Source organism: Urocitellus parryii, chromosome 4, assembly GCF_045843805.1.
Source record: "Urocitellus parryii isolate mUroPar1 chromosome 4, mUroPar1.hap1, whole genome shotgun sequence".
NCBI classification, from domain to species: domain Eukaryota; kingdom Metazoa; phylum Chordata; class Mammalia; order Rodentia; family Sciuridae; genus Urocitellus; species Urocitellus parryii.
In genome coordinates this window covers 13,880,241-13,932,545 of record NC_135534.1, presented here as the reverse complement: position 1 = coordinate 13,932,545, position 52,305 = coordinate 13,880,241, and the positions used below count along the sequence as shown (strand labels likewise).

Genomic DNA, 52,305 nt, shown 5'->3' with positions numbered 1-52,305 from the left:
CCAACCCATAATTTACAAAGCCAGAAATGTTTAAAAATAAATTGTTCCAAAATATACAAAATTATATAAAGATTTTGGAAACAATGTGATAGATATTTTGCTACATAAGTTTAGTTACACAGATTTTAGAACACATTTTATGTTTTCTGTAAACCTCCTATTATCTTTTCATGAACTAACATTTTTATGTATCAAAATGATTTGAATAAGATTTCCAGTGAATTTTAATTTTGTGGATTGAGAATTTTATGAACATGTTGAATTCTTAACATCCATGTTCTAGAAAGTGGTGTTAAGCTTATTGTCTATTAAATCACTCCTTTGCTTATGCAGAGAAATGTAAAAATGGCAGAAAGAGAGAAATAAATTGAAAAGCCACCAGAGAAAACACTTCCAGTGGCAGGAACACATTCTTAGTGCTATAACTACTTGTTATTCTACCCTCATAAGTCTTACTCTAATGTCTACAATCACAGGCTTCGACAATAGTGTTTGTTTCAAAAAAGACAACCTCACTTCATTTCAGAGTGTTCTGAGTCTCTTAACTTCTGGCCAATATCTCAAAAGCGCACGAAATACTAGCAATTTAGCTCAAATGGTAGGAAGTTCTTTAGTGTTTGGGACTACCAGGATAGCTCTTGAAAAGTGTCTTCAGATTGATGGACAAATACAACTTCAGTATTCTTTACCATCTCTTAATGGGCATTGAAGTTGTCACTGTCCCAGAACCCAGAACCCGTGACAGGAAAAAAAACAAAACCACAAACCAAATCCTTATTATTTGGTAATCATGGCTTGCCTTACTCACAGGAGTGTGAAAATGGCTGAAGAGTCAAAGAATGACAGTGAGTGAAGAAACTTTTATATAATTGGGGGATTTTTTTTTTCTTTGATAGAGTAATCTTTCTTAAACTCCAGACCCACAGAAGACAAAACAGTCATTTTATCTACCCTGGGTGTTTGTGTATACTTTTGGGTTAGTTTTCTAAAACTCTCACAGTATTGCAGTTAACTAAACACACCTTTTAAAACTGTTACTTTATATGCATCATATATCTTTCTGTCAATTGCATAAAGAGTTGTCACTATTGTGACCTTTATTCTCTTCTCCAAAACATCATCGAATACTTACTTGCACCTTTGAATGCAGGTCCTGCATACAGGCTGCCATGAAAGTTTTACCCAATCTTCTTTGGTCATCAGTTTTGATGCATATTTCGGGGGTCCATACCCCATCTTCTTGTTCAGGATTAAACTGGGGATGTTGACTCCTGGGCAGGGCCCAAATAGCTCACATTTCCTGCTTCCCACCTACCCACCCAACCAAGTGCCTCCAGAGTGTTGGAGCAGATGATTCTGCTATTACCCAATCCTCCTGCCTAGCCATGGCTGAGGACACTTTGGAGCCACTTTCCTGCAGCCTACTAACACAGCTGCTTTCCTCCAGTTGCTGCAATTGCTGGTCCAGGACAGTCCCAGTCTGCTCTGCTGGCTGTGCCTGACAAACCATGCCTTCTAAGCCCCGCCCAACCCAACTTCCCTCTAACCCCATTGGGGTCCCCGGAGAAAAGAAACAGGTGCAGTAGGTAATAAAGTTATGGGGCGTGGTCATTCTGGCCAGAAAAAGTAGCGCTTAAGGAGAGAAAGGGGGAGCGCTCCCCCGCCTGACCTTGCCATCCACTCTCACCCGCCAACTATGCGGAAGCCCTGGAACAGCTCCACTTCGTGGCCAGAGAGGGGCCAATTGGCTTCCGAGGAGGCGAGTTGCTGTCTGAAAGAGAAGAGGAGCTCAGGATCTCTCTGTTCATTGGCCAGGCGCGTCATTTCTACCGGGAAAGGGCGATTCCAGTGCTGGCGGGAAAGGTCCCTTGCAGTGGTGCTGGCGAGTTCATCAGAGTTCGTCGCTGGACTTTGAAGGGACTCTTCCTCTTAGGTAAGTTACCCCTTTGGTTCTGGGCTAGCTGGGAGAATTCATTGGCAGAAAAATCTCGGGCTGGTAGAGAGCAGGAGGAAAAATCCTCTATTCCTGGATGCTTGCTATCTTTTCTAGAGAGGGTACCGCGTGCAGTTCCTGGAAACGTAAAAAGAACAGAGATAGGTAAAACGATGCATTTCTTTTGCAGTGCTTAACATGATGTGCTTGTCTTGCTTTCATCAACGTAAATTTACTGTTCCAGGCATGTTCTGCCAGGAAATTAGAAAGTTGCAAGTGTTTTTATTGTTTATTCCAGTAACGTCCTCAGAGACCCAACCAGTCTTCATTAGAAGGCATCAAAGAACAGGTTGCAACTCAAGAATTCTTGAACCTTCTCCTCAAAATCCTAACTTTGGTATATCCACCAACCCTAAACTGTTACCCAATCCTATCTAATCCCCCACCCCCCAAACACACACACTAAAGACCAGGTTTAAACCAGACTTCATAATCTCAATATTAGCCCAGCTTTGCTTTACCCTCCCCAGGAAACTACCAGAATGCTGTCAAGCTATTTGTCTCCAGTACCTCATAAACAATAAGCTTGGCTTTGTCTTATCAGCAGGTTGCTTTGATGACATTTCTGAAAGCAGACATTTGCCATTCTTGAAGACCCCTGCAAAACTGAATCAGCCTCTTCCACCTTAACCAACACCCCTCAACCCAGAATCAGTGTTCCCTGCTGAGGTCCCTTCAAACCCCCTTCCAAGAGCCCTCTGCTCCCCGCCCCCAAAGCTGGTTAAAGTAGCTGTTTCATTAAGTTGAAATCCAGTTCCTTTTTGTTGTGTTTCCCAAGTGGAAATCTATTTTGTTCCTAGGAGTAAGGAAACCCTTTAAGTAATCCTTTTGAATTATCTGCTCGGATTAAAAAAAAAAAAAAAACTCTTATGGTTGGCGAAAATCTACCTTATTTTTAGCAACAATGCAGTTTGTCTCTGTTATTGTAAATAATAATAATAATAATAATTATTATTATTATTATTATTATTATTATTATTATTAAGAGAACAGGCATGGGCTCTGATAAATGTGTTTCCTGGGGCTCGCCCTGACGACCAAGACATTCAGAAGATTTTGGTTTTAGACTGATGGCGCTGTCTGAAATAAATACAAAATCAGATGCTTCCCTGGAGAGCCACCTGAGGCCAGGAACAGCCAGTCTCCCCCTCTTCCCAGAGGTCTAAAAAAGCAAGGAACTGAGGGGGATGGAGGTGGGAGATGGGGTAGTTTAGGAGGGAAGAGGCCTGACAGGCAGAAAAGGCAAAGAAAGTAACTAAATGGCAGGGGCAACAGCCACTCACAGAAGGGTGGGCGGTCCTTTCAAGCCCTTAGTCCCACCTCCATCCTGTCTTGTCCAATCCAAGTTTCAGTGGGCGCACTCTCATTGGCCAGACTAGCTGCCTCTCTGTGGAACCCGGACTGCTGACGTGAATTGGCGCGGGATTTGAATGCCAGCCCTTTGCGGGTGCCATCAGCGCAGCAGCCAGGGAGCCCACGGAAATGGAGAGCCATCCTGGTGGGCGAGCGCTCGGGGTGGGTGAGCCCACTGGTTGCTCCGCAAGGTGGGCGCGGGCGCGCTGGAGCCTCTGGGTCTGGAAAGGGATGAGGCTGGAGGCCCAGCAACCTGGGCCAGAAGCGTCATCCACCTGGAGGGTCCCAGGGATCTGGATTTTCTTAGAAACTCATGACCAGTGTTTTTTGTCCCACTCTGTGCTGGAGAGAGGAGCGAGGTGGCGGACAAGGACCAGGCTCGGATCCGCAGTGATCCCAGTTTCTGGAAAGCCTGGCTGAGCCAGAGAGAAAGTGAAAGCAAGTGAGAAGGAGCAGGAGCTAGCCTGGTACAAGACTGTAAGAGAGGGAATGGGGGCCTGGAGGTGGGGGGGAAGGTCAGGGTGGGGAGAAGGACAGGGAAATAAGAAGACGCTAGAAGTATCAGAGGAAGGCAAAGGAAAGGGGAACGGGGAGAAGGGAAAGGAGAGGGGTGAAGAAAAGAGAATATGAGAATGAGAAATTCCAGGAGAGCTGTCAGGTGGAGATGGGATCCAGGACAGGCTGTATTACTTTTATCCCTTTAGTGTAGGAAGTAAAGCAAGTCCTTTAGGTGAGTAGAACCCGGACATATCCCACTATAACACAGGGTTGGAATAGCAGAGCGGTAAAGTCCTTCACATTTTGATATAACACAGTTCAGTCTACATACTGGGACCAATGTGTGGGGCGGGGGTGGTATTGGGGTGTATTCTTAACATCTTGGCCTTTTCCACTGCAGCTGCTCATATACAAGCCAGTAATCCTAAAATTCATATTTCTTTCTGCTTGATTTGTTTTCCTTTTATACTGGGTGTGAAAATTACGTCTGAAGCAGTTTCTTTCTCAGACATCATTAGATAAGTCATCATCATCAACAGTGACACCCCACCCAAATTTTCTGCCTTCAAAGATCTTACAGCTCAGCTCAGTTCCTCAATTGTTTGTCTATTTTTACCACCTCCACCCCTTCTTTGATGTTTAAAAAGTATACCTTTGGTTAAGGTTTTGACACTGATGCTAGTACTGGCAGTAATATTTACTGAGCAGCCTATTAAAGGGCATTCACTGTTCTAAAGGACACTTTTTAATCTTCACAACACCAAAAGTTAATTCTAATACTGTCCTCATTTTAGATAAGGAAAATGAGACAGGAAGTAGTTAATTGTTATTTCACAGGTCATGAAACTGGGATGTGGCAATCTTATAGTTGAGCCCAGAAGTTCTTATAAATACTGTCATTGATATAGTACATTTTCATATTCATATCTTGTTTAAAATAATTGTCTCTTTTTACAAACAGGAAACTAAGGTTCACATAGGCTAACTGGATTTCCTTAGAAACTCATTACGAGTAACTGAGAAGTTCCTGCACCATAGTGAAGTGGTTACAAGAATAAGCACAGTCTTTAGATGACTTCCACTTGCCAAAGAGTGCAGAGGAGAGTGCATAAGTAAAATGACAAGGGAAAGAAGCAATCCAAGAAGTGAACATTCCACAGCTTTTCTGTCCACTTTGACAGATCAATGCTTTTTCTAGAATGAAAGAGACTTAAAAGCCATAATTAAAGGCAACTTTCACACCTCATCTGGATTTGGGGTTTAACAAATTCGTGTTGTGATTATAAAAGAAAATGTCCTTCATTTTTAGAAATACAATATTCTTTTTTTTTTTTTACAAATAGCCAAGTAATAGAGATGGTCTAGGTGTCCATCAGCAGATGGATAAGGAAAATGTGGTATATAAACACAATGGAGTTTCACCCATCCATAAAGAAGAATGTGATTATGTCATGTGTTGGTACATGGATGTAACTGGGGAACATCATGTTAAGTGAAATAAGCCAGACTCAGGAAGTCAAAGGTTGAATGTTTCCTCTCATATGCAAAAGCTAGAGAGAAAACAGTAATTAAAAAGGCAGTGGGGGGAGGGTCTTATGAAAACACAAGGGAGAAGAGTTGAGTGGAAGCTTATGTAAACTTTTCAGATTACCTTATGAAATCCCATTGCAAATTTCTTTTATCTTCAGGGTATTAACCAGTTCCTTTCCTACCCTTTTCCTTAAATTTTACCATCTCTTGCATCTCCATCTTAAATACAGACTAAATTTTAACTCAAGGTAAGTAGAAAATACACACTTTTGAATTCTCCAACTACAGATTTCTCTATGGGTTTTGATATTTGCACTTGGACAGATCTCTCTTCTGTAAGCTATCCTTTCCCCCAAGTTAAAAAAAAAATGTAGATAGAACCCTCTTCCCACTGTAGTTGGGATTCCGAAGTTAGAGATAATTTTCATAAAGTGTCAAGTGTAGTGACTGACACATAATGCTCTATAAAAGAAAGCTTTTATTGTTGGCATGATATACTTGGTGGATAAATTATTTGCTAGGTTAATATCTCTGGGGAGTGCAAGAACAGAGCTGAAGAAGGAAGTTCATGTCTTCCTCTACATAATTAATGACAGCTATGAAGATACTGTTGTAACTTGAACCTTTTTTAAATTAATGTTTTAGCTGAACTACCTATTTCATCTTCAAGTCATCATTAGCTGTAAGAAACGCAAGTCACAGAAGAACTTGTTTGATGTGAAAAAAACATGAAAATAGAGAACTATTTTGCTCAGGTATGTTTGTAAACACTATTTATGTAATGAATATGCTAATGTTAGATTTAGCCATCCTTGAGTCTGTATTGCATAAATCTTCCTGCCAAGAAATCATATCATTATATATTGGAAATATTTATATAAGGTAAGACCTTTCTCATCCACTTTGTTTTATATATATGTAATTTTGGTCATATCACACTAGCCCTTAAGAAAAACTGGTAGTAATTCCTAGACAACCATAAAAACCAAATAAGTATATTAAACTTTGGATAAAACAAAACCAAAATTAATCTATTTTATAGCACAGAAATACCATGCCAAGTGTGGCTGATATACTGAATCATGATAACCTACATCTGTACAGTGCTTTACAGTTTATGAAACAAATTCTTTGCTTGTTTATTCTTACCATAACCATGTTAGTCAGGTAAAAGAATTTACCTGTAATGTGTTTCCTTCAGAAGTTCCTATATGTGCCCAAGAATACTTTGACAAGTTGGAATTCTGTTGCAATGCTCCCGTGGGGTACATGAGCAAGATGTTTCTGACAGCATTAGGCTTTAGAGATGCCTTTTGAAGATTTGCACACATAGCACAAGTAAATTTACATTAACTTGTGTTCTTTTTATCTCTTTGACCCAGACTACTAGTATTTAACAAATCTACCCTATCACATGCCAGTCATGTTGCTACACAATGATGTTAGGCCTAGTCTTTACGACAATCCTGGCTTTGTTATTCCCATTACCAGAATGTAGCCTTGCTAGTATATGACTCCATGCCTGTTCATACCCTCACCGTAATAAGTAGGACTTCAGGAAAATGTACCTTTTAGACATAGGTACATTTTTCTGAAGTCCTATTCATAAGCAGTTGCTCTTAATTTTTCATTAATTTTTTTGTCTTGTTTGAGTAATCCTCTTTAATTCCTTCCCCTTCCCCAACTCCTGGTTCTTAAGATGATACCCTATAAAAATCAGTATTATGCATGCTTGTAATCCCAGTGGTTTGGGAGGCTGAGACAGGAGGATCATGAATTCAAAGCCAGCCTCAGCAAAAGTGAGGGACTAATCAACTCAGCGAGACCCTGTCTCTAAATAGAATACAAAATAGGCCTGGGGATATGGCTTATGGGGCAAGTGCCCCTGATTTCAACTCTTGGTATCCTGCCCCTGCCAAAAAAAATGAGTGTCAGAATGCAAATTTTGCCAAGAAAAAATGTTTGGTGTCATGGAAAGGAATATTAGACTTAAGTGTTGGTATTCTGGCACTCAGTTCATTTAGTGGTTATTACATGATGCTAGGAAAGGCACTAACAAGAAAAACTTTCTATACCTAAGTTTCTCCATCAAAAAGACAAAGAGAGGCCATATTTGTTTCTTCGCAATTCCTAGAATTTGGGGATTAATTGATGTCATAGAGGAAATCAGTTTTTTGCATGATAGGTTCTGGGTGAATGAAGGAATTCATTATTAGAAATAACTATTTGTATGACCAGATAATCAGTTAGCTAATGAGGATTTTGTTTAAAATGTAATGTCTAATAATAAATCATGGTGACTTATTTTTGCTGAACTTGGTATTTTTAAAAAATTTTGGTTTTAATTTTTAGTTGTTGATGGACCTTATTTTATTTACTTATTTTTATATGGGTGCTGAGAATAGAACCCTGAGCCTCACCCATGTGAAGCAAGTGCTCTACCAATGAGCTACAACTCCAGCCCATGAACTTGGTATTTTAAGAACAAAATTTTCAGTGCAGTTTATCACTGTGTTTGAGAAAAGTAAAAATTTTACAGCTGAGAATAGTAAACAAGACATGAAGTGACACTTTAAGAAAGCTGGTAGCTTTTTAAGCATGTGTCTCAGAAAAATGACCAGTGTATCATATTAGGAGCTGATGTGATAGTCTGCTCAGTTTATATTCTAGAGCTGAAGTTAAACTCAGATCTAATTATATTTACTGTTTTTTTGAGTATGAGTTTCCCATAGAAATTCTGTGAATTGCATATCTAAAAAGGGAACAATAACAACAACAAAAAAAGAAACCCTAGGGCTCCATTCAGAATCTCAAAGTTTTTCTTCTAACATATATTTTTAGGACCCCAGAGAACAGCAGAATAATTCCGGTATTATTCAAATGAAGATGCAATCTAGAAAAAGGCCAAGAGATATAACTGACACCCAGGATCAAAGTTCCCACTCACCCAGGAAAACTCCAAAAGTCCAGACCACTTCTCCAAACAAGATCATTAATATTATCTTGGATGTAAACCTTAGAAAAATCATTGAATGCTTCTTAAACATGGGAATGCCGCTCAGTTGTTTTCCTGAAAACAGCCACGTGGTAATTACATTTTCCAAAAGTAAAAGCAAGCAGAAAGAAGATGGCCAAGTATTTGGCCGGCTCAACCAGGAATCTACTGATGTGGTCAAATTTTACATTCATGCAATTGGGAAGACCAGAAAACGAATTGTGAAGCGTGGGGAACTTGACAAAGAAGGAAACAAACTCTGTGTCTATGGTTTCAAAGGAGAAACCATCAAGGACACCATGTGCAAGGATGGAAGGTTTCTTCCCTTTTTGGAGACTGACAATTGGAAGCTCATTGGTAACCTGGACTCCATTCTAGAAAACTCACAGCTGATAGATGAGTTAGAAGGTAAGCTCTTTCAAGTTGAGGCTGATCAAGTAATGAACCCTAAGGCAGCAGCTGCACAAAACAATGAAGTAGAAGAAAGAAACACCCGTGTGTTGAAAGAGTACATTGTGGAAGAGTATCCCTGTTTGAAAAGCGAAAGTGAAAAAATCAGGGAAAACTTGAAGGAAAAAATGAAAAAAAGACAGAAGAATACTTCTCTATTTAAATTGTATAAAACAAATTTTGGGAAACGCACAAAAAACTCAACTCCAGTGAAAGTAATCAAACAGCTTTCATATCTCAGTGACTCAGTGGGATTCATATTCTGGAACAATAATAGAAATGAAGTCTGTGCCACCTGCTTTGTTTTTAAGGGATTGTTCATTTTCACTTGTAATAAACGGCATGTAATAAACCATATGGTGGGAGAAGGAATAGAGCCAAGCCAGTGGGCAGATATAATCAGTCAATGTGTAATGGTGAAATTCGATTATGAAGATACCCCAGTAACAAAAGACAACTGCTTTCTTGATGAACCATGGTTTGAGATATCTGACACAACTCTTGACTACGCCGTCCTGAAACTGAAAGAAAACGGACAAGAAGTACCTGCGGGACTGTATAATGGGCTTGGTCCTATACCGTCTAGTGGTTTGATATATATTATTGGCTATCCAGATGGAGAAAAGAAGCATACTGATGCTTGTGTTGTGATTCCTCAGGGTAATCGAGAAGAGAAATGTAAGGAAAAGATTCAGATGAGAACAGCAGCAGGTTATAGTGAATCTGAGTTTACCCACATGTACACCCAAAGAAGCTCCCAGGAAATGCTTGAAATTCCTGATGTGATTACCTTTGACACCATCATTTTTTCTGGGTCTTCTGGCTTTCCAGTGTTTGATTCAGAAGGTTCGTTGGTGGCCATGCATGCTGCTAGCACCACGTGTCCGCTACCAAATGAGGTGGCTCATATCATTGAGTTTGGCCCTGCTATGAGCCGTATCCTGTCTAATATTAAGCAAAAACAGACAAAATTGTATGATGATATATATCTAAATCAAGAGACTGCAGAAATGGCAAGTCAAGAGACTGCAGAAATGGCAAGTCAAGAGACTGCAGAAATGGAAAGTCAAGAGACTGCAGAAATGGAAAGTCAAGAGACTGCAGAAATGGAAAGTCAAGAGACTGCAGAAATGGAAAGTCAAGAGACTTCAGAAATGGAAAGTCAAGAGACTGCAGAAATGGAAAGTCAAGAGACTGCAGAGATGGCAAGTCAAGAGACTGCAGAAATGGCAAGTCAAGAGACTGCAGAAATGGAAAGTCAAGAGACTGCACAAATGGAAAGTCAAGAGACTGCAGAAATGGAAAGTCAAGAGACTGCAGAAATGGCAAGTCAAGAGACTGCAGAAATGGCAAGTCAAGAGACTGCAGAAATGGAAAGTCAAGAGACTGCACAAATGGAAAGTCAAGAGACTGCAGAAATGGAAAGTCAAGAGACTACAGAAATGGAAAGTCAAGAGACTGCAGAAATGGAAAGTCAAGAGACTGCAGAAATGGAAAGTCAAGAGACTGCAGAAATGGAAAGTCAAGAGACTGAGGACTGGTGAGAATTTAGTCCACTTACCAACTTTAAAGGAATTGCCTATTTTATTCCATAGGCAAGGATGATGGTTATCTAACTTCCACAGTGTTCAATTTCATAAAACATAATAATAATCAATATTGTAGATCACTTCCCATGAACCTGGCATTTTTCTATCCCATGGAGAATAAAGTGCTAAGAACCCTATGAGGTAGAGAGCTACCCCTATTTTAGAGTCAAGCAAAATGAAGACTTGATATGATTTAGAAACAGTTTATGAAGACCATCTCCAGTTACTTGATGTTTTTTTTTTCCCCTAAATTCACTTGCTTCACAGCAGGAGCTTAAACTTGTTTACCAATAATCCCCCATATCTGACACATGGAAAGGAAATGCTTAGAAAAATGTGTGGGTCAATCAGGAGCAATGTGTGTATTTTATGGCTTGATAGCTCACTTCTTTTTATCACTGAGTAATATTCCACTGTATGGATCTACCACAATTTGTTTATTTGCTCACCTTTCAAAAGACATCTTAGTTTCTTCTAGTTTTCGGTGATTTTATGAATAAAGCTTCTCCAAACATTTGTGTACAGCTTTTGGTATGAATATAAGTTTTCAACTCAACTGGGAAAATACTGAGTGCAATTGATGGGTCGTATAGTAAGAGAATGTTTAGCTTAGTAAGACTTTGCCAAACTGTCTACTAAAGGAACTCTGTCATTCTGCATTCCCACTAACAATGAATGAGAGATCCTGTTTCCCCATCCTCACCAGCATTTGGATTGGTCACTTTTTCTTTTCTTTTTTTTTAATATTTTTTTTGTTCTCTTTAGTTATACATTACAGTAGGATGTATTTGGACATATTACACATATATAGTAGTCATTTTTTCTTGTCCTTTTTTTAAAAGGCATATTAATACTGCCTGGGATTCTTCAGGGGATACAAGGTTTATTAATGAAGTTGGGAATGTCTTGGATGATCTAAGACATGGCTACAGAGTTATAATATCAGCCCAAGTTCAGTCAGGAAAATGGGGATGCTATAGTTTAAGAATAAGGTATTTAATAAAGAATTAGGGTATTGCTGAGTACAGTGATGCACACTTATAATCCCAGCAACTTGGGAAACTGAGTTAGGAGGTTTAAGACCAGCCTCAGCAACTAAGTGAGACCCTGTCTCAAGATAAAAAGAGCTGGGGATTAGCTCCAAGGCAAAGCCTCCCTGGGTTCAATCCCCAGAATCCCCCCTCCAAAAAAATAGGAAATAGAGAATGAAGGTTTTTGTGAGTAGTAGGGGCAGGAAAACAAGTTCTGTGCTATGTCAGTAATATGTCAGCCTAAAGCACCAGAAGGAGGAGAAAAGTTGCAGATCAAAGTGGAAATGTCTGAGGAGATGCCAGGTCCGGTCATGATGACACGAAGGAATTTACAGAGAGATTGCAAAACGTATACTAATGTTTTGCTTTTTGTGCTGTCAAATTATAAAGGCTACACCAGACCCAATGCAGGTGAGCTGATGGAGATACCACAGGGTCCTTTATGACTGCCATTTTCTCCCAAGAAATTTCGACTAGCATTTTTTTCCTTACACATTTTTCCCATTTGCAAATGCTCATCCAGAACCCTACAGGAATTCTGGAGGACCTAGCCGTCTGCTTTATAAGGCAGTAGTGGTGGTGCCTGGCAACAGATAACTACCCCCACATCCCCAAATGCAACCCATGCACATGTATATCATAGTTTATCTTCTCATCTCTAATCCCTTCATATCCTCACTCTCCACTTGGCCATTGTAGCTGTTGTTCTAGCATCCATCTTACCTCTCTGGATTATTCCACAATTATTACTTCTAACCCTCTGTCTTGCATATTTCTGAGCATATTTCTACAAGTCCAACCACTAGACACAGCACCCTCAGACCCAGCTTCTTGAAGCTCAAGTTGTGCTGACTGACCCCCAACCCCAACCCAGTTCTACCTGTCTCCTGATCACAACCCCATCATCCAGACCAAAAAAAAAAAAAAAGAAAAAACAAATTTCAGACTAGAGTCCCTGGAGGCACTTTTAAAATACTTTCCCTCATCTTCCAAGTATACATGGTCTACAAGTCTTGTGGAATCTGTGGTTTTCCTCAAATGCGAGCCATCTTTCCAATTCTTCACTTCTTTCCGTCTCTTCCATCAAAAACATTACCGTGGTAGACAACTTTCACATAAGTCTTAATTTTTAGGGCTTTGCTAAAAGTTTAAGTAAAATATCATGATTGACCTCTGACATAATCTGAGGAGGTGAGTATTGTAGTCTTCTCAATGCTACAGATGTAAGATCATCCCCAGCCAGGGAGCAGGTTTGGGGACCACAGGGGTCTGGTTTTCAAAGCCTGGAACCACAGAGCTCACTTAGTGTCATCTAGAACCTGAAAGTCTGTCCTAGATTGCCAGAAGCTCTAAGCTGAATTCTTTCTTCTGGCTTCCCTGGGGACAAAGTGTCAGAAGATGCAAATATCTGGAAACCCCTGAGAAGAAGCTGGGTTGGCAGGCCAAAGGGTGAGGAGAAAGAAGCTCATCCCTTCTCCCAATGGGGAGGGAGCCCATTTCAAGGAGAGTGCCTCATTTGACCCACCTCTCTCTCCCTCCCTTCTTTGCTGGAGGCAAACTCACCCAGGCCTTTGGGCCACTTGTTTTCCAGTGCCTAGGTCTCCAGGCCCTGGTTTTGCTCCACTGAACCTCAGGCCTCCTGCTCAGGACTTGGGACTGGAGTGCTTGCTGCAAGGACAGACAGGAGAACCATGAGCCAGGAAGGAGACCAGGTCTCGCTGCATGGTGTGGGCCCCTGGGAGTCCCTGGACTTGAAGTGTCATGAAGACCAAGCAGGGAAGGGGACTGTTCTACTCAGGGGGATATAGGCTGAAGTGGGGGGTGGTAGTTGGAAAGCCAAGAGCAAGTCTCAGCAGCCATGACACCCAGCTTCCTTGGAGAGAAGGGAAGGATGTGATGAGGAAGCAACCACAGGGTCATCAGAGTGGGTCAGAGAGAAAGACTGCACTGGGTGTCAGCCAGAGCCAGGTGGCCAGAGGAACTGAGAGAAAGGAGAGGGAGTGGATGAGATGCTCCGGGCAGGCGGAGAGCAGGGACAGGACCCACCCGCCACTGTGTTGATGCCTTTAGTCCACCAATAGTGATTTAAATGCTGGGTGTGTCTTTACCCATGGCAGTAGAGAAAAGCCAGCATAGTCCTTCCCACAAATTCCCTGTCTTCTTCAGATATCTCCTAGGGTTACTGTATGATTGCACCTTTTCCCTACTCTGAGTATCATTTCCTAAAGGTTTATTCCTGGACCAAAATTCAGTTTCAGTGTGATCATTTGAATAACTTATGAAGGATGAAACAGGGAAAAAATGAATACCACCTCTCAGCCTGAATATCCTCATTATTTTCAGATTATTCTGTGTTTGCAAATTTGCCCACACCCTAAAATTAATCTGTAACCCCTCAAAATCAAACACCTGGGTGTTTTCCCTCCCTTGCAAAAATGCACACAGTGGTGGAAACTTCAAGTTGCCTGTGGCACACATTCCCAGCTGAGGTGAGACAAGACCATATGAGAGCTAAAAGAAGTTCAGACTTCTTTTAGCTCTCATACTATACACAGCTGTCCTTGCCAGTGTATATTTTACCCTACATTCTTTGCAGTTTTTGATTGTTTGGTGATTTTGCTGTTTAAATGGCCCCCATGCATAATGTTAAAATTCTGCCTAGAGTTTTAAGCAAAAGAAAGTTTTGATATGCCTTATAGAGAAAATGTATGTGTGGGTAAGGTGGGTTCAGACATGAGTTACAGCTCAGTTGGCAGTGAGTTCAATGTTAATGAATCATACCACAAATTAAATAAGTTGTCTTTTCACAGGAACACATGTAAAATTGTTACATATTGTCTGATTGATACAAATGATGTGACCAGAGATTAACAAATTTAACCCTGTGTTACCCCAAAGAACTGTGGCCCAAATATTCTCTTCTAATTTAGTATTGACAGCAACTTCATACAACATAACCAATACAAATAATGAGAAGGGAGTGTATATCATTTCAAATATAGTTACAAGTGTCTGATCATCATAGGGACTTAAATTTATGTGGCTTTACTGTTTGTTGAACAATTCCTGATATCTTATCTCAACACCTGCTAGATAGGCAGAGCAGATGTTACTATGTGTGCTTTTTGTGTGAGAAGGAAGGATAAGTGAGTTGTTGCCCAAATTGCTGGTACCTAGGAAAAGATCACGACTTAATCATGAAGTATAGTTCACTGCTCTTTCTGCTAATTGAGCTGTTTCTTCAAACCAAGATACGGCTGTGTCCATTACTGCATCCAAAGTACATCCATCCCTGGCCCTCTTAAGAAACGTTGCAACCTTTCTAATATAATTAATACCTTTATCTGATTTTCTTTTTCCTATCTCTAAAAACAAGGTTAGTTGGAAAATCCAAAGTCAGCCTGCACCTACTACCAACGACTCTGCTCTAATTCCCAGTTATTAGAGCAGTATCCCTAGTCCACTATTGCATGCTACTCCAAAGCTCTTCTTGGCAATGAGAGAAGGCTGAAGGGATGTTATTGCATTGATTCGGGGCCTCCCCTAAACACGTTCAAGTCCTCATCCTGGGTGTGCATGTATGTGACCTTATTTGGATAAAAAGGGTTTGCAGATATTTTAAATTAAGGATCTTTAGATGAGAATATCTTGGATTAACCAGGTGGCTCTAAATTCAACAGTGTTCTTATAAGAGGAGGAGAAGTGCAGAGGAGAGAAACCACCATGTAAAGATGGAGGCAGACATTACAGTGCTAAACCTACAGACAGCCCTCAACTTACAGAGGGGTGACATCCTGAGAAGCTGGGTGTCATGCCTGCTGAGACTTGCTGTTGGCTTCTCCAACTACACTTCCCACAGTACGCTTGAAATACTGTCAGTCAAAACTGCATTTCATATACCTAAATTACCAAACATCCAGGCTTAGCTGGCCTGCCTTAAATGTGCTCAAAACACTTACTTTAGCCAATGGTTGGGCAAAATCATCTAACACTGTCTATATTATAAATAAGTTTTGAATGTCCTGTGTAATTTCTTGACTTCAAATCTCTATAGAGTGCAGTATTTTCTCTTTACATTCATGATTGTGCAGCTGACTGGGAGCTGCAGATCCAGCAACTCCCCAGGGTGAGTTGGTACAATTTTCCTGGAAAGTCATACATTGTGAGATGTATCTTTATCTTAGCAGTAGTATTTCAACTGCTTGAAATATGCTTTAGGGAACTATTAAGATGAGTAGAAAAAGCATGTTTGGAGTAGTTTTAAAAACAAGCAGGGCTGGGGATGTAGAAGTGGCTTGTTCATGTGTGAGACCCTGATTCAGTCCCCAGTACCACAAAAACAGACCAACAAAAACTGGAAACAGGGCTGGGGTTGTGGCTCAGTGGTAAAGGGCTTGCCTAGCATGTGGGAGGCACTGGGTCCAATTCTCAGCACCACATATAAATAAATAAAATAAAGGTCTATTGGCAACTAAAAAAAACATTTAAATAACTATAAACAATCTAAATATTCAGAAATAGAAGAATGGATTAAAATTATTTATTACAGTGAAATAGTATATGTATTTCCAAAGTCTGGCAAATGACATGTGAAAACATGATATATGGCTTAGTGGAAAAGAAACTTATATGCATCACAGTATTTAAGTAACATAAGACTGGATCTGTATAGAAGACAATAGAAGCAAATAAACCATAGAATTATTATCTCTGGTGCTAGAAAAGTGGTGTTTTTTTTTTCTCCATTGCTCAGTAGCCATTATATTATCCTATTTGTACTCAAGAAAATCTATTATTTTTATCATTAGAAAGCATGGAACATGTTACTGAAAGTGATTCTTACTAAGTAATCTTTTGTTTTCTTTATAAGGATACTGTCACGAAGCAGAAATGTCCAGGCACACCTGTGGGTCAATGTCTAGGGACATAAGAGCATGTAGCACCACCTCCAAGCTTAGAAGCAAGGTCAACAAGCATGAGAGAGCCCAGAATCCAAATCTGAACACCAATGAAGAATATTACTTCACCTTCGTTTTGAGTAAAAGCTCAGGAAATTGGGCCATGGTGGGTTTACAACCTATGAACCCAGTGGGAGTGTCCATTCGGCTCTGAGATGATTGACAATTTCAGTGAAGGTATCGAGAATCATTTTAATAAGGACAGTATTGTTTATGAAGACAATGCAACAGATGGACATATATATTTAGGAATGCCTTTAAAGTGGCTTCCTAGAGGTTCTTATTTAAAAATACCATTTGCTCAAAGAAAGAGGAAGATGGTAAGATACCATGCCAGTGTGGAAATACAAATATCAAGGGCATTCATTCTGCTTCACGTTGCTGCTGTGGCAAGAGCACAGATTCTTGAACTCAATTGCCCTCATTAAAGAAGAAGCACACTTGCACCTATGCCTCCCTGGCAATGCTAATTAACCCACCTCACTGGTGAGATGACAGAAGGATCTATATTGTGCCATTAGAGCAGACCAGATCTGAGGACACCTCTCTGGGTGAAGAGATGCTCTCCCCAGGCTCGGTTCTTGGGTCCAGATAGGCCTGCACTCTGGTGTCCAGATAGGCCTGCAGGGGTGCTGACCTCATGACTGGGAGCTGCCAGTCAAGGAACCCTGAGGACAGCGGGCGGGTAGGTGCCCAGAAAGTTCATGAGGCTGAGCTAACAATGGAGACAAAGTAAAGCCTAGGTTTAGTAAAGTGAAGCACAGGTGCCAAACTCCTTTGCTGCAATATGAGGTTAAGAATTGCCCTACTGCAGAGGTATGATAATTAAATGATTTAATATTTGTAAAATGCTTGCCACAGTGCATAAAAAGGACTTTGTGTTTGTTAAAGTTAACAGTTGGCTTTACTGGTGGTCTAAATAGAGTTTCTCACCAGCGTCATTGGGGGGGGGATATGGAGTGGGGGAATTGAACTCTGAGACACTTTGCCACTGAGCTATACCACTAGCCTTTTCTTTAATTATTTTTATTTTTTATTATTACTAGGAGATAGTGTCTCGCTAAGTTGTTAAGGCTGGCCTCAAACCTGTGATCCTCTGTCCTCAGCTTCCCCAGTTTCTGGGATAACAGGTGTGCCATCACGGTGCCCAGCGTTTGGGTCATTTTTGAAAGTTGCAGTTTCCTGGACCTTGCCCTGGACCTGTAGAACCATATGACAGAATAGGTTGGCTCCAAGAAAAAGCAGTTAAAAAAAAAAAAATGACTACCCTGTGTACATCTTAAGGACCCTAACATGGGGAAAACTTAGATCTGGGTCAATCTCTTTGATTTGCAAATGAAGGAATTGAGACTTGCCAAAAGTCTCCCTGCAGGATCCTAAGAGAATGTTAATACTCCAAGGTTAAAATCCTCCCCAACAATCCCTTTCCCTTTTCAGCTATTTCCATGTCCTCCAGCAAATTTATCTGTTATATAAAGTGTGAAAGGGGGCAAAGTCACACATACTTCAAAGAAGTGGGTGTGAGGATCAAATAAGGCAAGGCCAGTTAAACACACAAAGGATGAATATGCAAAAGTCCACCATCTCTGGTTCAGGCAATTCTCTCAGGCTCAAGATGGAATTTTTCTTGACTGGGAGCAAATTGTGCTGTGAGGTTTTGCAAACTGCAGTACCAGAACTGCAGAAGCCACTCCAGCCTGCATGTCCCCTACTGATACCCCTGCTGCTGTGACTTGTTGCCACAACTACCCAGAGTGCTGCTGACATGGCCTTTCCTACAAAGGAAAGTCCCAGCTTGCTGTCACCCTGCTCCTCAGAGCCCCCTCCCCCCAATACCAGTGGGAGGAGTTCAGCCCCTCAGAGGTCTAAGCCACACCCCTTATACTGGACAGAGCTGCTGAGCTCTAGCTCCTGGAACTCATATCTCCCAATGCCTTTGAACTCTAATTGAAATGAATACCACCTCTTCCTGGTGTCAGAAGAGTGATTGGTTACATCCCTTTTATGGAATTAAGATATAAGGATCACAAAGAACCCATGCTAAAGTAAGATTTCATCCCTAAAAGAAAGCAATTCCCCTATTACCTAAAGCCATGATATAGTTTATTGCAAATATAAAAGGTTTCAGAATTATCTGTTCATTTTATAACCTGTCCCCCATAAACCAACAAATAATTTACAAAGCCAGAAATGTTTAAAAATATATTGTTCCAAAATATACAAAATTATATATAAAGATTTCAGAAACAATCTGATAGATATTTTGCTACATAAGTTTAGTTACACAGGTGTTAGAACACATTTTATGTTTTCTATAAACCTCCTATTATCTTTTCATGAACTAACATTTTTATCTATCAAAATGATTTGAATTAGATTTCCAGTGAATTTTAATTTTGTAGATTGAGAATTTTATGAACATGTTGAATTCTTAACATCCATGTTCTAGAAAGTGGTGTTAAGCTTATTGTCTATTAAATCACTCCTTTGCTTATGCAGTGAAACGTAAAAATGGCAGAAAGAGAGAAATAAATTTAAAAGCCACCAGAGAAAACACTTCCAGTGGCAGGGACACATTCTTAGTGTTTTAACCACTTGTTATTCTACCCTCATAAGTCTTACTCTAATGTCTACAATCACAGGCTTCGACAATAGTGTTTGTTTCAAAAAAGACAACTTCACTTCATTTCAGAGTGTTCTGAGTCTCTTAACTTCTGGCCAATATCTCAAAAGTGTATGAAATACTAGCAGTTTAGCTCAAATGGTAGGAAGTTCTTTAGTGTTTGGGACTACCAGGATAGCTCTTGAAAAGTGTCTTCAGATTGATGGACAAATACAACTTCAGTATTCTTTACCATCTCTTATGGGCATTGAAGTTGTCACTGTCCCAGAACCCAGAACCCGTGACAGGAAAAAAAAAAAAAAAACCCACAAACAAAATCCTTATTATTTGGTAATCATGGCTTGCCTTACTCACAGGAGTATGAAAATCGCTGAAGATTCAAAGAATGACAGTGAGTGAAGAAACTTTTATATAATTGGGGGATTTTTTTTTTTTTTGATACAGCAATCTTCCTTAAACCCCAGACCCACAGAAGACAAAACAGTCATTTTATCTACCCTGGGTGCTTGTGTATACCTTTGGGTCAGTTTTCTAAAACTCTCACAATATTGCAGTTAACTAAACACACCTTTTAAAACTGTTACTTTATATGCATCATATATCTTTCTGTCAATTTCATAAAAAGTTGTCACTATTGTGACCTTTATTCTCTTCTCCAAAACATCATCGAATACTTACTTGCACCTTTGAATGCAGGTCCTGCAAACAGGCTGCCATGAAAGTTTTACCCAATCTTCTTTGGTCATCAGTTTTGATGCATATTTCGGAAGTCCATACCATGTTGTTGTTCAGGATTGTAGATGTCTAAACATGTTCGGAAAATCAATTTAGGACAAGGGTATTTACTCTGTCTTCATCTGTAGCTTCTTCTTGGTTTTCATATTCCTGGGACCTGTCTCTTAAACTGGGGATGTTGACTCCTGGGAAGGGCCCAAATAGCTCACATTTCCTGCTTCCCACCTACCCACCCAGCCAAGTGCCTCCAGAGTGTTGGAGCAGATAGTTCTGCTTTTATCCAATCCTCCTGCCTAGCCATGGCTGAGGGAACTTTGGAGCCACTTTCCCGCCGCCTACTAACACAGCTGCTTTCCTGGAGTTGCTACAATTGCTGGTCCAGGACAGTCCCAGTCCACTCTGCTGGCAGAGTCTGGCGACCCACGCCCTCTAAGCCCCGCCCAACCCAACTTCCCTCTAACCCCATTGGGGTCCTTTTTAATACTTCCCGAGGAACTGGGAGAAAAGAAACAGGTGCAGTAGGTAATAAAGTTATGGGGCGTGGTCATTCTGGCCAGAAAAAGCAGCGCTTAAGGAGAGAAAGGGGGAGCGCTCCCCCGCCTGACCTTGCCATCCACTCTCACCCGCCAACTATGCGGAAGCCCTGGAACAGCTCCACGTCGTGGCCAGAGCGCGGCCAATTGGCTTCAGAGGAGGCCAGTTGCTGTCTGAAAGAGAAGAGGAGCTCAGGATCTCTCTGTTCATTGGCTAGGCACGTCATTTCTACCGGGAAAGGGCGATTCCAGTGCTGGCGGGAAAAGTCCCTTGTAGTGGTGCTGGGAGTTCATCAGAGTTCGTCGCTGGACTTGGAAGGGACTCTTCCTCTTAGGTAAGTTACCCCTTTGGTTCTGGGCTAGCTGGGAGAATTCATTGGCAGAAAAATCTCGGGCTGGTAGAGAGCAGGAGGAAAAATCCTCTATTCCTGGATGCTTGCTATCTTTTCTAGAGGGGGTACCTGCAGTTCCTGGAAACCTAAAAAGAACAGAGATAGGTGAAAGGATGCATTTCTTTTGCAGTGCTTAAAATGATGTGCTTGTCTTGCTTTCATCAACGTAAATTTACTGTCCAGGCATGTTGTGCCAGGAAATTAGAAAGTTGCAAGTGTTTTTATTGTTTATTCCAGTAACGTCCTCAGAGACCCAACCAGTCTTCATTAGAAGGCATCAAAGAACAGGTTGCAACTCAAGAATTCTTGAACCTTCTCCTCAAAATCCTAACTTTGGTATATCCACCAACCCTAAACTGTTACCCAATCCTATCTAATCCCCCACCCCCCAAACACACACACTAAAGACCAGGTTTAAACCAGACTTCATAATCTCAATATTAGCCCAGCTTTGCTTTACCCTCCCCAGGAAACTACCAGAATGCTGTCAAGCTATTAGTCTCCAGTACCTCATAAACAATAAGCTTGGCTTTGTCTTATCAGCAGGTTGCTTTGATGACATTTCTGAAAGCAGGCATTTGCCATTCTTGAAGACCCCTGCAAAACCGAATCAGCCTCTTCCACCTTAACCAACACCCCTCAACCCAGAATCAGTGTTCCCTGCTGAGGTCCCTTCAAACCACCTTCCAAGAGCCCTCTGCCCCCGCCCCCAAAGCTGGGTAAAGTAGCTGTTTCATTAAGTTGAAATCCAGTTCCTTTTTGTTGTGTTTCCCAAGTGCAAATCTATTTTGTTCCTAGGAGTAAGGAAACCTTTTAAGTAATCCTTTTGAATTATCTTCTCGGATTAAAAAAAAAAAAAACTCTTATGGTTGGCGAAAATCTACCTTATTTTTAGCAACAATGCACTTTGTCTCTGTTATTGTAAATGATAATAATAATTATAATTATTATTATTATTTTTATTGTTATTATTATTATTATCATCATCATTATTAAGAGAACAGGCATGGGCTCTGATAAATGTGTTTCCCGGGCTCGCCCTGACGACCAAGACATTCAGAAGATTTTGGTTTTAGACTGATGGCGCTGTCTGAAATAAATACAAAATCAGATGCTTCCCTGGAGAGCCACCTGAGGCCAGGAACAGCCAGTCTCCCCCTCTTCCCAGAGGTCCAAAAAAGCAAGGAACTGAGGGGGATGGAGGTGGGAGATGGGGTAGTTTAGGAGAGAAGAGGCCTGACAGGCAGAGAAGGCAAAGAAAGTAACTAAATGGCAGGGGCAACAGCCACTCACAGAAAGGTGGGCGGTCCTTTCAAGCCCTTAGTCCCACCTCCATCCTGTCTTGTCCAATCCAAGTTTAAGTGGGCGCACTCTCATTGGCCAGACTAGCTGCCTCTCTGTGGAACTCGGGCGCGGGATTTGAATGCCAGACATTTGCGTGTGCCATCAGCACAGCAGCCAGGGAGCCCGCGGAATTGGTGAGCCATCCTGGTGGGCGAGCCTGGTGGGAGACTGTAAGAGAGGGAAGCGGGGGCCCAGGGAGGGGGCGGGGGCCTAGGGAGGGGGCGGGGGGGGGGAAGGTCAAGGTGGGGAGAAGGACAGGGAAATAAGAAGACGCTAGAAGTATCCCAGGAAGGCAAAGGAAAGGGGAACAGGGAGAAGTGAGAGGAGAGGGGAGAAGAAAAGAGAATATGAGAATGAGAAATTCCAGGAGAGCTGTCAGGTGGAGATGGGATCCAGGACAGGCTGTATTACTTTTATCCCTTTAGTGTAGGAAGTAAAGCAAGTCCTTTAGGTGAGTAGAACCCAGACATATCCCACTATAACACAGGGATGGAATAGCAGAGCGGTAAAGTCCTTCACATTTTGATATAACACTGTTCAGTCTAGATACTGAAACCCATGTGTGGGGCGGGGGTGGTATTGGGGTGTATACTTAACATCTTGGCCTTTTCCACTGCAGCTGCTCATATACAAGCCAGTAATCCTAAAATACATATTTCTTTCTACTTGATTTGTTTTCCTTTTGTAGTGGGTGTGAAAATTATTTCTGAAGCAGTTTCTTTCTCAGACATCATTAGATGAGTCATCATCAACAGTGACACCCCACCCATATTTTCTGCCTTCAAAGATCTTACAGCTCGGCTCAGTTCCTCAATTCTTTGTCTATTTTTACCACCTCCAACCCTTCTTTGATGTTTAAAAAGTATACATTTGGTTAAGTGTTTTGACACTGATGCTAGTACTGGCAGTAATATTTACTGGGCAGCCTATTAAATGGCATTCACTGTTCTAAAGGACACTTTTTAATCTTCACAACACCAGAAGTTAATTCTAATACTGCCCTCATTTTAGATAAGGAAAATGAGACAGGAAGTAGTTAATTGTTATTTCACAGGTCATGAAACTGGGAAGTGGCAATCTTATAGTTGAGCCCAGAAGTTCTTATAAATACTGTCATTGATATAGTACATTTTCATATTCATATCTTGTTTAAAATAATTGTCTCTTTTTACAAACAGGAAACTAAGGTTCACATAGGCTAACTGGATTTCCTTAGAAACTCATTACCAGTAACTGAGAAGTTCCTGCACCATAGTGAAGTGGTTACAAGAATAAGCACAGTCTTTAGATGACTTCCACTTGCCAAAGAGTGCAGAGGAGAGTGCATAAGTAAAATGACAAGGGAAAGAAGCAATCCAAGAAGTGAACATTCCACAGCTTTTCTGTCCACTTTGACAGATCAATGCTTTTTCTAGAATGAAAGAGACTTAAAAGCCATAATTAAAGGCAACTTTCACACCTCATCTGGATTTGGGGTTTAACAAATTAGTGTTGTGATTATAAAAGAAAATGTCCTTCATTTTTAGAAATACAATATTCTTTTTTTTTTTTTTTTACAAATAGCCAAGTAATAGAGATGGTCTAGGTGTCCATCAGCAGATGGATAAGGAAAATGTGGTATATAAACACAATGGAGTTTCACCCATCCATAAAGAAGGATGTGATTATGTCATGTGTTGGTACACGGATGTAACTGGGGAACATCATGTTAAGTGAAATAAGCCAGACTCAGGAAGTCAAGGGTTGAATGTTTCCTCTCATATGCAAAAGCTAGAGAGAAAATAAGGAATTAAAAAGGCAGTGGGGGCAGGGTCTTATGAAAACAGAAGGGAGAAAAGTAGAGAGGAAGCTTATGTAAACTTTTCAGATTACTTTATGAAATCCCATTCCAAATTTCTTTTATCTTCAGTTCCTTTCCTACCCTTTTCCTTAAATTTTACCATCTCTGGAATCTCCATCTTAAATAGAGATCAAATTTTAACTCAAGGTAAGTAGAAGAACACACTTTTGAATTCTCCAATTACAGATTTTTCTCTGGGTTTTAATATTTGCACTTGGACAGATCTCTCTTCTTTAAGCTATCCTTTCCCCCAAGTTTAAAAAAATAAATCTAGATATAACCTCTTTCCCACTGTAGTTGGGATTCGAAGTTAGAGATAATTTTCATAAAGTGTCAAGTGTAGTGACTCACATATAATGCTCTATAAAAGGAACCTTTTATTGTTGGGGTGATAATACTTGGTGGATAAATTATTTGCTAAGTTAATATCTCTGGGGAGGGCAAGAACAGAGCTGAAGAAGGAAGTTCATCTCTTCCTCTACATAATTAATGACAGCTATGAAGATACTGTTCTAACTTGAACCTTTTTTAAATTAGTGTTTCAGCTGAACTAGTTCATCTTCAAGTCATCATGAGCTGTAAGAATCGCAGGTCACAGAAGAACTTGTTTGATGTGAAAAAAAACATGAAAATAGAGAACTATTTTGTTCAGGTATGTTTGTAAACACTATTTATGTAATGAATATGCTAATGTTAGATTTAGCCATCCTTGAGTCTGTATTGCATAAATCTTCCTGCCAAGAAATCATATCATTATATATTGGAAATATTTATATAAGGTAAGACCTTTCTCATCCACTTTGTTTTATATATATATATATATATATATAATAATTTTGGTCGTATCACACTAGCCCTTAAAAAAAACTGGTAGTAATTCCTGGACAACCATAAAAACCAAATAACTATATTAAACTTTGGATAAAACAAAACCAAAAGTAATCTGTTTTATAGCACAGAAATACCATGCCAAGTGTGGCTGATATACTGAATCATAATAACCTACATCTGTACAGTGCTTTACAGTTTATGAAACAAATTCTTTGCTTGTTTATTCTTACCATAACCATGTTAGTCAGGTAAAAGAGTTTACCTCTAATATGTTTCCTTCAAAAGTTCCTATATGTGCCCAAGAATACTTTGACAAGTTGGAATTCTGTTGCAATGCTCCCGTGGGGTACATGAGCAAGATGTTTCTGACAGCATTAGGCTTTAGAGATGCCTTTTGAAGATTTGCACACATAGCACAAGTAAATTTACATTAACTTGTGTTCTTTTTATCTCTTTGACCCAGACTACTAGTATTTAACAAATCTACCCTATCACATGCCAGTCATGTTGCTACACAATGATGTTAGGCCTAGTCTTTACGACAATCCTGGCTTTGTTATTCCCATTACCAGAATGTAGCCTTGCTAGCATATGACTCCATGCCTGTTCATACCCTCACCGTAATAAGTAGGACTTCAGGAAAATGTACCTTTTAGACATAGGTACATTTTCCTGAAGTCCTATTCATAAGCAGTTGCTCTTAATTTTTCATTAATTTTTTTGTCTTGTTTGAGTAATCCTCTTTAATTCCTTCCCCTTCGCCAACTCCTGGTTCTTAAGATGATACCCTATAAAAATCAGTATTATGCATGCTTGTATTCCCAGTGGTTTGGGAGGCTGAGACAGGAGGATCATGAATTCAAAGCCAGCCTCAGCAAAAGTGAGGGACTAATCAACTCAGTGAGACCCTGTCTCTAAATAGAATACAAAATAGGCCTGGGGATATGGCTTATGGGGCAAGTGCCCCTGATTTCAACTCTTGGTATCCTGCCCCTGCCAAAAAAAATGAGTGTCATGAATGCAAATTTTACCAAGAAAAAATGTTTGGTGTCATGGAAAGGAATATTAGACTTAAGTGTTGGTATTCTGGCACTCACTTCATTTAGTGGTTATTACATGATGCTAGGAAAGGTACTCACAAGAAAAACTTTCTATACCTAAGTTTCTCCATCAAAAATACAAAGAGAGGCCATATTTGTTTCTTCGCAATTCATAGAATTGGGGGATTAATTGATGTCATAGAGGAAATAAGTTTTTTGCATGATAGGTTCTGGGTGAATGAACGTATTCATTATTAGAAATAACTATTTTTATGATCAGATAATCAGTTAGCTAATGAGGATTTTGTTCAAAATGTAATGCCTAATAATAAATCATGGTGACTTATTTTTGCTGAATTTGGTATTTTTTTAAAATTTTGGTTTTAATTTTTTGTTGTTGATGGACCTTTATTTTATTTACTTATTTTTATGTGGGTGCTGAGAATCGAACCCCGTGCCTCACTCATGTGAAGCAAGTGCTCTACCAATGAGCTACAACTCCAGCCCATGAACTTGGTATTTTAAGAACAAAATTTTCAGTGCAGTTTATCACTGTGTTTGAGAAAAGTAAAAATTTTACAGCTGAGAATAGTAAACAAGACATGAAGTGACACTTTAAGAAAGCTGGTAGCTTTTTAAGCATGTGTCTCAGAAAAATGCACCAGTGTATCTTATTAGGAGCTTATCTGACTGATGTGACAGTCTGCTCAGCTTATATTCTAGAGCTGAAGTTAAACTCAGATCTAATTATATTCACTGGTTTTTTGAGTATGAGTTTCCCATAGAAATTCTGTGAATTGCATATTTAAAAAGGAAACAAGCAACAACAACAACAACAAACTAGGGTTCTATTCAGAGTCTCAAGGTTTTTCGTCTAACATATATTTTTAGGTCTCAAAAGAAGAGCAGAACAATTCAGGTATTATTCAAATGAAGATGCAATCTAGAAAAAGGCCAAGAGATATAACTGACACCCAGGATCAAAGTTCCCACTCACCCAGGAAACCTCCAAAAGTCCAGACCACTTCTCCAAACAAGATCATTACTATTACCTTGAATGTAAACCTTAGAAAAAACAAGAACATGAAATACATGCTCACATGCAGTGAGGGGGACAGCTTGCTGGCGGGGCTGAAGACCATTGATGCTGTCAGAAAAGCTATGGAGACTCGGCCAGGTAAGGAAATGCTGGTGCGTGGCATAGAAGGAATTAAAGGCTTCTTAAACCTTGGAATGCCGCTCAGTTGTTTTCCTGAAAACAGCCACGTGGTAATTACATTTTCCAAAAGTAAAAGCAAGCAGAAAGAAGATGGCCAAGTATTTGGCCGGCTCAACCAGGAATCTACTGACGTGGTCAAATTTTACATTCATGCAATTGGGAAGACCAGAAAACGAATTGTGAAGCGTGGGGAACTTCACAAAGAAGGAAACAAACTCTGTGTCTATGGTTTCAAAGGAGAAACTATCAAGGACACCATGTGTAAGGATGGAAGGTTTCTTCCCTTTTTGGAGACTGACAATTGGAAGCTCATTGGTAATCTGGATTCCATTCTAGAAAACTCACAGCTGATAGATGGGTTAGAAGGTAAGCTCTTTCAAGTTGAGGCTGATCAAGTAATGAACCCTAAGGCAGCAGCTGCTCAAAACAATGAAGTAGAAGAAAGAAACACCCGTGTGTTGAAAGAGTACATTGTGGAAGAGTATCCCTGTTTGAAAAGAGAAAGTGAAAAAATCAGGGAAAACTTGAAGGATAAAATGAAAAAAAGACAGAAGAATACTTCTCTGTTTGAATTGCATAAAACAAATTTTTGGAAACTCACAAAAAATTCAACTCCAGTGAAAGTGATCAAACATCTTGCACAACTCAGTGACTCAGTGGGATACATATTCTGGAACAATAATGGAATCGAAGGCTGTGCCACCTGCTTTGCTTTTAAGGGATTGTTCATTTTCACTTGTCGGCATGTAATAAACGATATCGTGGGAGAAGGAATAGAGCCAAGCCAGTGGGCAGATATAATCAGTCAATGTGTAATGGTGAAATTCGATTATGAAGATACCCCAGTCACAAAAGACAACTGCTTTCTCGTTGAACCTTGGTTTGAGATATCTGACACAACTCTTGACTACGCCGTCCTGAAACTGAAAGAAAATGGACAAGAAGTACCTGCGGGACTGTATAATGGGATTGGTCCTATACCGTCTAGTGGTTTGATATATATTATTGGCCATCCAGATGGAGAAAAGAAGTATACTGATGCTTGTGTTGTGATTCCTCAGGGTAAACGAGAAGAGAAATGTAAGGAAAAGATTCAGATGAGAACAGCAGCAGGTTACGATAAATCTGAGTTTATCCACATGTACACTCAAAGAAGCTTCCAGGAAATGCTTCAAAATCCTGATGTGATTACCTATGACACCACCTTTTTTTTGGGGTCTTCTGGCTCTCCGGTGTTTGATTCAAAAGGTTCTTTGGTGGCCATGCATGCTGCTGGCACCACGTGTCCGCTACTGAGTGAGAAGGCTCATATCATTGAGTTTGGTCCGGCTATGAACAGTATCCTCTCACATATTAAGCAAAACCATGAAAGATGGTATAATGATGTATTTCTAAACCAACAGGATGGGGCTGGGGATGTGGCTCAAGCGGTAGCGCGCTCGCCTAGCATGCGTGCGGCCCGGGTTCGATCCTCAGCACCACATACCAACAAAGAAGTTGTGTCTGCCGAGAACTAAGAAAAAATAAATAAATGTGAAAATTCAAAAAAATAAAAAATAAAAAAAAAATAAACCAACAGGATGTAGAAATGCCAAGTCAAGAGTACTGAGGACTGGTGAGAATTTAGTCCACTTACCAACTTTAAGGGGATTGCCCATTTTATTCCATATTCCATGGTCAATTTCATAAAACATGAATAATCAATATTGTAGGCCACTTTCCATGAGCCAAGCATTTTTCTATCCCCTAGAGAAATAAGTTCTAAGAACCCTATGAGGAGGAGAGCTACCCCTATTTTAAAGTCAAGCAAAATGAAGACTTGATATGATTTAGCAACATTTATGATGACAATCTCCAGTAACTTGATGTATTTTTTTTTTCATTTCTTCCCCTAAATTCACTTGCTTCACAGCAGAAGCTTAAACTTGTTTACCAATTATCCCCCATATCTGACACATGGAAAGGAAATGGTGAGAAAAATGTGTGGGTCAATCAGGAGCAAAATATGGCACTGTAGTTAATGTTGACTGAAGAGTTAAATGCTTGGTTAGAAATGATTACAAACAAAAATCTTGTACAATTTCTGAGATTCTCATATTACTAAATGTCAGAATACACTTGTCCTGGAAAGTCAGAAGTAATATCCACTCTTTGGTGAAGGTGTTCCTGTAGCCACTGTCTGACAGGGTCACAGTGTGGGGGATGCTGTAGCCGGGCCACGCCATCTAGAAACTGGAACCATTAGAAATGTTAAGTGTTTTGTTTATGATCCTCGTGATATGGATAGCAAGGCATACGTCAATCAATAATAAAAGACATATTGCCTGAAATTGCAGGAAAATTCCCAGAATGAGACTAAGGATACAATTGAGACATGTCATGAGGTGCATTTCAGTCTCTCTCAGGATACAAACAATGGTGTTATTCCTTAAGCCTGAACAACAAGAAATATTTATCCCATGGTTAACAATTTACATTAGCCCCCCAACCCCATCCTAAAGCCACAACCTGTACAATGGCCTAGCTACAGAAAAACAATTGCTGTGCCAACAGTATGAGGACCACCGTATGTAGCTTATGGTATCCCCCTCGAGGACAAGAGGCTAATAAAAATACATTTCCCCAAGCAATAGACCCTCCTTGGCCTTACACAGAAACTAATGATAAAAATGGAAAACACATATTTAACATAAATGACAAATGGGTTGAGGGATAAAGGCTGCCCTTTAGTTAAAGCTTACAAAGACATAAAAATTGGTGTGCTTTGACCCAGGATCAAGGAAGATCTTTAAGAAAGTAGTTGAATAGGTCATATGAAAAAAAGAAATGACCTTGGAAATTGAAAATAGAATAAAATTAACATAGATATATTTTAGAGGTACTTCATAGTAGTAGGCTTTTAATTAATAGACTTTCACTACTTTAAGTGTGTTTTAATGAGATTTTAGTTTAGAAGTAAGAAAGCTTACCAATAATCATAAGTATGCTTTAAAGTTAAAGATTAATGAAATAATTATAGGTACGCTTTAAAGTCAGAAGTGAATAATAGGTCAGTAGTCACATAGTCTAGTTGCGTCGCTTAGCACCTAGTGATTGAGGTGAAAACGTAAAAGCTTAATCATGATTGACTAAGGTTACAGAAAAAATATTTTGAACAATGTACTCAATATCTTAGGTAATCAATGTATGTTAGAAAAGACTGTAATTCTTGAAAATTATGTAAATCAAAAAAGTTTCGGGCTTTGAAGCTATCCATTAACTACCTGAAAAAAACACCTGTAAAAAAGGAATAAAAATAAAGGTCCCTCCAGGAGCAGCAGACATGTCTTCTGGAGGTTGCTCGGAACTTGCAACCTGTCGTCCCGACTCTTCTTCTTTCGAGGACGCCACTCCTCCTTCAGGACCCCTGGAACCCCATTCCCCCTGGCCAAGGCTGGACCTCGGCAACTCTTCCCATATGAACAGGCTACGAGGACAAGGGCATCTAGAAGGTCATATTCCTCTATTCTGATTTCCTTTGTTTTAACCTAATGTCCTTTTTTTCTGTTCCAAGATCCCACCCAGTGTAGGCATCACATTTAACTTTCATGTCTGTGGGCTCCTCTTGGTTGTGACAGTTTCTCAGACTTCTTGGTTTTAAGGCTGCCCGTCTATTGGAATTTGACAGATGCTTTTCTGATGGGACTGGGTTGTGGACTGGGGAGGAAGTTTATAGAATGAAGTATCATTCTCACCCTACCAAGGGATCATACTGTCAACATGATCCATCATTGGTGCTGGCCTTTGTCCCCCGGCTAAAATGGTGTTTTATCTTTTATGTATTACCCTACGTGGTACTCTTTGGAAGGAAGTTACTATGTACAACCCATGTTTGTGAAAGAGAGACTTAGGTTCTCCTTCCTTAGGTAGGGGACTCCTGGAGAATCTACATAATTTATTTGGGATCATTTCGCCTGGAGATTTGTCTCTTTTCCCCATTCATGAATTCCATCATCAGTATAGACTCGCAATACCCTTAACCCCATGTGGATCCATAACCACATGGATTGTTTTCACTCCCTCCCTTTGCCTACCTATAAATCCTCTACTCCACCCACAGAAAATAGAATTGTTATCATACCTCAGTAATTTATTTAACTGTTTGATTCTGGTATGCAGTTGGCACAGTGGTGCACACCTGTAATCCCAGGGAATTGAGAAACTGAGGCAGTGTAAACTCAAGGCCAGCCTGAGCAACTTAGCAGGACCCTCAGCAATTTAATGAGACCCTGGCTCAAAATAAAATATAAAAAGTGCTGGGATGTAGCTCAGTGGTAAAGCACAGAAGCAAAATGTATCCAGAGGAGAAATATATCAACAAAAATGTAGTGTTTGTGTGCAATTTCTTTTGCTTTTAATCTTCATATTCCATTCCTTCCGAAAGTTACTTAAAGTCAGGACCTTTTCCCTCAGCTCGTTGGCAGTCATTTTATTCATTTAAATTCAGTTATAATACCTTTAGACTGGTCACAGTCTACATACATTCTTCCCTTTGATCTTTTGAACTCCTAAATGAATTTTTAAAGTTGTGTATACTAATGATTTGCTTTTTTGTGTTGTCAAATTCTATAGGTTTTAGCAAGTACATGATGTCATGTATTCACCATTGCAATGTCATACAGAGTAGTTTCACCTCCCTAAAACTTTCCCTGTGCTTTACCTGCTTGTCCCTTCCCTCCCTCCTGCACCCCTGGCAATCACTGATCTTTTTCTTGCCTTTATAGTTTTACTTTTTCCAGAATGTCATGTAACTATAGTTTCACAGTATAAAGCATTTTCAGTTTGGCTGTTTCATTTAGAAGGTTTCTCTCTGTGTATTTTATGGCTTGATAGCCCACTTCTTTTTGTCACTGAGTAATATTCCACTGTATGGGTCTACCACAATTTGTTTATTTGCTCACCTTTTAAAAGACATCTTAGTTGCTTCTAGTTTTCGGTGATTTTATGAATAAAGCTTCTCCAAACATTTGTGTACAGCTTTTGGTATGAATGTAAGTTTTCAACTCGATTAGGAAAATACTGAGTGCAATTGATGGGTCGTATAGTAAGAGAATGTTTAGCTTTGTAAGAATTTGCCAAACTGTCTACTAAAGCAACCCTGTCATTCTGCATTCCCACTAACAATGAATGAGAGATCCTGTTTCCCCATCCTCACCAGCATTTGGATTGGTCAGTTTTTCTTTTCTTTTTTTTTTAAAATATTTTATTTGTTCTCTTCAGTTATACATTACAGTAGGATGTATTTGGACATATTATACATACACCATAGTCAGTTTTTCTTGTCTTTTTTTTTAAAGGCATATTAATACTGCCTGGGATTCTTCAGGGGATACAAGGTTTATTAATGAAGTTGGGAATGTCTTGGATGATCTAGGACATGGCTACAGAGTTATAATATCAGCCCAAATTCAGTCAGGAAAATGGGGCTGCTATAAATAGTTTAAGAATAAGGTATTTAATAAAGAATTAGGGTATTGCTGAGTACAGTGATGCACACTTATAATCCCAGCAACTTGGGAAACTGAGTTAGGAGGTTTAAGACCAGCCTCAGCAACTAAGTGAGACCCTGTCTCAAGATAAAAAGAGCTGGGGATTAGCTCCAAGGCAAAGCCTCCCTGGGTTCAATCCCCAGAATCCCCCCTCCAAAAAAATAGGAAATAGAGAATGAAGGTTTCTGTGAGTAGTAGGGACAGGGAAACAAGTTCTGTGCTATGTCAGTAATATGTCAGCCTAAAGCACCAGAAGGAGGAGAAAAGTTGCAGATCGAACTGGAAATGTCTGAGAAGATGCCAGGTCCGGTCATGATGACACGAAGGAATTTACAGAGAGATTGCAAAACGTATACTAATGTTTTGCTTTTTGTGCTGTCAAATTATAAAGGCTACACCAGACCCAATCCAGGTGAGCTGGTGAAGATACCACAGGGTCCTTTCTGACTGCCATGTTCTCCCAAGAAATATCGACTAGCATTTTTTTCCTTACACATTTTTCCCATTTGCAAATGCTCATCCAGAACCCTACAGGAATTCTGGAGGACCTAGCTGTCTGCTTTATAAGGCAGTAGCGGTGGTGCCTGGCAACAGATAACTACCCCCACACCCCCAAATGCAACCCATGCACATGTATATCATAGTTTATCTTCTCATCTCTAATCCCTTCATATCCTCACTCTCCACTTGGCCATTGCAGCTGTTGTTCCAGCATCCATCTTACCTCTCTGGATTATTCCACAATTATTACTTCTAACCCTCTGTCTCGCATATTTCTGAGCATATTTCTACAAGTCCAACCACTAGACACAGCACCCTCAGACCCAGCTTGTTGAAGCTCAAGTTGTGCTGACTGACCCCCAACCCCAACCCAGTTCTATCTCTCTCCTGATCACAACCCCATCATCCAGACCAAAAAAAGAAGAAAAAACAAATTTCAGACTAGAGTCCCTGGAGGCACTTTTAAAATACTTTCCCTCATCTTCCAAGTATATATGGTCTACAAGTCTTGTGGAATCTGTGGTTTTCCTCAAATGCGAGCCATCTTTCCAATTCTTCACTTCTTTCCATCTCTTCCATCAAAAACATTACCGTGGTAGCCAACTTTCACATAAGTCTTAATTTTTAGGGCTTTGCTAAAAGTTTAAGTAAAATATCATGATTGACCTCTGACATAATCTGAGGAGGTGAGTATTGTAGTCTTCTCAATGCTACAGATGTAAGATCATCCCCAGCCAGGGAGCAGGTTTGGGGACCACAGGGGTCTGGTTTTCAAAGCCTGGAACCACAGAGCTCACTTAGTGTCATCTAGAACCTGAAAGTCTGTCCTAGATTGCCAGAAGCTCTAAGCTGAATTCTTTCTTCTGGCTTCCCTGGGGACAAAGTGTCAGAAGTACAAATATCTGGAAACCCCTGAGAAGAGCTGGGGTGGCAGGCCAAAGGGTGAGGAGAAAGAAGCTCATCAGTTCTCCCAATGGGGAGGGAGCCCATTTCAAGAAGAGTGCCTCATTTGACCCACCTCTCTCTCCCTCCCTTCTTTGCTGGAGGCAAACTCACCCAGGCCTTTGGGCCACTTGTTTTCCAGTGCCTAGGTCTCCAGGCCCTGCTTTTGCTCCACTTAAGGTAAGGCCTCCTGTCTCAGGACTTGGGACTGGAGTGCTTGCTGCAAGGACAGACAGGAGAACCAGGAGCTGGGAAGGAGACCAGGACTCACTGCATGGTGTGGGCCTCTGGGAGTCCCTGGACTTGAAGTGTCATGAAGACCAAGCAGGGAAGGGGACTGTTCTACTCAGGGGGATATAGGGTGAAATGGGGAGTGGTAGTTGGAGAAGCCAAGAGCAAGTCTCAGCAGCCATGACACCCAGCTTCCTTGGAGAGAAGGGCAGGATGTGATGAGGAAGCAACCACATGGTCATCAGAGTGGGGGGTCAGGGAGAAAGACTGCACTCTGGGTGAAGAAATGCTCTTCCCAGGCTGGGTTCTTGGGTCTTGCACTCTGGTGTCCAGACAGGCCAGCAGGGGTGCTGACCTCATGACTGGGAGCTGCCAGTCAAGGAACCCTGAGGACAGCAGGCGGGTAGGTGCCCAGAAAGTTCATGAGGCTGAGCTAACAATGGAGACAAAGTAAAGCCTAGGTTTAGTAAAGTGAAGCACAGATGCCAAACTCCTTTGCTGCAATATGAGGTTAAGAATTGCCCCACTGCAGAGGTATGATAATTAAATGATTTAATATTTGTAAAATGCTGGCCACAGTGCATAAAAAGGACTTTGTGTTTGTTAAAGTTAACAGTTGGCTTTACTGGTGGTCTAAATAGAGTTTCTCACCAGCGTCATTGGGGGGGTGGGTATGGAGTGGGGGAATTGAACTCTGAGACACTTTGCCACTGAGCTATACCACTAGCCTTCTCTTTAATTATTTTTATTTTTTATTATTACTAGGAGATAGTGTCTCGCTAAGTTGTTAAGGCTGGCCTCAAACCTGTGATCCTCTGTCCTCAGCTTCCCCAGTTTCTGGGATAACAGGTGTGCCATCAGGGTGCCCAGCGTTTGGGTCATTTTTGAAAGTTGCAGTTTCCTGGACCTTGCCCTGGACCTGTAGAACCATATGACAGAATAGGTTGGCTCCAAGAAAAAGCAGTTTTTTTTTTGTTAAATGACTACCCCATGTACATCTTAAGAGCCCTAAAATGGGGGAAAACTTAGATCTGGGTCAATCTCTTTGATTTGCAAATGAAGGAATTGAGACTTGCCAAAAGTCTCCCAGCAGGATCCTAAGAGAATGTTAACACTCCAAGGTTAAAATCCTCCCCAACAATCCCTTTCCCTTTTCAGCTATTTCCATGTCCTCCAGCAAATTAATCTGTTATATAATGTGTGAAAGGGGGCAAAGTCACACATACTTCAAAGAAGTGGGTGTGAGGATCAAATAAGACCAAGGCCAGTTAAATACACAAAGGATGAATATGCAAAGGGCCACCACCCCTTCCTGGGACAATTCTCTCTGGCCCAAGATGGAATTTTTCTTGACTGGGAGCAAATTGTGCTGTGAGGTTTTGGAAACTGCAGTACCAGGAACTGCAGAAGCCACTCCATCTGATACCTCTGCTGCTGTGACTTGTGGCCACAACTACCCAGAGCGCTGCTGACATGGCCTTTCCTACAAAGGAAAGTCCCAGCTTGCTGTCACCTTGCTCCTCAGAGCCCCCCCCCCCCAATATCAGTGGGAGGAGTGTAGCCCCTCAGAGGTCTAAGCCACGCCCCTTACACTGGACAGAGCTCCAGCTGCTGAGCTCTAGCTCCTGGAACTCATATCTCCCAATGCCTTTGAACTCTAATTGAAATGAATACCACCTCTTCCTGGTGTCAGAAGAGTGACTGGTTACATCCCTCTTGTGGAATTAAGATATAAGGATCACAAAGAACCCATGCTAAAGTAAGATTTCCTCCCTAAAAGAAAGCCATTCCCCTATTACCTAAAGCCATGATATAGTTTATTGCAAATATATAAGGTTTCAGAATTATCTGTTCATTTTATAACCTGTCCCCCATAAACCAACCCATAATTTACAAAGCCAGAAATGTTTAAAAATAAATTGTTCCAAAATATACAAAATTATATAAAGATTCTGGAAACAATGTGATAGATATTTTGCTACATAAGTTTAGTTACACAGGTGTTAGAACACATTTTATGTTTTCTGTAAACCTCCTATTATCTTTTCATGAACTAACATTTTTATGTATCAAAATAATTTGAATAAGATTTCCAGTGAATTTTAATTTTGTGGATTGAGAATTTTATGAACATGTTGAATTCTTAACATCCATGTTCTAGAAAGTGGTGTTAAGCTTATTGTCTATTAAATCACTCCTTTGCTTATGCAGAGAAATGTAAAAATGGCAGAAAGAGAGAAATAAATTGAAAAGCCACCAGAGAAAACACTTCCAGTGGCAGGAACACATTCTTAGTGCTATAACTACTTGTTATTCTACCCTCATAAGTCTTACTCTAATGTCTACAATCACAGGCTTCGACAATAGTGTTTGTTTCAAAAAAGACAACCTCACTTCATTTCAGAGTGTTCTGAGTCTCTTAACTTCTGGCCAATATCTCAAAAGCGCACGAAATACTAGCAATTTAGCTCAAATGGTAGGAAGTTCTTTAGTGTTTGGGACTACCAGGATAGCTCTTGAAAAGTGTCTTCAGATTGATGGACAATTACAACTTCAGTATTCTTTACCATCTCTTAATGGGCATTGAAGTTGTCACTGTCCCAGAACCCAGAACCCGTGACAGGAAAAAAAACAAAACCACAAACCAAATCCTTATTATTTGGTAATCATGGCTTGCCTTACTCACAGGAGTGTGAAAATGGCTGAAGAGTCAAAGAATGACAGTGAGTGAAGAAACTTTTATATAATTGGGGGATTTTTTTTTCTTTGATAGAGTAATCTTTCTTAAACCCCAGACCCACAGAAGACAAAACAGTCATTTTATCTACTCTGGGTGTTTGCGTATACTTTTGGGTCAGTTTTCTAAAACTCTCACAGTATTGCAGTTAACTAAACACACCTTTTAAAACTGTTACTTTATATGCATCATATATCTTTCTGTCAATTGCATAAAGAGTTGTCACTATTGTGACCTTTATTCTCTTCTCCAAAACATCATCAAATACTTACTTGCACCTTTGAATGCAGGTCCTGCAAACAGGCTGCCATGAAAGTTTTACCCAATCTTCTTTGGTCATCAGTTTTGATGCATATTTCGGGAGTCCATACCATCTTCTTGTTCAGGATTGTAGATGTCTGAACACGTTCGGAAAATCAATTTAGGACAGGGTATTTACTCTGTCTTCATCTGTAGCTTCTTCTTGGTTTTCCTATTCTTGGGACCTGTCTCTTAAGCTGGGGATGTTGACTCCTGGGCAGGGCCCAAATAGCTCACATTTCCTGCTTCCCACCTACCCACCCAGCCAAGTGCCTCCTGAGTGTTGGAGCAGATGGTTCTGCTGTTACCCAATCCTCCTGCCTAGCCATGGCTGCGGGCACTTTGGAGCCACTTTCCTGCTGCCTACTAACCCAGCTACTTTCCTCAAGTTGCTGCAATTGCTGGTCCAGGACAGTCCCAGTCCTCTCTGCTGGCTGAGTCTGGCCACCCACGCCCTCTAAGCCCCGCCCAACCCAACTTCCCTCTAACCCCATTGGGGTCCTTTTTAATACTTCCCGAGGAACTGGGAGAAAAGAAACAGGTGCAATAGGTAATAAAGTTATGGGGCGTGGTCATTCTGGCCAGAAAAAGTAGCGCTTAAGGAGAGAAAGGGGGAGCGCTCCCCCGCCTGACCTTGCCATCCACTCTCACCCGCCAACTATGCAGAAGCCCTGGAACAGCTCCACGTCGTGGCCAGAGCGCGGCCAATTGGCTTCCGAGGAGGCGAGTTGCTGTCTGAAAAGAGAAGAGGAGCTCAGGATCTCTCTGTTCATTGGCCAGGCGCGTCATTTCTACCGGGAAAGCGCGATTCCAGTGTTGGCGGGAAAGGTCCCTTGCAGTGGTGCTGGCGAGTTCATCAGAGTTCGTCGCTGGACTTGGAAGGGACTCTTCCTCTTAGGTAAGTTACCCCTTTGGTTCTGGGCTAGCTGGGAGAATTCATTGGCAGAAAAATCTCGGGCTGGTAGAGAGCAGGAGGAAAAATCCTCTATTCCTGGATGCTTGCTATCTTTTCTAGAGAGGGTACCGCGTGCAGTTCCTGGAAACGTAAAAAGAACAGAGATAGAGGAAACGATGCACTTCTTTTGCAGTGCTTAACATGATGTGCTTGTCTTGTTTTCATCAACGTAAATTTACTGTTCCAGGCATGTTCTGCCAGGAAATTAAAAAGTTGCAAGTGTTTTTATTATTTATTCCAGTAACGTCCTCAGAGACCCAACCAGTCTTCATTAGAAGGCATCAAAGAACAGGTTGCAACTCAAGAATTCTTGAACCTTCTCCTCAAAATCCTAACTTTGGTATATCCACCAACCCTAAACTGTTACCCAATCCTATCTAATCCCCCACCCCCCAAACACACACACTAAAGACCAGGTTTAAACCAGACTTCATAATCTCAATATTAGCCCAGCTTTGCTTTACCCTCCCCAGGAAACTACCAGAATGCTGTCAAGCTATTAGTCTCCAGTACCTCATAAGCAATAAGCTTGGCTTTGTCTTATCAGCAGGTCGCTTTGATGACATTTCTGAAAGCAGACATTTGCCATTCTTGAAGACCCCTGCAAGACCGAATCAGCCTCTTCCATCTTAACCAACACCCCTCAACCTAGAATCAGTGTTCCCTGCTGAGGTCCCTTCAAACCCCCTTCCAAGAGCCCTCTGCCCCCAAAGCTGGGTAAAGTAGCTGTTTCATTAAGTTGAAATCCAGTTCCTTTTTGTTGTGTTTCCCAAGTGGAAATCTATTTTGTTCCTAGGAGTAAGGAAACCCTTTAAGTAATCCTTTTGAATTATCTGCTCGGATTAAAAAAAAAAAAAAAAAAAAAAAAACTCTTATGGTTGGCGAAAATCTACCTTATTTTTAGCAACAATGCAGTTTGTCTCTGTTATTGTAAATAATAATAATAATAATAATAATAATTATTATTATTATTATTATTATTATTAAGAGAACAGGCATGGGCTCTGATAAATGTGTTTCCTGGGGCTCGCCCTGACGACCAAGACATTCAGAAGATTTTGGTTTTAGACTGATGGCGCTGTCTGAAATAAATACAAAATCAGATGCTTCCCTGGAGAGCCACATGATCCAGGAACAGCCAGTCTCCCCCTCTTCCCAGAGGTCCAAAAAAGCAAGGAACTGAGGGGGATGGAGGTGGGAGATGGGGTAGTTTAGGAGGGAAGAGGCCTGACAGGCAGAGAAGGCAAAGAAAGTAACTAAATGGTAGGGGCAACAGCCACTCACAGAAAGGTGGGCGGTCCTTTCAAGCCCTTAGTCCCACCTCCATCCTGTCTTGTCCAATCCGAGTTTCAGTGGGCGCACTCTCATTGGCCAGACTAGCTGCCTCTCTGTGGAACCCGGACTGCTGACGTGAATTGGCGCGGGATTTGAATGCCAGCCCTTTGCGGGTGCCATCAGCACAGCAGCCAGGGAGCCCACGGAAATGGAGAGCCATCCTGGTGGGCGAGCGCTCGGGGTGGGTGAGCCCACCGGTTGCTCCGCAGGGTTGGCGCGGGCGCGCTGGAGCCTCTGGGTCTGGAAAGGGATGAGGCTGGAGGCCCAGCAACCTGGGCCAGAAGCGTCATCCACCTGGAGGGTCCCAGGGCTCTGGGTTTTCTTAGAAACTCATGACCAGTGTTTCTTGTCCCACTCTGTGCTGGAGAGAGGAGCGAGGTGGCGGACAAGGACCAGGCTCGGATCCGCAGTGATCCCAGTTTCTGGAAAGCCTGGCTGAGCCAGAGAGAAAGTGAAAGCCAGTGAGCAGGAGCAGGAGCGAGCCTGGTGCAAGACTGTAAGAGAGGGAATGGGGGCCTGGAGGTGGGGGGAAGGTCAGGGTGGGGAGAAGGACAGGGAAATAAGAAGACGCTAGAAGTATCAGAGGAAGGCAAAGGAAAGGGGAACGGGGAGAAGGGAAAGGAGAGGGGAGAAGAAAAGAGAATATGAGAATGAGAAATTCCAGGAGAGCTGTCAGGTGGAGATGGGATCCAGGACAGGCTGTATTACTTTTATCCCTTTAGTGTAGGAAGTAAAGCAAGTCCTTTAGGTGAGTAGAACCTGGACATATCCCACTATAACACAGGGTTGGAATAGCAGAGCGGTAAAGTCCTTCACATTTTGATATAACACAGTTCAGTCTACATACTGGGACCAATGTGTGGGGCGGGGGTGGTATTGGGGTGTATTCTTAACATCTTGGCCTTTTCCACTGCAGCTGCTCATATACAAGCCAGTAATCCTAAAATTCATATTTCTTTCTGCTTGATTTGTTTTCCTTTTATAGTGGGTGTGAAAATTACGTCTGAAGCAGTTTCTTTCTCAGACATCATTAGATAAGTCATCATCATCAACAGTGACACCCCACCCAAATTTTCTGCCTTCAAAGATCTTACAGCTCAGCTCAGTTCCTCAATTGTTTGTCTATTTTTACCACCTCCACCCCTTCTTTGATGTTTAAAAAGTCTACCTTTGGTTAAGGTTTTGACACTGATGCTAGTACTGGCAGTAATATTTACTGAGCAGCCTATTAAAGGGCATTCACTGTTCTAAAGGACACTTTTTAATCTTCACAACACCAGAAGTTAATTCTAATACTGCCCTCATTTTATATAAGGAAAATGAGACCGGAAGTAGTTAATTGTTATTTCACAGGTCATGAAACTGGGAAGTGGCAATCTTATAGTTGAGCCCAGAAGTTCTTATAAATACTGTCATTGATATAGTACATTTTCATATTCATATCTTGTTTAAAATAATTGTCTCTTTTTACAAACAGGAAACTAAGGTTCACATAGGCTAACTGGATTTCCTTAGAAACTCATTACCAGTAACTGAGAAGTTCCTGCACCATAGTGAAGTGGTTACAAGAATAAGCACAGTCTTTAGATGACTTCCACTTGCCAAAGAGTGCAGAGGAGAGTGCATAAGTAAAATGACAAGGGAAAGAAGCAATCCAAGAAGTGAACATTCCACAGCTTTTCTGTCCACTTTGACAGATCAATGCTTTTTCTAGAAGGAAAGAGACTTAAAAGCCATAATTAAAGGCAACTTTCACACCTCATCTGGATTTGGGGTTTAACAAATTAGTGTTGTGATTATAAAAGAAAATGTCCTTCATTTTTAGAAATACAATATTCTTTTTTTTTTTTTACAAATAGCCAAGTAATAGAGATGGTCTAGGTGTCCATCAGTAGATGGATAAGGAAAATGTGGTATATAAACACAATGGAGTTTCACCCATCCATAAAGAAGAATGTGATTATGTCATGTGTTGGTACATGGATGTAACTGGGGAACATCATGTTAAGTGAAATAAGCCAGACTCAGGAAGTCAAAGGTTGAATGTTTCCTCTCATATGCAAAAGCTAGAGAGAAAACAGGAATTAAAAAGGCAGTGGGGGGAGGGTCTTATGAAAACAGAAGGGAGAAGAGTTGAGTGGAAGCTTATGTAAACTTTTCAGATTACCTTATGAAATCCCATTGCAAATTTCTTTTGTCTTCGGGGTATTAACCAGTTCCTTTCCTACCCTTTTCCTTAAATTTTACCATCTCTTGCATCTCCATCTGAAATACAGACTAAATTTTAACTCAAGGTAAGTAGAAGAACACACTTTTGAATTCTCCAACTACAGATTTCTCTATGGGTTTTGATATTTGCACTTGGACAGATCTCTCTTCTCTAAGCTATCCTTTCCCCCAAGTTAAAAAAAAAAATGTAGATAGAACCTCCTTCCCACTGTAGTTGGGATTCCGAAGTTAGAGATAATTTTCATAAAGTGTCAAGTGTAGTGACTGACACATAATGCTCTATAAAAGAAAGCTTTTATTGTTGGCATGATATACTTGGTGGATAAATTATTTGCTAGGTTAATATCTCTGGGGAGTGCAAGAACAGAGCTGAAGAAGGAAGTTCATGTCTTCCTCTACATAATTAATGACAGCTATGAAGATACTGTTCTAACTTGAACCTTTTTTAAATTAATGTTTTAGCTGAACTACCTATTTCATCTTCAAGTCATCATTAGCTGTAAGAAACACAAGTCACAGAAGAACTTGTTTGATGTGAAAAAAACATGAAAATAGAGAACTATTTTGCTCAGGTATGTTTGTAAATACTATTTATGTAATGAATATGCTAATGTTAGATTTAGCCATCCTTGAGTCTGTATTGCATAAATCTTCCTGCCAAGAAATCATATCATTATATATTGGAAATATTTATATAAGGTAAGACCTTTCTCATCCACTTTGTTTTATATATATGTAATTTTGGTCATATCACACTAGCCCTTAAGAAAAACTGGTAGTAATTCCTGGACAACCATAAAAACCAAATAAGTATATTAAACTTTGGATAAAACAAAACCAAAATTAATCTATTTTATAGCACAGAAATACCATGCCAAGCGTGGCTGATATACTGAATCATGATAACCTACATCTGTACAGTGCTTTACAGTTTATGAAACAAATTCTTTGCTTGTTTATTCTTACCATAACCATGTTAGTCAGGTAAAAGAGTTTACCTCTAATATGTTTCCTTCAAAAGTCCCTATATATGCCCAAGAATACTTTGACAAGTTGGAATTCTGTTGCAATGCTCCCGTGGGGTACATGAGCAAGATGTTTCTGACAGCATTAGGCTTTAGAGATGCCTTTTGAAGATTTGCACACATAGCACAAGTAAATTTACATTAACTTGTGTTCTTTTTATCTCTTTGACCCAGACTACTAGTATTTAACAAATCTACCCTATCACATGCCAGTCATGTTGCTACACAATGATGTTAGGCCTAGTCTTTACGACAATCCTGGCTTTGTTATTCCCATTACCAGAATGTAGCCTTGCTAGCATATGACTCCATGCCTGTTCATACCCTCACCGTAATAAGTAGGACTTCAGGAAAATGTACATTTTAGACATAGGTACATTTTCCTGAAGTCCTATTCATAAGCAGTTGCTCTTAATTTTTCATTAATTTTTTTGTCTTGTTTGAGTAATCCTCTTTAATTCCTTCCCCTTCCCCAACTCCTGGTTCTTAAGATGATACCCTATAAAAATCAGTATTATGCATGCTTGTAATCCCAGTGGTTTGGGAGGCTGAGACAGGAGGATCATGAATTCAAAGCCAGCCTCAGCAAAAGTGAGGGACTAATCAACTCAGTGAGACCCTGTCTCTAAATAGAATACAAAATAGGCCTGGGGATATGGCTTATGGGGCAAGTGCCCCTGATTTCAACTCTTGGTATCCTGCCCCTGCCAAAAAAAATGAGTGTCAGAATGCAAATTTTACCAAGAAAAAATGGAAAGGAATATTAGACTTAAGTGTTGGTATTCTGGCACTCACTTCATTTAGTGGTTATTACATGATGCTAGGAAAGGTACTCACAAGAAAAACTTTCTATACCTAAGTTTCTCCATCAAAAAGACAAAGAGAGGCCATATTTGTTTCTTCGCAATTCATAGAATTGGGGGATTAATTGATGTCATAGAGGAAATAAGTTTTTTGCATGATAGGTTCTGGGTGAATGAACGTATTCATTATTAGAAATAACTATTTGTATGACCAGATAATCAGTTAGCTAATGAGGATTTTGTTTAAAATGTAATGCCTAATAATAAATCATGGTGACTTATTTTTGCTGAACTTGGTATTTTAAAAAAAAATTTGTTTTAATTTTTAGTTGTTGATGGACCTTATTTTATTTACTTATTTTTATATGGGTGCTGAGAATAGAACCCTGAGCCTCACACATGTGAAGCAAGTGCTCTACCAATGAGCTACAACTCCAGCCCATGAACTTGGTATTTTAAGAACAAAATTTTCAGTGCAGTTTATCACTGTGTTTGAGAAAAGTAAAAATTTTACAGCTGAGAATAGTAAACAAGACATGAAGTGACACTTTAAGAAAGCTGGTAGCTTTTTAAGCATGTGTCTCAGAAAAATGCACCAGTGTATCTTATTAGGAGCTTATCTGACTGATGTGACAGTCTGCTCAGCTTATATTCTAGAGCTGAATTTAAACTCAGATCTAATTATATTCACTGGTTTTTTGAGTATGAGTTTCCCATAGAAATTCTGTGAATTGCATATCTAAAAAGGGAACAATAACAACAACAAAAAAAGAAACCCTAGGGCTCTATTCAGAGTCTCAAAGTTTTTCTTCTAACATATATTTTTAGGACCCCAGAGAACAGCAGAATAATTCCGGTATTATTCAAATGAAGATGCAATCTAGAAAAAGGCCAAGAGACATAACTAACACCCAGGATCAAAGTTCCCACTCACCCAGGAAAACTCCAAAAGTCCAGACCACTTCTCCAAACAAGATCATAAACCTGGGAGTGCCGCTCAGTTGTTTTCCTGAAAACAGCCACGTGGTAAGTACATTTTCCAAAAGTAAAAGCAAGCAGAAAGAAGATGGCCAAGTATTTGGCCGGCTCAACCAGGAATCTACTGATGTGGTCAAATTTTACATTCATGCAATTGGGAAGACCAGAAAACGAATTGTGAAGAGTGGGGAACTTCACAAAGAAGGAAACAAACTCTGTGTCTATGGTTTCAAAGGAGAAACCATCAAGGACACCATGTGCAAGGATGGAAGGTTTCTTCCCTTTTTGGAGACTGACAATTGGAAGCTCATTGGTAACCTGGACTCCATTCTAGAAAACTCACAGCTGATAGATGAGTTAGAAGGCAAGCTCTTTCAAGTTGAGGCTGATCAAGTAATGAACCCTAAGGCAGCAGCTGCACAAAACAATGAGGTAGAAGAAAGAAACACCCGTGTGTTGAAAGAGTACATTGTGGAAGAGTATCCCTGTTTGAAAAGAGAAAGTGAAAAAATCAGGGAAAACTTGAAGGAAAAAATGAAAAAAAGACAGAAGAATACTTCTCTTTTTAAATTGCATAAAACAAATTTTGAGAAATGCACAAAAAACTCAACTCCAGTGAAAGTGATCAAACATCTTTCTCAACTCAGTGACTCAGTGGGGTACATATTCTGGAACAATAATAGAAATGAAGTCTGTGCCACCTGCTTTGTTTTTAAGGGATTGTTCATTTTCACTTGTAATAAACGGCATGTAATAAACCATATCGTGGGAGAAGGAATAGAGCCAAGCCAGTGGGCAGATATAATCAGTCAATGTGTAATGGTGAAATTTGATTATGAAGATACCCCAGTCTCAAAAGACAACTGCTTTCTTAATGAACCTTGGTTTGAGATATCTGACACAACTCTTGACTACGCCGTCCTGAAACTGAAAGAAAACGGACAAGAAGTACCTACGGGACTGTATAATGGGCTTGGTCCTATACCATCTAGTGGTTGGTTTGATATATATTATCGGCCATCCAGATGGAGAAAAGAAGCATACTGACGCTTGTGTTGTGATTCCTCAGGGTAAACGAGAAGAGAAATGTAAGGAAAAGATTCAGATGAGAACAGCAGCAGGTTATAGTGAATCTGAGTTTACCCACATGTACACTCAAAGAAGCTCCCAGGAAATGCTTCAAATTCCTGATATGATTACCTATGACACCATCATTTTTTCTGGGTCTTCTGGCTTTCCAGTGTTTGATTCAGAAGGTTTGTTGGTGGCCATGCATGCTGCTGGCACCACGTGTCCGCTACCAAATGAGGTGGCTCATATCATTGAGTTTGGCCCTGCTATGAGCGGTATCCTCTCTAATATTAAGCAAAAACAGACAAAATTGTATGATGATATATTTCTAAATCAAGAGACTGCAGAAATGGCAAGTCAAGAGACTGCAGAAATGGCAAGTCAAGAGACTGCAGAAATGGCAAGTCAAGAGACTGCAGAAATGGCAAGTCAAGAGACTGCAGAAATGGAAAGTCAAGAGACTGCAGAAATGGAAAGTCAAGAGACTGCAGAAATGGCAAGTCAAGAGACTGCAGAAATGGAAAGTCAAGAGACTGCAGAAATGGCAAGTCAAGAGACTGCAGAAATGGAAAGTCAAGAGACTGCAGAAATGGCAAGTCAAGAGACTGCAGAAATGGAAAGTCAAGAGACTGCAGAAATGGCAAGTCAAGAGACTGCAGAAATGGCAAGTCAAGAGACTGCAGAAATGGAAAGTCAAGAGACTGCAGAAATGGCAAGTCAAGAGACTGCAGAAATGGCAAGTCAAGAGACTGCAGAAATGGCAAGTCAAGAGACTGCAGAAATGGAAAGTCAAGAGACTGCAGAAATGGCAAGTCAAGAGACTGCAGAAATGGCAAGTCAAGAGACTGCAGAAATGGCAAGTCAAGAGACTGCAGAAATGGAAAGTCAAGAGACTGCAGAAATGGAAAGTCAAGAGACTGCAGAAATGGAAAGTCAAGAGACTGCAGAAATGGCAAGTCAAGAGACTGCAGAAATGGCAAGTCAAGAGACTGCAGAAATGGAAAGTCAAGAGACTGCAGAAATGGAAAGTCAAGAGACTGCAGAAATGGAAAGTCAAGAGACTGAGGACTGGTGAGAATTTAGTCCACTTACCAACTTTAAAGGAATTGCCTATTTTGTTCCATAGGCAAGGATGATGGTTATCTAACTTCCACAGTGTTCAATTTCATAAAACATAATAATAATCAATATTGTAGATCACTTCCCATGAACCTGGCATTTTTCTATCCCATGGAGAAAAAAGTGCTAAGAACCCTATGAGGTAGAGAGCTACCCCTATTTTAGAGTCAAGCAAAATGAAGACTTGATATGATTTAGCAACAGTTTATGAAGACCATCTCCAGTTACTTGATGTTTTTTTTAAAATTTTTTCCCCTAAATTCACTTGCTTCACAGCAGGAGCTTAAACTTGTTTACCAATAATCTCCCATATCTGACACATGGAAAGGAAATGCTTAGAAAAATGTGTGGGTCAATCAGGAGCAATGTGTGTATTTTATGGCTTGATAGCTCACTTCTTTTTATCACTGAGTAATATTCCACTGTATGGATCTACCACGATTTGTTTATTTGCTCACCTTTCAAAAGACATCTTAGTTGCTTCTAGTTTTCGGTGATTTTATGAATAAAGCTTCTCCAAACATTTGTGTACAGCTTTTGGTATTAATGTAAGTTTTCAACTCAACTGGGAAAATACTGAGTGCAATTGATGGGTCGTATAGTAAGAGAATGTTTAGCTTTATAAGAATTTGCCAAACTGTCTACTAAAGCAACCCTGTCATTCTGCATTCCCACTAACAATGAATGAGAGATCCTGTTTCCCCATCCTCACCAGCATTTGGATTGGTCAGTTTTTTTTTCTTTTTTTTTAATATTTTTTTTTGTTCTCTTTAGTTATACATTACAGTAGGATGTATTTGGACATATTACACATATATAGTAATCATTTTTTCTTGTCCTTTTTTTAAAAGGCATATTAATACTGCCTGGGATTCTTCAGGGGATACAAGGTTTATTAATGAAGTTGGGAATGTCTTGGATGATCTAGGACATGGCTACAGAGTTATAATAACAGCCCAAGTTCAGTCAGGAAAATGGGGATGCTATAGTTTAAGAATAAGGTATTTAATAAAGAATTAGGGTATTGCTGAGTACAGTGATGCACACTTATAATCCCAGCAACTTGGGAAACTGAGTTAGGAGGTTTAAGGCCAGCCTCAGCAACTAAGTGAGACCCTGTCTCAAGACAAAAAGAGCTGGGATTAGCTCCAAGGCAAAGCCTCCCTGGGTTCAATCCCCAGAATCCCCCCTCCAAAAAAATAGGAAATAGAGAATGAAGGTTTTTGTGAGTAGTAGGGGCAGGAAAACAAGTTCTGTGCTATGTCAGTAATATGTCAGCCCAAAGCACCAGAAGGAGGAGAAAAGTTGCAGATCAAAGTGGAAATGTCTGAGAAGATGTCAGGTCCGGTCATGATGACACGAAGGAATTTACAGAGAGATTGCAAAACGTATACTAATGTTTTGCTTTTTGTGCTATCAAATTATAAAGGCTACACCAGACCCAATCCAGGTGAGCTGGTGAAGATACCACAGGGTCCCTTCTGACTGCCATGTTCTCCCAAGAAATATCGACTAGCATTTTTTTCCTTACACATTTTTCCCATTTGCAAATGCTCATCCAGAACCCTACAGGAATTCTGGAGGACCTAGCTGTCTGCTTTATAAGGCAGTAGCGGTGGTGCCTGGCAACAGATAACTACCCCCACACCCCCAAATGCAACCCATGCACATGTATATCATAGTTTATCTTCTCATCTCTAATCCCTTCATATCCTCACTCTCCACTTGGCCATTGCAGCTGTTGTTCCAGCATCCATCTTACCTCTCTGGATTATTCCACAATTATTACTTCTAACCCTCTGTCTCGCATATTTCTGAGCATATTTCTACAAGTCCAACCACTAGACACAGCACCCTCAGACCCAGCTTGTTGAAGCTCAAGTTGTGCTGACTGACCCCCAACCCCAACCCAGTTCTATCTCTCTCCTGATCACAACCCCATCATCCAGACCAAAAAAAGAAGAAAAAACAAATTTCAGACTAGAGTCCCTGGAGGCTCTTTTAAAATACTTTCCCTCATCTTCCAAGTATACATGGTCTACAAGTCTTGTGGAATCTGTGGTTTTCCTCAAATGCGAGCCATCTTTCCAATTCTTCACTTCTTTCCATCTCTTCCATCAAAAACATTACCGTGGTAGCCAACTTTCACATAAGTCTTAATTTTTAGGGCTTTGCTAAAAGTTTAAGTAAAATATCATGATTGACCTCTGACATAATCTGAGGAGGTAAGTATTGTAGTCTTCTCAATGCTACAGATGTAAGATCATCCCCAGCCAGGGAGCAGGTTTGGGGACCACAGGGGTCTGGTTTTCAAAGCCTGGAACCACAGAGCTCACTTAGTGTCATCTAGAACCTGAAAGTCTGTCCTAGATTGCCAGAAGCTCTAAGCTGAATTCTTTCTTCTGGCTTCCCTGGGGACAAAGTGTCAGAAGTACAAATATCTGGAAACCCCTGAGAAGAAGCTGGGGTGGCAGGCCAAAGGGTGAGGAGAAAGAAGCTCATCAGTTCTCCCAATGGGGAGGGAGCCCATTTCAAGGAGAGTGCCTCATTTGACCCACCTCTCTCTCCCTCCCTTCTTTGCTGGAGGCAAACTCACCCAGGCCTTTGGGCCACTTGTTTTCCAGTGCCTAGGTCTCCGAAGGCCCTGCCTTTGCTCCTCTAAACGTCTGGCCTCCCGTCTCAGGACTTGGGACTAGAGTGCTTGCTGCAAGGACAGATAGGAGAACCAGGAGCTGGGAAGGAGACCAGGTCCCTCTGCATGGTGTGGGCCTCTGGGAGTCCCTGGACTTGAAGTGTCATGAAGACCAAGCAGGGAAGGGGACTGTTCTACTCAGGGGGATATAGGGTGAAGTGGGGGGTGGTAGTTGGAAAGCCAAGAGCAAGTCTCAGCAGCCATGACACCCAGCTTCCTTGGAGAGAAGGGAAGGACGTGATGAGGAAGCAACCACAGGGTCATCAGAGTGGGTCAGAGAGAAAGACTGCATTGGGTGTCAGCCAGAGCCAGGTGGCCAGAGGAACTAAGAGAAAGGAGAGAGAGTGGATGAGATGCTTCCGGCAGGCGGAGAGCAGGGACAGGACCCACCCGCCGCTGTGTTGATGCCTTCAGTCCACCAATACTGATTTATGTGCTGGGTGTGTCTTTACCCATGGCAGTAGAGAAAAGCTGGCATAGTCCTTTCCCACAATTCCCTGTCTTCTTCAGACATCTCCTAGGGTTACTGTATGATTGCACCTTTTCCCTACTCTGTATCATTTCCTAAAGGTTTATTCCTGGACCAAAATTCAGTTACAGTGTGATCATTTGAATAACTTATGAAGGATGAAACAGGGAAAAAATGAATACCACCTCTCAGCCTGAATATCCTCATTATTTTCAGATTATTCTGTGTTTGCAAATTTGCCCACACCCTAAAATTAATCTGTAACCCCTCAAAATCAAACACCTGGGTGCTTTCCCTTGCTTGCAAAAATGCACACAGTGGTGGAAACTTCAAGTTGTCTATGGCACACATTACCAGCTGAGGTGAGACAAGACCATATGAGAGCTAAAAGAAGTTCAGACTTCTTTTAGCTCACATAGTATACACAGCTGTCCTTGCCAGTGTATATTTTACCCTACATTCTTTGCAGTTTTTGATTGTTTGGTGATTTTGCTGTTTAAATGGCCCCCATGCATAATGTTAAAATTCTGCCTAGAGTTTTAAGCAAAAGAAAGTTTTGATATGCCTTATAGAGAAAATGTATGTGTGGATAAGGTGGGTTCAGACATGAGTTACAGCTCAGTTGGCAGTGAGTTCAATGTTAATGAATCATACCACAAATTAAATAAGTTGTCTTTTCACAGGAACACATGTAAAATTGTTACATATTGTCTGATTGATAAAAATGATGTGACCAGAGATTAACAAATTTAACCCTGTGTTACCCCAAAGAACTGTGGCCCAAATATTCTCTTCTAATTTAGTATTGACAGCAACTTCATACAACATAACCAATACAAATTATGAGAATGGAGTGTATATCATTTCAAATATAGTTGCAAGTGTCTGATCATCATAGGGACTTAAATTTATGTGGCTTTACTGTTTGTTGAACAATTCCTGATATATTATCTCAACACCTGCTAGATAGGCAGAGCAGATGTTACTATGTGTGCTTTTTGTGTGAGAAGGAAGGATAAGTGAGTTGTTGCCCAAATTGCTGGTACCTAGGAAAAGATCAGGACTTAATCATGAAGTATAGTTCACTGCTCTTTTTGCTAATTGAGCTGTTTCATCAAACCAAGATACGGCTGTGTCCATTACTGCATCCAAAGTACATCCATCCCTGGCCCTCTTAAGAAACGTTGCATCCTTTCTAATATAATTAATACCTTTATCTGATTTTCTTTTTTCCTATCTCTAAAAACAAGGTTAGTTGGAAAATCCAGTATCAGCCAACACTTACTACCACCCACTCTGCTCTAATTCCCAGTTATTAGAGCAGTATCCCTAGTCCACTATTGCATGCTACTCCAAAGCTCTTCTTGGCAATGAGAGAAGGCTGAAGGGATGTTATTGCATTGATTCCGGGCCTCCCCAAAACACGTTCAAGTCCTCATCCTGGGTATGCATGTATGTGACCTTATTTGGATAAAAAGGGTTTGCAGATATTTTAAATTAAGGATCTTTAGATGAGAATATCTTGGATTAACCAGGTGGCTCTAAATTCAACAGTGTTCTTGTAAGAGAAGTGCAGAGAAGAGAAACCACCATGTAAAGATGGAGGCAGACATTACAGTGCTAAACCTACAGACAGCCCTCAACTTACAGAGGGGTGACATCCTGAGAAGCTGGGTGTCATGCCTGCTGAGACTTGCTGTTGGCTTCTCCAACTACACTTCCCACAGTACACTTGAAATACTGTCAGTCAAAACTGCATTTCATATACCTAAATTACCAAAGATCCAGGCTTAGCTGGCCTGCCTTAAATGTGCTCAGAACACTTACTTTAGCCTATGGTTGGGCAAAATGATCTAACACTGTCTATATTATAAATAAGTTTTGAATGTCTTGTGTAATTTCTTGACTCCAATCTCTATAGAGTGCAGTATTTTCTCTTTACATTCATGATTGTGCAGCTGACTGGGAGCTGCAGATCCAGCAACTCCCCAGCATTAAGAGAAAGTATCATACCCCATGTTGCTACCCAGGGTAAAAATAAAAATTCAAAATTTGAAGTGCCATACTGAATGCACATTGCTTTCAGACTACCACAAAGTCAAAACCCCATAAGTCAAATCATCATTAAGTTAAGGACCCTTTGTACAAGCCAAGGGATGCCAAGGATTGTCAGAGGCAAGGAGAGATGCATGGAGCAAGACCCCCTCAAAGACTCTGTAAGGAACCAACCCTGCTGACACCTCACTTTCAGACTTCTGGATTCCAGTCTGTGTGTAAGGGGAATAGATTTCTCTTGGAAGCCACTAAGTTTGTGGTACATTGTTGCAAGCGTGGTGGCTTAAAAAAAAAAAAAAAAAAAAAAAGGTATGAATCTATTCTCTCACAGTCCTGAGACTACAGAGATCTGAAATCTGAAGTCAAGGTGTTGGCAGAACT

General features: G+C 40.6%; 1 protein-coding gene and 2 pseudogenes across 1 annotated transcript; all 3 read left to right on the top strand.

Moving 5' to 3' along the window:
- Positions 1-820: 820 nt before the first annotated feature.
- Positions 821-18,266, top strand: LOC144254183 (serine protease FAM111A-like; annotated as a pseudogene).
- A 2,320-nt stretch (positions 18,267-20,586) lies between these two features.
- On the top strand, positions 20,587-28,719 carry LOC144254182 (serine protease FAM111A-like). Its single transcript, XM_077797203.1, has 4 exons — positions 20,587-20,623; positions 24,402-24,516; positions 26,627-28,384; positions 28,705-28,719. The coding sequence occupies exons 2-4, from the start codon at positions 24,436-24,438 to the stop codon at positions 28,717-28,719; spliced, it is 1,854 nt and encodes a 617-aa protein (XP_077653329.1). The 5' UTR covers positions 20,587-20,623; positions 24,402-24,435.
- Positions 28,720-41,462: 12,743 nt separating this feature from the next.
- On the top strand, positions 41,463-48,503 carry LOC144254181 (serine protease FAM111A-like; annotated as a pseudogene).
- The last annotated feature ends 3,802 nt before the right edge of the window (positions 48,504-52,305 follow it).

Bases quoted from the DNA above. Each gene is read 5' to 3' on its own strand.
- LOC144254182 (XM_077797203.1), top strand. From the start codon at position 24,436: ATGAGCTGTAAGAATCGCAGGTCACAGAAGAACTTGTTTGATGTGAAA. The intron at 24,517-26,626 runs GTATGTTTGTAA...ATATATTTTTAG, and splicing joins TAGAGAACTATTTTGTTCAG to GTCTCAAAAGAAGAGCAGAA.